Genomic DNA, 72,089 nt, shown 5'->3' with positions numbered 1-72,089 from the left:
CAGACTATGACATGAACCTTGATGATCATATCTATTTGCTTGGTGCTGGTGAATCAGCAATGATTTGGAACGATAGTAAAGCAAATTTGATTAGAAGATCAACTTCCCAAAAACTTTATGGACAGTGACAATGGTGACACTGGAAATCCAGAAAAAGCATTTTCTTCCCAATGGAAAAGGATTGGCCATAGTCAACCCGGTTGACCAAATGGTAAAGAGAAAGGCTAAGTGTGAGATAGTCCCATTACCAAAGGGTTTATATGTTTATTTTGCCAAAGGAAGGGGCGTTGATTGCAAAGCTGCCAAATTTACCTAAGGATGTTAAAGTCAATAAGTTTGGCTCTACATCAGGTAGAGCCTATTATCTAACTCTGTTAAGTTCTATTCTGAGATCCTCATTACATGATGTGACTGGGTCACATGTTGATGTTTTAAGAATCAAAGAATAGAGAGAAATCTTAAAGGAAATATATGTTGATTCTGATCGCGAAGGTGGATTTCGATCGCATCAGAATTTTGAGCAGTTGCTTAAGAAGTTACGATATATTGCTAAGGAATAGATAACAACAATTTTCCATGTGGATTGTAAGGATAAGTTTTTCCGCAAAGTTTTAAAATAAAAGAAAATTGTTTAATTTTATTTATTTGAAGTATCCTTACAATGGCATTTGTGGAAAATTGTTGCTTATATGATTCCACTGACAGCAATATTGGAAAATGGATTTGATTCTTTCATTTGTGGTAGTGTCTAAATTTACCAAATCAGGAAAGTTCCTCATCACCCAAGTTTCAATTGGACCGAAACTTGGAATCATGCAATTTGAATAGTATGATGCATGAGAACTTTCAAGCATTTGAAAATCAAGACTAATTACTTGTTCACATGGATGTGTGAGTCAAGTGAAGGACTAAAGGGATCGAGTACACATTCTTGTGCACTGGTCATGTCCACCACAAAGCTCGTTATGACTATTTGATTTACTAAATTTTAGTAAATATGGTTATACTTACAAGTTTAAGTATAATTCTGAAACATTGGAAAAGTCTCAATGTATGGCAGAACGAATGGGAAGAATCAAATTAGGTAGAAAGATAAAAGTTTCTCAAATCTGAAAAGATGGGAGAGTACTCTAGTATCATGTTTGTGATCATCTTAATGATTTAGAAATCATATCACAATTAGTCCTCTAAAGGTCATCTTAGTGCATTCTTATGACTAAGAAGAGGAGTCATGAATTGTTGAAATGGTTAGATCAGGAAGATGAGTCATACTTCGTTCCAAAACAATTCTTAGAGTCATACTCCAAGATTGTAACTTGAGTGACATATCTTAAAGAAAGGTTTAAAACACTTGTCAAATGTAAGAGTAAAAGTGTCCTACTCTTGTACATTTGAAATTGGTAAGTTGTGATGTTTTGGATAAAACAAAGACCAACTAAGGCCAATTGTGTGAAGTGTTTGTCTTGATAAAGAATCCGCACTATCTCTTGAATATTTGGCAAGATAGTCTTATATGTCAAGAGGATAGTGGGAGTCTTAAAGATCCTAAAAAGAATTTCAAGAACTAATCAAGAATAAAACTTGAGGTTCTTCACTAGCACACGACTTGAGGTTTATAACCTATCGTGTTGACATATTCTGTGCCCATTCCAGTTAAAGTTGGCTTTGCATAGGAGTTCTGAAAGTTCTCAATTGGTTGCATAACAACTTGGAAGCAATGGCAGGCCCTGTACTGCCAGGTGGCAAGAAGTTAAGATTGCATAAGTTCAGTCCATATGAGTTTGGATTTGTCATTATCCTTGTCTTGTGACTATGGTTTTGATGATTCACATGGATAAGAACACATACACCATAAAGTATAAGGGTCATAAGGTTTCTCTCCGATTCATGAAAATGATGGTGATGAAACACTTCCACCAAGTAGATTTGAAGCAGATGGCAAAAGGTCTAAACAATTGAGACTATGATTACGGCATCCCTTTTCATAGTTCTGAAATTGTTTAGACACACATGCATGCTATCTAAGAAAAGGTGTATGATTTTGATAAAGTTTTATCAAAGCATCTCGTATCAGAAATCTGAACTTTGGTAAGAAAGTCAATAAAGTATTTATTTCTAGAAGTCCAGCTGATTTCTGAGTACATGTCAAAGCTAGTGGGAGCATAAGTGTTATGCTAATAATCATCATGTTAGTGGGAGCATGATAATTATTGTTAGTGTTGCAAGTTAGCAATGTTAATTATAGAAAACAAAAGTTTCAATTCGTGAGGCTGCAGGGATTGAAAAAGTTGTTTTGCTATAATTAAGGGAGAGGATATACTTCATTTCAGTTCTAAAGGCTTAGATTGAGACCTTAATCATCTTTAGTCAAGAATATATATATGAATTTCATGTTGGATTGGTTCAACTTAAGGAAATTCTATATATTGCGTTCTCAAAATTCGATTATGATTACGGCATCCCTCTTCATAGTCAAATTTTGAAAACATGGCAAATAAAAATATTGTAGCAAAAGACTGGTCTAGAATCATGTCTTTATGTGAGACATCATGAATCGTGTACCATTTGCTTTGGGTACAGGATCGATTGCATGTGCTATAATATTTGTCATTTCTAAATTTTTCCAAATGCCCAGAGGCATTAAGAAGGGAAAAGGTCTAGAATTGGATATGACTAAAATAATTAAGCAATTGTCGAGGACAATCTGAGGTTTACCAAAGATTGGTTGCTCAGGGACAGTTGGAAGTATAGTGCTAATTTTGGAAGGACCATATTGACATATTCTGAAAAGAGGCATCTCTTATTCAGAAGTGATAGTCACAATGAGAATATGGAGTTGTCTCCATAGGTGGAAGTTATCTGTGTAAGATTAGAAAACTTAATGCAAGAAGCATGTCCAAAGCAATGTACTTTGAATATGAGACTTAGTTTCCATGGAGTTGATCTCCATTGGAATACCTTATAATGACTGTTGACAAGTCATTGTGACTTTGTACATATTCATTACAGGAGGGTCAGTGCATATAAGTTTAAAATCTAAACAGATTTCGATAAATGATAGGAATTTGAAATTCTCATATTTTTCGATAAGGATTTGGGAGTGTGAAATTAGAATCATTGAAATTATGTTCAATTGGTTTATTTCATAAAGTAAGGATCATAGACAAACATAGAGTGCCTACTTGGTGTATGGCAAAGCTATTGTTTAAGAAAAACATAATGTACATGCTTGGAGCATGGGACAACTAGTGTTTTTAATTCAAGTATAAAGTTGATAAAACCGAAACAATGAATAATGAGTAATCCGTATGGTGATAAATAAAAGTGTTTATTTATATTCATAGGGTTTGATACCATATTTGATTCATTTATTCTTGTGTTTCACTTTGCATGTTTTGACTTCCAGAATAACTAAGTCGCTCTTCCTGAATGATTAAGTTATTCAAACCATCCACAGTCGGTCATATGTTGGAAGTAGATATGAATCAAGACTGTCATGGGTTGGTTTGTAGAGGTCCAAGTTGGTGGACAAAGTGGTGCTACAACACTCATGAGTGCTCATAAGTTCTGAGTATTGGATTCAACCCGCGCTCATTTGAATCACTTCATGGATTTTATCATGAGTGATCATGAGACGGTAATATCTTATATTCTTCAAACCTAGAGATATGAGTTGTTACTATGAGTTGGTTATACATTGATTGCACGAAAACGCATTTGGTAACTCGATGTTATAAAACGTGCCATTGTGTATGATTCAACAAGTAGTAGAACAAGCCATATGAGTCAAAGTTTATCCATTCCTTTTACCTTCAGGATAAAAGCGATATCTGTGGGCCCCTTGATGATTTAGTGATGACACATGTGAGTGCTTGGCCAAGCCAGGACTGATTTGATTTGTTCAATCAGTCAGTCATCATAAATCGAAAATCGGGAAACAACAAATGGACAGAGAGAATGATTATAATCCATGTCTCAGTCCATATGATATCTAGAATGGAGGAATATATGATCCCTTATCTAATGGACAAGTCATTGACAAGGTCAGAGTTCGACAACGACTTTAAGAGTTACGATTGCCAGTTAGGTTTTGAAGTCATACTCAATAATAGTTTTAGACTTATCCAAGTGGGAGACTGTTGGATTAATGTCTAAGTCCATAACTATATTTGGTAGGTACTTGACCCGACCCGGCATGGTCCATTTGGGTTGCACTTCACCGGCACAATTTATATGGATAGTCTTTTGAGAATAGTATATTTATGATTTATATTAATATATTATAAGTTCTAATATATTAATATGGAATCATATTATTTAATTAGTATTGATCAAGAATTAATTTAGAATTAATTAAGTGATCAAAAAGAACTAATTAAATATGGACTCTTATATATATATGGAATGCGCCAAGTTCATTTAGGTTGAGCTAAGCTTTCATGGATGGTCCATGGAGCTTTTAACCCATGGATCCTATGTAAATGAAAGGTCATGGGTATTAGGGTTTACATGGATGTAACCCTAATCCTCCATAATATATAAAGGGGTCCTTGGCTCACAAAATTGGCACAAGTGTGTGAAAATAAGAGTGGGCCGATTTTAGTGTGCATACATATTCTCTCAAGTTCTTCCAAGGTGTTTTGGTGATTTGTGATTCCATTTGAGGCTTCCACACTATTGGGGCTAAGCTCTTAAAGCTTGAAGACATCAAGCTACATCAAAAGGTATGTCATCTAACTAGAACTTTGTAGTATAGGTGCTTCATAATATGCTAGTTAGGATGAAACCTTGGAATAGTTAATATTTGCATGTATAATAGAGAAAACATAGATCCAAGGTTTATAGGGTTGCATGTACACCATAGGAGTGTTAGAATGCTCAAAACCCTACAGTTAGAGCACTGCATTTCCCGGCAAGGTCCGTTGTGATGGAAGGTGCATTTGTTGCACCTCGGAAGATTACCGGCATAAGGCTTCGCTGGTAAGGGATTAGTAGGGACAACAGGAGTTACTGTGGCAGCATTGATTGTAACTAGTTGTTGTCTCTTTGAGGATTCTTGCGAAGTCCCGCTTTTCCTCTTGTTCCACCCCTTTTTCTTGTTGTTGTTGTTGTTTCCCTTTTGTTGCTCTGGTGTAGAAATCGTTGGGTTCTGGTGGTTTCCGTGATCTATAAGAGATTGTGCCAGCTCTTTGGCGCTGTCAAAAGTAACAGGCCTGGATGCTAACACACTTGACTGGATCTGGGGCGTCAGTCCCCAAATATATCTCTCTATTTTCTTGCTCTCAAGAGCAACCATATCAGGGCAAATAATTGCCAGATCACAGAATCTATTAGTATAAGTTGATATGTCAGAACCAACCATTTCAAGACCCCAGAGTTCCTGTTCGAGTTTTTGAATTTCCCCTCGTGGACAGTACTCTCTCATCAGCATGGCTTTCAAGTTTTCCCAACTTATCGAATTTGCCACTATTAGAGTCAGTGACTTAACGTGGCTATTCCACCAAGTTAAAGCCCTGTCAGAAAAGGTACAAGCAGCAAACTTGACCTTATTGTTTTCTGGGCAGGTGCAGATTTCAAAGACTGCTTCTGTCTTTTCTATCCACTGCCTTAAGATCATAACCCCTCCAGTTCCATTGAAATTTATGGGTTTGGTATTCGTAAAATCCTTGTAGGTGCATTCCCGGGGGTGCCCATGGCTCTCGCCATGGTTGGAAGGAGGTGCACTTGTTCCCGATCCACTAGGGACAGGAGTATTGATGTGTGACATGGCAGCCGCTACGGCCGCCGTGACAGCTGCTTGGAACATAGCAGCGTCGAACTGAGGAGGTGGTGGTGGTATCGGCGTTTCGTTATTATTGTTACGCCTCGGATTTCTGCGAGGAGGCATCTTTTAACTATATGTTTAGAAAGATGAAGATATTGATAAGCATTCAATAGGAAAGTTGATGAAAATGACTCATGGACCAACTCATCATAGTCCAACAGCACGATTAAATGTAAATCTATAACTAACAGATGATAGCATTTGGATAATAATTTCCATGAGATTAGGTACCTGTCAATATTACTGGAATTACAGATGTAAAAAGTTCGGGAAAAATGGCCTAGTAGGAGGCCTTACATCAACCAAGATAGGAAAATTTTGACAGGACTACGACCAAATCAAGACCTAACAGGTCTAAGATTTACAAAGATAGGAAATTAGACCTGAGTTTTACATAACTAGGTTATATCCAAAAGAGAAGTCGATGAGATTCTATCGGTGACGAGAACTACTAGAGTGAGTTCTTGATTCTGACAGAAGGCGTTCTATGTGCCTCACACGCCTGTCAGATCTTACTTGCTGAGCTCGAAGTTCCCTGACTTCAGCTTGGGTTCTAGCAAGTTCTCTCTGCAGAGCTGCATTGTGGACCAGAGTCCTTTCATGAGCAGACTCTAGTTGGCGAATGCGGACTATGTTAACGCCAGAGTTGGCGTCAACCTCCATGACTCGGTCGATAGCGGCTCGACCCTGTTCAGTGTTCCGAGAAATCATACGAACCATGATGGGTAGGACCCTGTCAGCTGAACCTCCCTCAGTGAGGTTGTAGAAGCTTATGTCCCCATTGTAGGGGATGGGTTGACTCTGTTCCTGACTCCATATATTCAAGTTTGTGGCCCACAGAGGTGTGGGTCCTTGAAATGCTGGACGAGGGTTCAGGTTTGGGTTTTGAGCAGCTGGGGGTAGATTGTTGACTTCTAGTTCTGAGTCAGAACTATCATAAAAGCCTTCAGCTTCGTGATCATCCAAAGGAATTGGGTGATGATTCTCTAGGTCTTCTCCGAGCCATCCAGCATTGTCGTGGTTAGGGTAGTACGGGTCGCCGTGGGGATGGAATCCAGCCATGATATCTACGCGAGAAAAGGGATATAGGAAGGAATTAATAGACGTACTAACTAAGATAATTATAAGATGATCTTTATCAGTTACTTCAATACTTGTTTAGTGCATACCAGTTATATGTACTCAGGACAGGACAAACCTTCGAATAAGTGACCCTAACTCTAAGCCTACAACCAAACAAGGACAAGAACTAAAGCAAAGATTCACAGATTCTAAGTCTATAACGTCCTAGATACATATAATCTTAGTGTATCCACTCAGCAACTATTGACCTACTGATAAAGACCTTTTAGTTCTCAAATAAGTAATTATAGTAACACCAAATACCCCTATGGTATTTCATTGTAGTTTTGTTGGTAAGTTTTTAGACTTGTTGGCATATCACAACCATTCTTGGGCATATGCTAATCATTCCTCGGACCAGCATAGTTGATCAGGCTATGCCACTCCCAGGACTGACCATACATCCCCGAGCTTACCTGTGATATCCAACAATCGTAATACTTTTGTTTTTGTCGTTGTGACACTGATTTTAGTATGAATGCAGGCATGTATACTTAATTAAATATTTTATTATTTAAAAGTATAAACTCTTGGTCAGAGTATTTTAATCCCATTGTATTTATAGTTAGTATATCTTTTATGGGTTGATATACACAATTCACTATAAACAAAGCTCTAATACCAATCTGTCACTCCCCAAAACCAAGAACGGCGGAAACGTTCAGGGGTGGAGGACGTCATGTAAAGTATCATAACAGTGCAAAGTAGTAAACAAGCAACAACATCATCCATTGCACTAAAAGTAAAGTTTTAATACATGAGTGTTCTTTCATAGTAATAAGACACCAAAATATGTAATCAAAATAAAAGACGAGTCTTGTCTGTGCTCCGTCTTCTCAAAACCTGGTCATCGTACCTGTCTACTGGTGACCTGAGAATACAAGTTATTTTGAAAGTGTAGATCAGTATAAAGCTGGTGAATTCATAAGTATTATGGTGTCATTGATTTGAAAAGCTGTTATGAAAGACTTGTAAATATTTGATGAAACATTTAGTATAAGTGTGAAAACCCTAGAAAATCCCATATTTCCTACTAGTATAAAAAGTAGTCTTCTACCAAGACCCGAATGCTTGAAGGTTGCCTTTCTGTATAAATGAAAGTTTTTCCCATGTGCGACTATTATTATAAATATATAGTCTACCTCATCGTTTATGTGAATGTGTCACAAAATAAAAGTAAAAGGGAAATTATATAATCATTTAAGTATTATCCTTTGGTACTAGGATAAACACGGCAGAGTAATTGCCGAATAGTATTAACCGTAGACATCCGTCGATGTGCATTTTCCCTCTGTAGCTAACAGCTGGGTGTAGAATGGTTAGTCCCGTACATATATAATAGTATCTACACATATAATATGTAATAGTATCTCATCATATAGTATCTATGTAACTGAATCCATGTAAAAGTATCCATGTAATGATATCCATGCAATAGTATCTCTTCATATTGCATGTAATGTATTAGTATAGACTCATGAATGAACTGACTCTTGTGTAATTCCTTGTAATATGAATGGTAGTTTGTATCCCCTAAACTGTACCTATAATAGTTTACTGGAATGTAAATTGAATGTCCAAGTAGGTTTATACACCCTTGCTACACAAGAGTGTTGGAACTGAAGAAAGAATGAAAGCTCTCATATCAATACATATGTATATGAAACATAAGTGTATAGATATGGTTTTTAACAATATGTTGAAAGAGGTTTTGTAGAACATTTAAGAGTTTTGAACAATAAATAATGATGACTTGATGTCAGTTTATAAAAAGATTCAAAAGTAAGTCATTTGATAACAAAGTATAAAACAGCCGAAAACTATTGTATTTATCACATTTTGAAGTATGTGAAATCAGTTGGTTGAAAACATAGTTATAAATCACATGTGATTGATTCTATAACTTCCTATTTTCTACTTGTATTCCCCCCCCCCCATGAAAGCATTTAAAATTATTTAAAAGATTGATTAAGGGGTATGAACTCACCTGTAGTGAGTGGTTTAGATGAACGGAATGTATAGGATGCTAAGTGTCAAGTGAAGACTTGAGCACACACACGGATCCTATTTAACATAAAATAACACATATATGTATCCAATTAGTCATTTAACAACTAATTTACCAAGTTAAGACACCCTAGGACATGGAAAACACTTTGATTCAAGTGATAGAAGTACCAAGGGTTGCATCTAAGGGTTGTATAGCCACTTAAAGGAGTTTTCAGTCCAAAGAGGTTTTCGGTCCATATGGTTTTCGGTCCAAAGAGGTTTTCGGTCCATATGGTTTTCGGTCGAAAGAGGTTTTCGGTCCAAATGGTTGGCCGAAAACTCATGATGTTTGATGCATAAGGTGATTTCCAAGGGCTTTCAACAATCAATGAAGTGTTCTAGACTCAATACTAAGTATTTAAAGTCATTTTGCACCCTTCATAAGGGTTTTCGGTCTAAGGAGATGCACTAGACCGAAAACACTTTTTGTTCTTGGATAATGACGATTTCTAGGCCCTAAATCAAGTATCCTTACTAGATAACAAGTATAGGAGATAGATACTTACAATATCGAAGCAAAGAAGGGTGTTTTCGGCCCAAAACACTAGTGTGTGTTCTTGGTGTTCTTGAAGAACACTTGAAGATCTAAGAAAATGGAATGATTTCATGGATGAAATCATGTTAGATCACTAGGTTAAGCAAGATATCAACTTTTTAGGGTAAGAAACACTTACATAGTTGATGATCAAGAAGAAAGGTTGGATGATACTTGAGAGAGAATTGAGATTTGGATCTTGAAAATGTGAAAAGTGATAAATAATGACTAAGTGTCATATTTATACCCTCTTTTAGGGTTTACGGCCGTAAACACTTTTGTTTAGGTCGTAAACTCCAAACTCTTGGAGTTTTGGGACATTATTGTTGCACAATAAACCCTAGGGCATCCTCTCTCCTGTTATCTCCTGAAGTACTAATCTTAAAATACTCAAACTTATTCCAAAAAGCTTGAAAATTAGCAGAAACAGTTTTGACTCCTATTGAAGTGAATGGTTGTACATAATAGAAATTTCGGGTTGTCACAGTTTTGGGCCCAATTAGGAAGTTGGGCCATATTGGTCTTTTGGTGCTATTGGATTGGGCCTCAGATTTTGGGCCAAGTGAGGAAAGGGTAAAATGGACTTTTACCCTGAGGATTGGGCAATCAGACTAGGATTCCAACTATGGGATGTGGACTAATTATTAATTGGATATTATTTGATGATGCTAGCACGGAGGTTTTTCCGGATCGACGATCCGAGCTTTATCTAAGATATCCAGCAGCTTGAGGTGAGTTTCCTCACTGTGCTTGGCGGGTCGCAGGCACCAATGTCGACCCATGGTTTATTATGATTAGGATACTAGTTGGCTGTGTGACTCTTGCATTTATGATATTTGATATGTATACCGGGCGGGACCCGATGCTAGGCGGGGCCTGATGCATATATTGTATGTTATTTATCTTTGTGATTCTTGCATGTCTTTATGTGTTTATATGTATACCGGGCGGGGCCCGATTCCAGGCGGGGCTTAATGAATGTGATGAGGCGGCCCATCTCATATTTTGACAGATCTGTTCCGACCGGGGCTCGATGTCGGGCGAGGCCCGATGCCGGGCGAGGCCCGATGCCGGGCGAGGCCCGATGCCGGGCGGGGACCGTTATATGTTTGATATGTATAGTATTTGGTGTTTTGGAGAACTCACTAACCTTCATGCTTATGTTTTCCAGTTTATGTTTCAGGTGCTTCTGGATCCAAGGAGTGATCGCATCGCACACACCACATTGTTCCACATTTTATTTGACTCTGATGTATTTGAATGTTTTGGTTATACTGTGATTTTATTATGGTTTTATGAACACGTTTGGAAGATCGTTTTACTGTTCTAAAAATTGAAAATTTTGGTCTTAATTTTTGAGACGTTACAAATAGTGTGTGAGCCTGTAATGGTTAACACCCAAAATGCAAGGAACCCTAGGATTGAAGGAGATATAGGGGGGAAAAGGGAAGATAATTTCATTCTCCCCCTTAAGGTATACGAGAGTCACAAAAAATTAGGTTCCTAAGGGTCCTATTTACAATCCAATGTAACTTAGGGACAAAGCAAGATTTCAAGGAGTAAATAATAGATTTAATCTCAATCCACATCTTTCTTTATTTACCATTAGGAGGCTTCTGCAAACCCTAAGAAAGGATCTAAAACCGTCCATACCATGGACCATTCTTGAATTGCACCTTTTGTTCAACTATTAAACAATTACAATTCACCAATTGCACCTTTAATTAATTCCAATTAATCGCGGATTAATCTCTAAATATTATTAAAAGAGAACCCTTAATTCACCAATGAAGCAATCAGGGCCATTGATTGTATTTCATTCCTATGTTTTTCACCCTTAGATCAAATTGCTGACATCATATTCAATTATAGAATCTTTAATAATTATAGAATCTTTAAATTCAGCAACTATGTTATCAACATATCATTCTATTTATATACGAGATATCAGTTTCTCTAATTAATAGTGTTCCTAATTTAACTCCCTTATTTATAGCTTTTGGCTTTAAAATTCAAATCCGTTTAACTCTTTTTTTTTTGATAAAACTCATTAAATAAGCATATCAATAATTTCGTTATTAACCTATAAAATCTAATCAGATCCCATTAAATCAACAAAATATTTTAGTGTCAAAATTAAGGTCAATATTATTCATAATTTATCCCCCAATATATCCCACATAAAATGAATCAATTTGAGATATTGGTTTGAATTTTAAAACTCATTAAATAAGCAAGTCAATTAATTTAAAATTTTGAATCGGTATAACTGATATCTTCCTTTTTTTTCCAAATGAATAGCCGAAAATCTCCAAGATGATATCTTAGGATCCCAATTTTTTTGGAAGATAATGATTTTTTAATTCAAAAACACCATATATATACGATTACATTGAAGTTGTTATTCTTAGGATTTTGGATTGTGTCGTACGATTTACAGTGTTTTCTTCAACAGTCTTCTTCTCCAATTCCTTTTACCAGGTTCTTTCTTTACTTTGTTCTCCTTCTTCTTCTCTAACTTCTTGCATTTACTTTGTTCTTATTACCTATTATTACTGTATTCCTGTTGAGAGGTCATAAAAAAATTAATCAATCTACTTTAATCATATTAGTTTCATTCATTTAGTTACAAAAAAATTATATCCTTTTTATCGATTTTTTAATGTGTTCACCTATGTTTGTTTACGAGTCTGTGTATAATCAACGTTATATCCTCTGTTTGCAACATTCCTGAAACTTGTGTAATCGATGTTCTTAATATGTGAGGGTTATCAAATGTAATCATGAATCAAATACAATGGTATATATCAAAATGGAACTGATATATTTTTATACACCATATAAAAAAAATACTCCTCTACATTGAATTTTATTTGCATGATGAATGAGGGCAGACCAACATCTATGTATACATTCTCTTTACGTGAAATACCCCTACCCCTACCACTGATGCCCCCCCCCCCTTCTACTGCTTGATATGTTTTCTGATGAGCATCAACAAAAACTATTTGTACTTACTTTATTGTGAAGTTTGCATTACGAGGTTTTTTAAAAGTATATATAACATCATTCATATTTTGATGATAAGAATTTTATTTTATTTTTATAATTTTGATTTTGATTACATACAAAAGACTTTCTACATTATGTGTTTTAGACTAAATTACATTTGGCGTCCTTGACTTATGTCAAAAGTTATAAATTTCGTCCTTAAAACTATATTTTCACTTCGATCCTATGATTTTGAATTGTTCTTGTTTTGCCTATTTTACCCGGTCCATATTAATTACTTGGTTGGGTCACATGTGTTTAACAATCATTAGTTTTTTCACAAACAGAAACATGACTCAAAGTAACATTACCTTCATAGACCAACTTCATGTTTCAAAAAGTCAATTTACCATGAGAGTAAGAATCATTTGTCTCGTGAAACATCTTGCTTATGGATCTTCAACAAAGACTTACAAAACTAATATGATTCTCATTGATGAACATGTAATAACATTTTTTATGAATTTTCTTACAATTTCATTCGAACCACATATAACAATATATAAACTGATATTTTTTTTGTGCATTTAGGGAAGGAAGATCAAGACAGAGGTTACTAATAGATAGGTTGAAAGATTTTAAAGTTTGTTTCATGAGGATGGTTGTTACTAGATCCAAAATCCACAACTTGGTATTAATCAAAACGAAAATAGTTTTGTTGATAATGAAAACAAAATCAATATTTATATCACAACCAAAGTTACACCATGCAGTCAGTGGACTTGATTACTTTATGGATTCTCTTTTGCAAACTTCAACGCCATTTTGGATGGTGTTTTTATTGAGAACACACCTGTTGGTTAGTTTATATGTTACAATCTAACGATCTATATAACGATATTTTGTTATTTATCATCACTCACCATAACGAAACTTTTATACTAATCTTCTATTTTTTATCTTATATAATAGATGTTATTGGAGATGTTGTGACATGCTTCCCAATGGAAACCCTTATGAACAAGAAAAATAAATTATCAAAGAGAGTCAGTTTGAGCTTGGAAGATCTAGAGTATGTTTACTTTTGAAATTTTGTGTCAAATTTTACTTTATAATGTCATTTTATATTGTATATTTATTATGTTTTTGGCTTTTGTAGAAGCAAACAAATAAATGTAACACTCTGGGATGGGTATGCACAAAAGTTTGCTGACTATTTGGAAAATAAGAAACAAACTCGTATGATAGTTGTTATTCAATGCGGAAAAAATATCTTATTATAGAGGTTTGTTCATACTATGATTAACAACTTACACCTTAAAAAAAATTTCAAAAATTATTATTCCTTTTACTATAAATGAATATACATTTATACCAACTTCATTATGCATCGTTTCATAACGTTTCTCCGTCACAAATTGCTTCACTACGACTAGGATCTTCATCAATGATCCTATTTTAAAGCAAAAAAAATAACATCTTCTTTATTATTAAGATTTCTTGTCAAATCCAGTCCAGAAAGCACATCTGCTAATTGTAGAAACGCTTCGTCCTCCATCCTCTACTCTGCAAATGACGATTTTCCTTCATAAGTTTGATCTCCAACAAATACATGGGGTTTATATACTTAACTTTCATTTATGAAATATACATTATGTCAAATAGTTTTTGGATTATTTTTACCCTCCCATTTCATTTTACTTTTTTTTATTATATAATTTAAACTTACATCAGTATTTCTCAGAAAAAAAAACATTGATTGTTGTCGGTACGATTAACCATGTGTGTACTCTATAGTTATTTGGTGTCACTACAATAGGACAGAAAGAGGTGTTAATGACCATTCCCTCATATCTCAGTAGGTCTTAGCATTTCCCCAAATTCAGCTACAAGAAATCATGGATGCACTTCTTGAATCAATCCTCTAAATTGAATTTCATTTGTTAGTTGGATGTAGTGACCAAAATGCAAGATTTGTGAAAGTTCATTATCATTTATTAGTGTTAACCTTTGGCAAATTATGAAACTAATGATATATTTTTGTTCATATCATGTTTTTTTTTGTAATAATTTCTTTGATCGAAAGATATGTATATGTGATAGGGTGTAGCCTGAAAAATCATATTTTAATTCTTATAAGAAAAATATACTTTAGAAATTGATCAAATTACAATGTCTGAATTTGATATTTATGGTTATAGCAATGCACTTTAATTATAATGTTTATCGAATTTCTTTATAGAATTTAACGTTGTTGGTACATATAACAACTTATTGTTGTTTTTGGTTTTACATGACCAATATGAAAAGAGCCATATGAGCCTCCATAGAGGTTGGTACACCGAACAAAATCAATTCATAAAGCTACTATACAACATGTTTTAATCAATGAGTCGCACCATGTTGTGATAAAACAAAGATCATGTGGATCATTTATATTAAAAATTATTGTATTAAAAAATCAAATTGCTCTAATATAAATATTAAATATTTTTATTTAACAATTTTGGTTCAAAAACTCTAAAATGAATCTAACATTTTTATTAAAATTTCACCTAAGACAATGCCACCTATTAGTATGATATGTATTTAATTTATGTTCCCCGCGTTTAACGCGGGTCATAATCTAGTTCTATATTAATTCTGATTAATAATTAATCAATTATTACCTATTTCTAATTAATTTATTATTCATATAATAAATTAACAAATCATTAATTAACAAATTCTAATTAACGAATGCACAACAGATTTGCAAAATATAACTTAAATATATCTCTTTTTGAAGAATAGAAGATGTTATCATTTTAGAATTACTCGTGATTGAATCCATGAAGTAATCTCTAACCGCAGATTTAACCAATACTTAAAATCCCTATTTTCAAAGTACTCATGAATATTGTAGCAATCCCTATGCAATTTCCATTCCCTATGGACAATCTACAATCAATTCATGACAGTCTTAAATCAACATTTACTCCCACAAGTATTATTGATTGTGGCATTTTGAATAAATTAATATTCAGGAAGTAAAGCGCAAAATGAAACACAAGAATAAACTAATTGTTCTATGGCTTCACACTCTTTGAATATAAATAATTCCTTATTATCTAATCACCGTAACAATTATAGATTTATCTATTTGATAAATATTTCGAGGTAATCTACTTAATGACTAAAGTTGTCACCATTTCCAAGCCAATGCTTTTAACATGTATATCATGTTTTCCTTTGGTTATCATTATTGTGAATGAATCATCAGAAAGATATTCACTTCACAACTAGGAATCCATCCTCATCTTTATCTTGAATGTAGTGGAATCTCCTCCTTCTATGCATTGACCTTCTGCGATCTCAAGAATCCTTAATCAATATGACTGCACTTTGAGAGAATGGCAATTTATTAATCAAAACAAATACAAGGTCAATAATGAAGTTTTCTAGTCTAGGTACACTCCTTGGATACTTCACTTGCATTAATGTGGTCTTAACCATATTGTAAAATCTAGCACTATCTCCTACATGAAATCTTTCATGCTACAAATTAAAATGAATATTAATTTATACTATGACTCAAAGTCATTTTTAAAATCTATGTCATACCTAACTCTTCTCAATCATGTTCTCTACTGTCTATAGGAAATCATTCCTTGGTGTCTTTCAATACTTAAGAATGTTCTTCATAGTTATCTAAGGAATACGTCAAATATCCTGATGCTCAAAACATCCAAGACATCAGAAGAAGCACAAGTGATAGCATTCATGATCGATCCTATATCTGAGGCATGTGGACTCGATTTATTTTATCAAATTCATGACTAGAACATAAGACTTTGAGATTCCCATGAGTTCTTGCTATGAAGCATATGAACAATCTCTTTCTTATAATTTTCTATGTTGAAACCTTTCAGCACATTGTGCTTAGTCTAGAATCCTATTAAACATATATATCTATACTTTTAGATCCAAATACCAAATATCAATGTCGCTTTTCGTTGTCCATCATATCGAAACAATTCAAAAGCTTTTGCACTTTGCAACTTCGGACAATGTTGCCTATGAGGGGTATTGTCATCTACATTCAATATCATGAAGACAACTACACTCCCACTAGCTTTAACATCTACTCAAGACTCATCTAGACTTCTAGAAAGACAACACTCTTGACTTGCTCGTGGAAGAACAGATTCCTACTACGCGATGCTTCTCTAAATCCACGAATACATTTGTCAAGCCTACACACCTTATTTGGATACTTTGTATGTTTATATCCTTTCAGAATATGTCATATATTCTTTGAAGGTTTTCTTTTGAGGAAATTCGTTCAAACATCCACTTTACCATATATTTAATCAAAGAATGCAACAATGGTAACAAATAACCAAATTGACCTTTCTCAACTACTAATGAGAATGTTTCCTCATAATCAATTTCTCGAGTTTTGAGCGAATCCCATTTCTACCATACTAGCTTTGAATATGTGTACATTATCATCCATGTTAGTCTTAACACCGAAGATCTAATCATAAGCCTTTGTCACAAGCCGAGGTTTAGAATCAACTAATTTCAAAATTAGTTATTCGTTATGGTTGGAGTTTCGCTATCCCTAGACTTTTCTAATGGGAACCATAGGGCTCACCATTGCTTTCTAGTAGATATTAAGCTAATCTAAATTGATCAATGTTTTATCAGTAAGCAACATATCTCCTTCTACAGTTAGATGAAACTCATAAAACTTGGAAGGTTATCTAACTCTACTATATCTTGTGAAGAACTAAGGCAATGTTATTTAACTCAACTACTTTATCAACCTCAACTTGGGAGCTAGTGTCAACTATATGTTCATTGTCGGTCATATCTCAAATTTCATCAAGTTTAATATGACTCCCACTAATTTCTTCACAACTATATGTTCATTCTCTCAAGGAACATTCCTTTTGATTTATAAGCACAAATATCAAAAGTATTTAGTGAATACCTGATAATGAGCTATGTCACCTCCGAGCTGATGTGGCTCGACGGAACGAAATCCATACCACTAAAGACCGAACCGAACGAGCATATATCGGGATACCGAATGACGCAAGACGAAGCCGAACCATTTTACTTGTGGTAGACTTTATGAACTAGCATTCACAAGTGTCAAGTCAAGTAGTCATTGGGAATAAAATATGAAAAGCTTGTCATGGACTAACGATCCTATGTAGGTTAGATAACGAGAATGACAAGACTACTGACAGTTCAAAAGTAACGCTTTTGTACCTTCGGCATGGGGCGCATTAATGACGAGGAGACGCAGACCTGGGAAGATCAATCCTCTTCTTTGCCTTCCCGATACAATATAATTATAAAAGCTGGTTGGTTTCCCTCGCTAACAGGTTCGCTCTCAGCAATCACATTTGATTTTCTATTCGATCACGATTACCCAAATATCGTAACTAACTTAGGTATATGACCATTCTCCCGGGCTCATCACCCGGTGATCATTTGACATTGCTTCCTCTTTTCCAGGTTCATTTGGGCCTAGAAATTAGACAAGTTCCCCTTGTTGAGAATTACATCCTACTCCCTGAGGGACCAGATTCTTCACCCGGCAATGTAAAAGTTCATAAATCTCGATTCAGGTTGGTCATTGGTTTTTCGTCTAACGAAAGACCTTACAACACCAGATCTAAATGTGAGGGAACTTTCTAACTCCACGTTTCATGATATGTCATCAAAACCTAGTTAGTTAGCTACAAGGTTCAAAAATATGCTTTTCTATTTCAAGTGTACACTCCCAAAAAAATTTGAACGATAGCGAAGCACGACTCATCTTAGATCGAACTACATAGCGTTCGATTCTCCTTTAAGTAACAACATTACATTATGATGTCCTTGGAGAAGTCAATTATGGAAACCCTTTCACAATCTCTAAGATGATTGTAGAACTCCATACTAAGGCATTCTCCTTCCCTTTTAGATTAAATAACCTTTATCTTCATGCGCAATCTTGATTCCCTACTTTGTTATGATATTATTTGAAACTTTTCAATGTGTCAGAATTATGCTTAGTAATATAAACATAACCACATCTATTGAACCTATAAATAAATATAGTAGTATATGCCATCCCTTGTGGTGGATCGGATGGGTCAACACACACTAGTGTGTACAAGATCCAACAATCCTTTTTCTCCATTAGATGTTCATGTGAATGGTGACTAATTCATCTTGCCAACATACAAGGATCGCATTCATCATCCAACTCAAGGTCGAGTGATTCCATGTCCGGTCCAATTGGAGCTTGGTGATACGATTCTTACTTATATGGTAATGGCGATCATGCCACAAGAATGGATATATCTAAACTATTAGAAGAATCAATGTTCAAGCCGTCACTACTATTATTACAAACTACAATTTCATAAATGTCAAATGCAAGAAGATGTTTTAAACATAAAACCAACATATTTATAAACTAGAATGCTCATATTTCCGTTATTAATGAAAATTGAAGTTTATGTTTATACAACGCATATGATGAAATTTAGTTTCTAGACATCTCTGAAGAGTAACAACAATCGACTAGATTTATCCGAACTCCATTAGTAAACATAAGCACGAAATCCTCAATTGTTGAGACATGGGACATTCATCTATTCCAATGATCAAGTTTAACACTTTATGCTTAACTTCCTTCTTTCCTATAGACTCTATAATTCCATCCAAATATGATTACCACATCATGTATCAAGTTTCCAAGAATTGGATGTATTGGAGTTCGATTATTTAATTACTTGATGTAGAGTCAAAAATTTGACATTACCATCACAAAGTACTTAGGGGAACTTCGTTTCCTTTGATTCTTGTCATTGCATTAATTGCAACTTGCCTATTTTGAATCATGGTTGTATGGAATAGAGGACACACCCAGTGCATTCCTTCATAATGGGATCTTTCGGCCGAAACCATTCCTTTACATTTGGTACTCGAATGTTTTCCATTCATTCCACCAACATTCACAAACGATAATTGGAAATGGATAAGAAATCTAATTCCTTTCCAGTTTTCTTAGTCTTAAGAATCTCATCAATTTTTTCTCCATACTATTCATATGATAAATCAAGTTGAAATTATCCAAAGAACTAATGAAAGATCCAAGTAAAAGATCTATTGCAATACTCTTGTCAAGAGAAACTTTGAGACTCTTGAGTTAGTCTATGTATCTCTCATAGACTAAATACAAAACTCTTTTCTTCAATTTGAATGCAATTAGGAAACGTTTTATGATTTTCAAATTGCTATTGTCTTGCCTTTTGGTGAAGCATTTGACTCAAATGTAAATTCATTTCACATATTCACATGTTCACAAAAGGGCATTTTGGAGCATTGAGGACATAAATATAATGATGCAAGATAACCTTTTTGACAAATCTATATTTTATAGGAACAACAGCTTATCTAAAGTTGACGCATTATTAACTTAAAGATATGCTAATTATGGACATCTTTCCCAATATCAGAATCGAGGAAGATCCCATAATAAATGAGCGATTCTCGAGGGAGAACAAAGAGAAGTTTAAATTTAAAAAGTGATTGAGGAGGTGGGAGGGATTCCACTTAACCTAAAGGAGAAAGTTTAATTAAGTCGATTTTATCCTTAATTAGTAACCTAATTTTAAATGAAGGCTAGGATCCATAAATATGATTCGTATTATGAAGAGCGATGTCGTAATCACATCACAAAACTATTTTAGGCAAGTAAATCTTTTTACCGATTTCAATCAAAATGAAACTCCTAGATCTTTTGATATCATTGAACAATCAATGGCGTGCTAATGTCGGATTATGCTCTTCGACTTATTACTAGGATATGGAAGATCACAAATAAAATGTGAATAACCATGCAAACTCGCTTGACAAAATCGAAGTCTTTTATCATCTTAGATTTGATGTGTCGGTAAACTACACACGCTCCATCAACTAATGATAATTTTTGAGTTGTGCCATCATAACAGATTATTAGCCCCAAATTAGTGTGCTGGTTAACCACACATGCTCCACTAATGATTCATAAAGATTGTTGTGTGTTTTTATCGATTATCATACAATTTCACACTTTCCTAAAGTAACTAGAGTGGGATTTTTGAAGAAGGTTCTAATAGTTTATATCATTATACTTTTAATGAGGGTATGTTCTATCATAATCGTTCGACTAACGACCCTCCACTAGGCAAGGGAGCGGAGGGTGAGAGTGGAAACCCAATAACAGTCATTTTATAGGCCGTTTCCTTATACCCCTTTAGAGTATGGCTTCGTGAATGAGACCTACTAGTGATTCGAATGACTCGTGTTACACATATAGTATTAAACATTTAATATATGTCACACCCCCAAACCGGAACGGCGGAAACATTCGGGGGCGAATGACGTCATGTACAGTAACACAACAGTTACATAATAGTAATCAAAGTATAACAAACATGTATTGATAAAGTATACGTTTTTACATATGTGTTCAAATAGTTGTATGTTTGACACCAAAAATGTATATCAAAAGTTAAAAGACATGAGTCTATAATGCTCCGTCTTCTCAAAAATCCGTGGATGTACCTGTTTACTGATTTCCTAGAGAATACAAGTAGTTTTGAAAAGAGTGTCAACAATTAAGTTGGTTAGTTCATAAGCATGTTTGTAGTTGAAATCTGTAGTTTGTTTCTTTAAATATGTAAGTATGTTTTTTCCCATAAAATCCTATATTTTCTGTTGTAATATATTGTACTCAAAACGTGTACATGTTATTGTACTATGAAATAGTATAATGTAGTTTCACATAAAATCATGAATGGTATGTTTTCTCTGTACTAGAATAGTATTTTGTATTTGTACTTGTATGAAAACTATGAAGTTGTATATGTATGGATTCACCAGTTGTACTTGTAAAATACTGTATTATAGTTTTATTATTTAATAAAACTATGTAAAAATGTTTACTTATTCTTACACTAATCGTATTATTCAATACCAAATTGTGAGTTATTATAACCATGCTTGATGACCTAAGATGGCCTGAACACGACGTTATTCAGGCGTTGAAATCGGTGCGACATTTCTCACCACAGGCCTGCCGGCCTAGCTGTTGCAAGCAGCTCAGGTGCGGGATTGTCAGTCTCGTATAGATCTATACACAAGTGTCACGCTCTCCCTCCAGGAGACTCTGGTTATAATTTCAGGACTTGGTTGGTAGTCAAATAAGTACTTGAAGTGTGTCTCACAAATGCTATATTGATGATTATGTATAGAATAATGAAAAGTTACTTTATAATGAATAAACTGTAAGTATATCTCATAAACTATATATAATATAGTTTATATGTTTGTTATCCATCATATTTTCTGAGTATGTAAAATAGTGCATATAAATCATATTGTATTCTGAACTTTGAAAAGTAATATGTAAGTACAATAAACTATACCTATTATAGTTTATATGTTTGTGTTTTACTGAAATGAAACCCTTTGTTTAATTTGTAAAATTTGTAATACGATTGTTCCGTGAAATTCAATATTTAAGTCCAGATGGTACTAAAACAGTTTGCAAAATTTATACTTTTTGTTTAACAAGTTTGAAATCATTTTATACTTATATAAATATAATATTTATATAATTATGATTAAATAGACAGTCGAATAAATAATTCAACCCCAAGCCCACAACCAAACAAGGAACATGAAATGTAGTCAAATTATCAATTCTAAGCCTGTTGAACCCTAATTATATAATTTATACATATATAAATATATATTTTTAATAATGGCAACAGGTAATAAGATATTGAAAACATTTAGATATTAACACAAATTTTATTGTGTTACACTTGTATTCACCCAAAAATAGTGAAAAATTATGAAAATATAGGGGTATGAACTCACCTTTTGTGTGATAACGGTTTTGCTAACAGATAGAAAATAGTGACTTTGGACTAGAACACGGGAAAGATATTGTATCCTAATAATTTTAAACACATAATAATATGTGATTATAATGATACAAGTAATATAAAAGTTTTTATAACATAAGTTTTATGATTAAAACTTACCAAAAACTTGGAGAGATATGAAGGTGTTCCTTGAGTTGAAAGGAAAAATATGTTTGATACTTGAGAGAATAGGAAGATCTTCGTGTACTGGATGTGTGAAAATGATCCATCTCGTTGCTTAAATGTGAAGTAAAAGATAGTCGGCTTAAGAATTTTCGGCCGATAACTCAGCCCAAGGAATGTAGTCTTCAGCCGAAAAGAGAAAAACCACCGAGGAGGGTTTGCTGTTTGTAGGGTTTTCGGGGAGAACTCATTTTCGGTCCGAAGGGGATAAGACTTCGCACGTTTGCAGCCGAAAATAGGGTTTGCGTTCCGAGGTGTTTATTGTCGGAAGGCGTTTTCAGTGGGGCTAGATGCGAGGGTTCTCGGTTTAAGTGGGAAAATCCCAATTTTGCATCACTTGAATAATAAAAGGTTTATACATATTAAAATGGGAAATCTTCGGAAAAGTCTTAATATTTCACCCTAATTTATGAAAAAATCTCAAACTAAAATTGGCTTATGAAAAAGTCTTGATTACCGGAAAAATGACAATTTGACCTTTTTTTCCCGTTTATCGGTTTCGATACTTACCCGGTTTCATTAAAGTCCCGTTATTTTACCATAATTTTCATTAAAGTCCCATTATTTTACCATGATTTGGGGCTTATTCGTAAATTATGGTAAAATAATAGGACTTTATTAAAACCGGGTAAGTATGGTAAAATAATGGGACTTTATTAAAATCGGGTAAATAATGAAACCGGTAAACCGGGAAAAATGGGTCAAATTGTCATTTTTACCGGTAATTGAGACTTTTTCGTAAACAAATTTTAGTTTGAGACTTTTTCGTAAATTATGGTAAAATAATGGGACTTTTCCGGAGATTTCCCTATTAAAATTATTAATTTAACTTTAATAAATTAACAATTCAACAAATTTGACTTTTATTTGACATGTTTGACTTTTGTTGACTTTTACAGATTTGAAAATAACGGGTTGCTACAATAGATATGTATAAGGGTGTATTTTAAACATTTTAAAATAATGTTCAAAAACTAATTATTACATATTTTAATTAATTAAATCAATTACTGATCTCAAAATTAACCTTTAATTGATCAAGTAACTAAATATAATTAAATCATGAAGATAATTCAAAATTCAAGATATTTAGGAGATTAGATTACCAAGTTAAATATTCAGATTTAATCTATTTAAAACAATATTTACTAATCTAATAATCCTAATCAAGAATTTTTTTTTAATTATCCAAAGTTAGTTTCGCTGAACAGGAGGTTCTCATGACGTTGCAGATAATCCCCACGCTGTAATGAAAGAAAAAGAAACGCAGATCAGGAATTTGCCACGACGTGGCAAATGAAACCCATGTCGTGACGTTGTGACAGAATGACGATTCTGTTTTCTCCAATTTTTTCAAGTTTAACTAATGCACATTCAATTGTTAGACGACCCAATGCTTTGATACCACTGATGGGTTTTACATATAATAATGCAGAAAAAATCCTTATACTCTTAAGGGTACATGCAACATAATATATCTATGTTATAACACTATTAAATCAACATACTATTGAACAAAAAAACTAATAAACCCTAGATGAAATCGAAATTCACATTAAATGGAGGGTTACATACCTTTTGTAGATCCTAATAAAGTTAATCAAAGTCTCATTGTCTCTTTGGAAAAACCTAGCTCTAATAGTGCGTGAACCTCTAATGGTTCACACCTAAAGCGCAAGAAACCCTAGGATTGAAGGAGAGAGGGGGGAGAGGAGGAGAATTTCGTTCTCCCCCTTAAGATATATGAGAGTGACAAAAATTAGGTGCCCAAGGGTCCTATTTATAGTCCGAGGTAACTTAGGATAAATCATGATTTGAAGGATTAAATAATAGATTTAATCACAATCCAAATACTTTCCTTATTTACCAATAGGAGGCTTCTAGAAACCCTAAGAAAGGCTCCAAAACCGTCCATTCCATTGACCATTCTAGAATTGCATATTTTGTTCAACTATTGAACAATTATAATTCACCCATTTCACATTTAATTAATTCCAATTAATTCCAGATTAATTCTGATTAATAATTAGTCAATTATTACATAATTATAATTAATTTATTATTCATATAATAAATTAACAAATCATTAGTTAAAAAATTCTAATTAACATATTAATCACATAATATATTAACAATACATTTTATCTCTCTCTCCTTGTATCAATCCAAGCTCATTCCTGGTTATGAGGGCAATCCAAAAAGGACTTTATTTTTATTCATCAAAATTATACCAATTTAGTTAGGAACTTAAACACTTAATCCAACAAAGCATTCACTCTAGAAACCCTAAGAGGCTTCCCAAAACCGTCCCCCCATGGGAAGGTTCTAGAACCTCTGTTGTTCAACTATTGAACAATTAGAGCTTAGCCCTTGCACTTTCAATTAATTCTAATTATCCAAAAATTAATTCCAGCTAATTTCCGATTAATTCTCAGTTATAGATTATTATTTCAACCTAATATATTAATCATATAATATATTAATAAATAATTTATTTCAATTTATAATTTAATTTATTAATCGTATATTAAATTAACTAATCAGTCTCTCTCTCCAAAAGTCATTCATTCAATTATTGGTTATGAGGGAAACCCAAAAAGGACTTTGTATCTAATTAAAGAATATAACAATTTACTTATTGGCTTAGACACCTTAAACCAACTGGCTCCCACTTGGATAACTCTGTAACTACAATTGCAAGTATATATCTTGAAGTAAACAATAAAGAGCACTTTCTAAAGCCACTGTTAAACTCTGATTTAAATCAAATATTGGCCCTAACGTAAGTGATAAACTATCCCTTAGTTCTTCATGATATCGTATGTGCCTAACACTATATAATCAACATCAAATCATCGAGGGGCCCAATGATATTGCTTGCTTTTCCTGTTAGGGAAAAAGGAACGAATAAACTTTGACTACATAATTGTAACCTTTATTCACCAAATCATATATGATGCTACGGTTTATACCATCAAGTTACTGATGCGTTTACGCAACACCAATATACAATTGATTTGTAAATTACAACTTATGTATCTCTATTTGAAGAATAATATATATTATCGTCTTAGAATTACTCGTGACTAGATCCATGAAGTGATATACGCATGGGTTTATCCAATGCTTAAAATCTCGATTTTAAAAGTACTCATGAATATCATAGGAATTCTAATTGCAATGTCTTATCCTCAATCGAAAATCTACAGTCAATTCATGACAGTCTTAATTCATTACTTACTTCCAAAGGTATGAACGAATGTGGAAGTTTGAATAATCCAAATTACCCAGGAAGTAAAAAATGAAAAATGAAACACAAGAATAAAGAATTGAATAAGGCAACACAATACTCATAAATAAATCTCTATTATTCATTCAACAAAGTCAACTACATTTATTTTGTTACATGTTTAAAATATAGCATCTATGCACTAAAACTAATATCTTCTCTTAAACCTATGCTCCTAGCATGCTGGTAATGTTTAAATCTACTTAGAGCTTTTGTGAAAGGATCTGCAACATTATCTTCTAAGGATACTCACTCTTACCAAAATGTGTCCTTCTTCAACCCGATGTCGAATGTAATGGTACTTTCTATCGATGTGCTTGGATCTACCATGATCCTTTGGTTCTTTAGTCAAAGAAACCACACCTTCATTATCACAAAATTGTTCCATTGACTCTTGAATAGTTGGAACGACTCCAGGATCTAAGATAAAGTTCTTCAACTAAGCCGCTTCCTTTGATGCTTTACTCACTTCAATGTACTCTGACTCACATGTGGAATTAGCTACCGTTTCTTGCTTGGAACTCTTCCAAGTAACTTCCCCCCCCCCCCATTCAATAAGAATACGTAGCCGCACTGAAAACAAAAGTTGTCTTGGTCTTAACATATCACTGCTGCCACGAACTAGAAACTTGTCTTTTTTTTCCAGATATTTAAGAATATTCATCACTGCAATCTAATGGGCTCTGCCAGGATTTCCCTAAAATCGACTAACCATGCTAAAAGCATAAGACACATTAGGGTGAGTACATGTCATTGCATACATGATCGATCATATTGCGGAAGCATATAGGACTTGAATCCTGTCGAAAATCTCTACATCAGTACTGGGACTTCGAATCTTACTAAACTTAATAGTACTATGGATAGGTAATTCTCCTTTATTGGAATTCTCCATACCAAACCGTTTCAGTATTTTATCAAAATACGTACTCTGGCTAAGACCAATAAGACGATTCTTTCTATTCTGATGAATTCTTATTCCAAGAATATAGACCGCCTCCCCTAGATCCTTCATAGCAAAACACTTTCCAAGCCAAGAATTAACTTCTTGCAAAGTTCGAATCTCATTTTCTATAAGAAGTATGTCATCAACATAAATGACTAGGAGGGTCACTATACTCCCACTAGCTTTGACATATACACATGACTCACCTTCACTTCTAGAGAATCCAAATCCTTTGAAATTCTAACGGAAGCAAGGATTCTGGTTGCGAGATGCTTGTTTCAATCCATAAATGGATTTCTCACACTTACACACTCTATTAGGAAACTTGGCATGTACAAAACTCTTTCGTTGACTCATGTAGACGTCCTCAGATAACTTCCCATTAAGGAAGGCAATTTTAACATCCATCTGCCATATTTCATAATCTTGAAATGCAGCTATAGCAAGCATTATCCTGACGGAATTTATTTTAGCTACTGGTGAAAATGTCTCATCATAGTCAATCCATTGGGTTTAAGTAAACCCATTTGCAACCAGCCTAGCTTTGAAAGTGTGTACTTTCACATCCATGTTGGTCTTCTTCTTAAAGATACACTTCCTATTATCTTTCGACCAAGTACATGATCAAACAAGATCCACACTATTATTATACAAGGACCGAATATCACTCTCTATTGCTTCCTTCCATTTAGCAACCTTTGGTTCTGCGATTGATTCCTTGTAGTTAGCAGGTTCATCCAAATTTACTAGTGTGCGATCATTGACAAAAGTTTCACCATCTATAGTAATATGGAATGATAGAAGTCAGGTGGCATGCTAATGTCACTGGATCAACGAAGAGGTAATGAGTTGTCAACTGGCTCAACTAGAATTTCTTCCTTATGTTCAGTACTAGTGTTGTCATAGGTTCCTTCATTGGATTATTCTTGAATTTATTCAAGATCAATAGCATTCCCACTATCTTCTTCGAATATGAGTTCTCTCTCGCAAACGACTCCTCTTCAAGCTACAAAGAACATGTTTTCTATAGGCCTGTATAACAATTATCCAAAGGACTTATGTGGGTAGCCAATGAAATAACACTTCTCAGATCTGGGTTCATGTTTGTCGTGAGTTTCTCGTCTTATGAGCACTTCACAACCCCGATCCTTGATATGCATGATCAAGGGAGCTTTCCCTATCCATATCTCATGAGGTATTTTGGCAACCTTCTTAGTTGGAACAAGATTCAAGATACGAGCAGCCATTTCTAAAGCATATCCCCATAAATGAATTGGAAGAGAAGCTGGACTCATCATGGAAAGAACCATATCCAGTAAGGTTCGATTACATCTCTCAGCCACACCATTAAGTTGTGGTGTTCTAGAAGGAGTCAATTTTGAATCAATTCCACATTCCGTAAGATAGTCATTGAACTCGATACTAAGAGACTCACCACCTCTGTTAGATTTGAGCATCTTTATCATCCTGTCCAATTGATTCTCGACTTCGTGCTTAAACTCTTTGAACTTTTCAAAGGTTTCCGGTTTATGTTTAATTAGGTCGATATAACTATATCTACTATAATCATCCATAAATGTCAAATAATATCGATTAGCATCCCTTGTGACAGATTTGAGCAGTCCACATACATCCATATGGATGAGGTCCAACAATCCTTCACCTCTTTCAAAATGACCCATTGAAAGTTTCCTTAGTCATCTTGCCCGGTAAACAAGATTCACATTCATAATTTGTCCTAAGATCAAATGATTCCAACACTCAATCCTTTTGGAGTTGGGTGATGCATTTCTTGTTTATATGCCCAAGGCAACAATGCCACAAACATTCCTTATCTACACCATTACACAAATCAATATGAAATATATTTTTTCCTAGGTTATCAGCATAAATCACAGTTTCATACACACCATTACAAGGTAAAGCTTCAAATATAAAAGTGTCATTTTTATAAGCAAAATAGATCCAATATCATTATTAAACGAATATGTAAAACCTTTTATGAACAATGTATAATATAAAATAATATTTTGTTTCATGTCCGACGAATAACAAAAAATTTAACAAATCTATCCTAACACCACTACTAAGCATAAGACCATAAGTCCTGATCTTGGTAACAGGTGAAGTCTGCCTATTACTCATGATTAGGTTGAAGCTTCCATGCTCCACTTCCTCACTTCTCTTAGCCCCTGAAAATTAGAACAAATGTGGAAACTGCATCTGTGTGAAGGAGCCAAGCATGAGAAAGTTGTGTGTTATTGATTTGAATAGTGTAAATACCTAAACTGGATGCCTTGATCTTTCCATATTTCAAGTCCTGAAAGTATTTGGGGAAACTTATTCTCCAATGACCCTCTTCGCCACAATGAAAGCAAGTGGCCTCCTTTGGGTAACTAACAGTAGGAACATCAAAGTTGGGTTTTGACTAGGAGCCACTACAAGACCCTCCAACACGGACCTTCCTCTTTTTCGATTGGCTAGATCTAATGTCCATGACAGGAGCACTTGTAGCAGAAGGGAATTGATTCTTTTTCATCCCTGATTCAGCAGTCTGCAACAAGTTATGGAGACCGGTCAATGTCGTCTCTATATTGTTCAAATGATAAGTCAATATGATCTGATTATAACTAGGAGTCAAAGAGTTAAGGACCATATCAATGGCCAACACTTGGTCGAATGACATACTGAGTTTTTCCAAACGCCCTACGTATCTCTGCATTATTTGTATGTGAGCGCGAACATATTCTCTTTCCTTCAACTTGAACACGATGAGAGACTTAACCGCATCATATCATTCTTTCCTAGCCTTCTTGTGGATCTTTTTCAGCAAGGTCGACGCACTTCTCATATTGCCAGTATTCGTCATAGAACCTTTAGAAATCTGGAATCTTGGTAGCAACCATGATGCAAGCAAATTTTGTGGCGACATCAGAATGCTTGTTGAATGCAGCTATTTCTTAAGGATTAGCAGTGGATTCATCGATTTCCACAAGAGGCTTTTCGAGAATGTATTTCGTGTTCTCGTATCGAATAGTCATGTTCAAATTTCTAATCCAGTCCATGTATTTTGGACTAGTGAGCTTCTTTTTTGACAAAATTGAGAGAATAGTAAAGTTAGAGCTTTTTGGAGTGGCAGATTGAGTAGTAGCGATATCTCTGCTCTAGACATATATACAAAGAGTCATAGTTTTAGTTAGTGATATAAATCCTTAATATTTTAATATTTTAACCCAAATGAATATTCAAGGCTAGGATCCAAAATAGAATTCACAATAAAGAAAAGGGATGTTGTAATATAATTGCAAATTTGTCAAGGTAGATAATACAAATTTACCAATTTCAATCTAATATGAAATTCCTAGATAAAATGAGATTCATTGAATCTTATTACTAGCATGTTTAACCTCGAATTATTCTCTTCAATTTGTGATTGGGATGTCGAGGATCACATATAAGATGTGAATAACCATGCAAACCCGCTTGACAACCTCGAGGTCATTTATCATCTCAAATTGATATGATGGTAAACCACACTCGCCCCATAAATAATGATAATTTTCGATTTGTCCATCACTCAACTTTATAGCCCCAAATTAGTGTGCTGGTAAACAACGCACGCTCAACTAACGACTTATAAAGAGTGATGTGTGTTTTCATAGATTAACATACACTTCACATTTTTTCCTAAAGGAACTAGAGTTGGGATTTATAAAAAGGTTACGTAACTTTGTAGCGTCATACTTTTAGTGGTTATGTCCTATCAAACTTGTTCGGCTAACGACCCTCCACCATTGAAGGAAGCGGTGGGTGAAAGTGGACACCTATTCAACGGTCATTTTATATGTCGTTACCTTATCCCCCCCCCCCCTTAGAGTATGGCTTCGTAAATGAGACATGCTATTGATTTGACTGACTTTCCTTATACATATAGTAAATTAGATATTTAATCATATATATTAAAGGTGTATTTTAAAACTTTTCAAAAATAGTACGTTTAAAATTAATTTTCGAAATTAACAATTAATTAATTAATTTAAACCAACTAATGATTTACCAAGTATCCGTAAATTAACCAATTAAATTAATATAAATCATTAATGTTCTAAATAATTATCTTTAATTAAACAATTAATAAAATAATTCAAATTTAATTTATTAGGGATTAAATAATTACAATTAATAGAACAATTCAAATTTAATCATAATCTAAAATACCCTTTTAATTTTCAGAAAAATGTGTAGGGTTACAAGGTTTTTAACTCTTCAAATTTCAAGGCATTTAAAATTGTAATTAAGGTTTTTAACTCTTCAAGTTTCAAGAACCCTAGCATTTTGCGAAAATTTCAAGTCGTATGGTTTAATTTCAATAAACCCTAATTTTTTATCTATTCACTATTATGCACAATCAACTAGAGAACTAAGGCTTTGATACCACTGATGGGTTTTCTAGGTTATAAAAATTACATATGAGTGAAAAACCCTTAAACCCTTAAGTTCACATGCAACCTAGGAAGCATTTATGTTTTCTCTATTGATAACAATGAACTATGAATATTAAGAAACTCTAAGGAAACTCTTGTATTATTGAAATTCGTATATGAGTACAGATACATACCTTTTATTTATTATAGAAAATAACCAAATCAAAATCCTCTTGAGTTCCTTGGAAAGTAAGTACCAAAAACTTGATTGCCTCTAATGGCTTGTATCCATAACCCTAGCAACTGGAAGACTTGAGGAGAGATGAGAGGAAGAGTGAAATTGTTGGCTCTTGAGAGTTAGAAAGAATGGACGAAAATTCCTTATGCCAAGAGGTCTATTTATAGTTGAGATAGGAAGCCTTGGATAACCCTTATTGATTGTAATAATAATATCTCAAATATGGTAATTATCCAACTCCTTAATTATCTATAAGGAATCATTCTAGAAACTGTAAGAGGTTTCTCAAAATCCACCCCCCCCCCCCCGCCCACCCATATGGGAATATTTTGGAACATCTCTTATTCAACTATTGAACAATTACAGCTTAGCCCCTACACTTTCAATTAATTATAATTAACCCAAAATTAATTCTGATTAATTCTCAATTAATAATTATTATTTCAATTTAATATATTAATCATATAATATATTAATAAATCATTTATTTTAATTTCTATTTTAATTTATAAATCATATAATAAATTAACTAATCAGCCTCTCTATCCAAAAGTCATTCTTTTCAGTTATTGTAAGTGAGAGTTAGACATCTAAGGCCTTACTAAAAGTAGAACACAAAATGAAAGTGATCATGATTTGTATATCATGTTGAATATGATGTCTGAGACAAAGGAATAACTGAAACCACGCATTTTGCAACAATTATAGCTTTGAGCTCCTTGAATTGGTTGTTGATGAGATGGCACCCCTTTGCATGTTGTTAAGGGTAGTAGCCTGTTTCTAGACGCAGACTACTATCTAGGTTAATCTTTAATGATTCTTTTGTAAGTGGGAGATAGTTGGATATGCTCAAGAATCATTATTAAATTATATTTCTAATAAAATATAATCCTATTGGGTCACAACTTTATCAAGTTGGCACATTTTTAATGTTTATTATTAAGATGATTAATAATAAATATAATCAACTCTTGTATTTAATTAGGGAATAATTATTGTTTTGTGAAAATAATAATTAAATAGATTATAACTAGTTATCATATCACCTCATATGATTTAATAAGTTATGTACAAAGTTTTAGACAATTTGGATTCCATTTATCTAAACTAACTGGTTAACATTATCTAGTTGGAGAAACTAGATAATCATTTTGTATCTTTCATCCAATATGGTTGAAAAATGATGAAGCATGGGAGGTTGCTTGTCAAGCTCCTTCCTTTGCTCCCTATGCTTCTAAAAGGGTAGTTATTACTTTATATTATTATAAGGTTTATTCTTTGACTTGCATGGGACTACATAAAGAAGTGTTGGGGCTTGCATTTGAGACTACTCTTTACATATTTTTTCCTCTAAAATTGTAACATGTATCTCTCTCTCTCTCTCTCTCTCTCTCTCTTTCACTCTCTCTCTCTCTCTCTCTCTCTCTCTCTCTCTCTCTTTCTCTCTCTCTCTCACACACTTGGCTTTCTTTTTAAAGACTACTAGCAAGTGATGGTGATGTAGAAGTTCTTCTCCTTAGTGCTTAAATTTGTAAGCATTTATGGCTTAATATGTACTTCAAATACAATATGGGAACTAGCATTACAGGTACCTTACTCTTGATGGTGTATACATTGCAGAGAAACTATTTCTTGAGGTTTTGTTATCTTCATCGACTCCCCATTTCCAAGTGGAATCAAAGGCGTCAAAGGTTATCTCCTTAACATCCTATGGTTGTTATTATCTTTCTAGTTCATGTATTTAGATCCTATTGGGTTTTGTTAAAATGATATAAAAAGAAACTAGTTATTTTAAAAGTCTTCCGTTTGTTGTTAAAATTATTCTTATAAAAAAGGTCATTTTTAGCTCATCAAAACCCATTAGATGTATCGTGAAGCAATGAGTATGTGACTTATATGGGTTGGACCTGATTGTTAGTCATTTGAGATTCTTAGGTCTCGGTTCATTAGTCTTGCTGGCAATGGTTGGGTATTATAGCGTTATATGAAGATTGGAGGCTTAGTGGCCAGCAGGTTTTAGATCATGCGTTTCAAAGGATGTTGTTTTGCTAAAAATCTTAGTGTGCATTGGATGTCACTTGGTGAGTGTTTGTGTTTGTGGATACTTGCTTGCCTTTGTGGGCTATTTATTAGGGTTTTAATTACTAGTGTTTGGTATTCGTTCTGGAACTTTGCACAAGGAAGTTCGTTGTAGGTCTCTTGGATGATTCATCAGGTGATTGTGCAATTCAGTTGATGTGGGAGTTTTGGACGCTACGCAAGATTTTGGATTAACCATTTTTATGCTTGTATGAGCATTGGGATAGTGATGACTTGTCATGAGTCAAGTGTGTATTTGAGGCCTTCAAGGTATGAATTTCCAGATCTCGGATGGGTTGAAAATTATGATTATAATGTTTGATTATTCAATCCATCATGGTTTAGTAGTTTTCCTAGTTAGGGACTAGGGGTAGGTATGTCGAGTGGATGATCGTCAGTCTTTATGTTTGATTTTTTAAGATTTATGGTTCCTGGTCTTATGAAGTATATCATTGGAGTTGGTATGTAGTTACAATTATAGGAGTTCTCGGTTTGGGTGATTTTAACAAGGAGATGGGTCATACTGTCGGTGGGAGAAATGTAATTATTATAGTTGAGGTTTTCAAGTGAATGGGTCATTTTGTTAGCATTGTCTAGATTTCGAGAGGGTTCGTGAATCTTTGTATAGTTGAATTGATTTTATGAAGTGATTGGAGGAAGCATATGGATAGTGTGTAGAGTTGTTTTCTGAAATTCTAACCGAAAAAATTTTGAGGACGAAATCCATCTTAAGTGGGGGAGATATGTCACACCCCCAAACCAGAACGGCAGAAACGTTCGGGGGCGGAGGACGTCATGTCAACTATCACAACGCATGCATTATAGTAATCAAAGTACAACAACCACTGCATTAATAATGTATAAGTTTTCACATAAGTGTTGAAGCACTAGATGTTCAACATCAAAAGTAGATATAATAAAAGACAAAAGACGCAACACGGTACTAGGCTGTCTTCTCAAAAGCTTCGGGAGCGTACCTGTCTACTGGATTCCTGAGAATACAAGTTATTTTGAAAGAGAGGATCAACATTAAAGCTGGTGAGTTCATAAGTATTAGTTTATAACTCAAATCCGTTTTCTCGTTATTTGATAACGTAAACACGTACTTCCCCAGAAAATCCTATATTTTCTGATGTATTATACGGTAAGTGTAACGCCCATGTTTCGGGGCTAAGCATTAATAGATGATGTAATAGTCTAGGTCAACTATTGTAACTCTTTTTGAAGTAATAAAGATGAATTATTTGAGTATTATGTGAATTTTGTGAATTTATGTGTTTTATACTTAATTATAAAGATATAATTAATAAAGAATAAAAATAAGCGTCAAAATTAAAGTGTGAGATAAGCCCGATATCTTTACCTAAAGTTGTATTGGTCGAAACAAGGATTCCGGATATATAAAGAACGTCGAAATCCGAGTTGTAACGAAGAAGTTATGACTCGTCGAAGTTTCGCGGCAATAAGGCATGGCACCGGGAAACGTAAAATAGTGAATTTACGATAGAAGACTTTTTGGCCTTAGTAATCTAAAAAAAAGTCATAGAATATGTTAAACCGAGAACATCCATAAAAATAACGCCCAGATCTGACTTCGTATGAGGAAGTTATGATTTTTCTAAGATTCGGCTTAGCAGTGCACGACCCGAAACTCGAATTTTAGTTCGAGCGATTTTTGGCTTACGCGACCTAAATGAGAGTTAAAGATATCATTAATAGAAACTCAACGTTAAAAAGACAGACGAAAACGGAGTCCGTATGAAGGAGTTACGAATTCTTCGCGGTCATTTAACAGTCTAATCTCCTCCTACTGTTAAATTTAAGATCGGTCGAGAATTAGCTGACGGAGTCTAAACGAAAGTTGTAGATCTTGTTTATACCTACGCGTGGAAAAAATAACGTCGAAAACGGAGCTCGTATGTGAGAGTTATGATCTTTCTAAGTCAGGAGGGTGATGTGCAAGTTTGGGTGACGTGGCGCGATCACAGCCGTTGCTTTCTCTCCAAGGAAAGCCATCAGATGATGACACATGGCACTGCCTCGGCGAGTCAGTGGACTGACTCGGCGATTCCATCAGGAATTCAGCCTATAAATAGAGGTGTCGGGTTCCCTCATTCTTCACACCTTCCCATCTTCTCCTTCTCTCTCTAGAACTTCTCTCTGGCCCCCCTCAAGCCCCCTAAAGCCTAGGTAAACCCCCTAGCACCCGAAGGAAGCCCCGACGCTCCCGGAGTCCCGAGAAAAAGGGTCTTTCAGTTCGAAAATGCTGCTCCAAGCAAAGCCCGGTTTTCTATAAAACCCGCTGTAAGTGAGCTACGCCTACACTATTTTTAATATAACTTTTATTTAATTATAGTAACATTATTAGGACCTTAAAATAATTATTTGGGCTATTATTATGAGTTATATAGAGTGTTGTTTAACGCTTATATAATAATAATAATAGCTAGACTATTAATTAGTCGCGGTTAACGTTAGATTAAACCCTAGTGGTATTGATACTAGGGTTTGTCAAGGGAAAAGTGTTTTGAGATAACGAGGTGCTGTCCGAGTACCGAATCACCACCTAATCAGGTGAGTGCATAGTTACTTTCATCTTACACATATATATGAAGTATTTTATACAAATTACGTGCTACGTGTGCATATTATCTGTATACTTGCTATCTATGCAAGATGAACGATTTTATACATGTTTTAAATGATTTAAACTGTATATGTATTTTATATCTACAAAATGTGTTAGGTAAAACATGGGTAGATGTAATAGTTGCTGTGTGACAAAATAAAAATAATGAGAGGCCTCATTATATATGTTATTGATGATCCAGTCATCTAGCGGAGTATAGATGACGATCACGGACTATTCTAGACAGTCCAGTGGAACGCTAGCAGGCTCGCAACTTATAGGTGTTTATTTGAACTGCGTGCTCACCAGCAGTACTCCATCCCCCACATGGTTGCCTTATTTGACATGAATTGCTGAGGAACCCCTGAAGCATGTGTTGTCACCCCGATGAAATTCCTTAGACTAGGTCCCTTGTGTTAGATGTTTTAGGGACGTAAAGTGAGGATAATGGGAAAGGGTAATCGGGTTTGATTGGTTTGATAAAGTTAATAAACTTATTTATTGTGGGTTGAAAACCGTATGTGCTCACCAGGCTCCCAAGCCTGACCCACTCAGTTTCTTGTATTACAGGTAGTGGCGCATGAGCATAGATGTTTGGATGAGATATAAGGGATTATAGGCCTGTAAATACGAAATAATGTAGTAAGGCTTATGTGGTACTGTTTATGCTTTTGATCTGTATCGAACATGACATCCCGAGTCTTTTAATGAAATACATTTCTATGGAAATGCTTCGATAAATCTTTATCAAATTTTGTTTTGGGAACAAATTCCGCAACTCTTTTATTTAAATTATTACTCTGATTTTTAAACAAAGCATAAACAAATTGGTCTTTTCTGGCCGTGAAAATGGGGATGTCACAGTAAGCAAACAGGGTGAAAGTTTCTAGTTTCTAAGTGGTATACTGTATTATAGTTTACATAAAATCATAAAGAAAAGGCGTTTTCCAATATGAAAATAGTATTTCCGTATTCAAACTGGTAAAATATTGTATTATAATTTTATAAAAATTAAAATATGTGAAGTTTTACTTATTCATACACTAATCATTAAATTCAATACCAAATTGTGAGTTATTATAACCATAATATGAGTAGATGGCCTGAACACGACGTTCTTCAGGCGTCGCAAAAGCTACAACATTTGTCACCACAGGTCTGCCGACCTAGCTGTTGCAAGCCGCTCTGGTGCGGGATTGTTAGTCCCGTATCGATCTATACACAATTGTCACGCTCCCACTCAAGGAGATTCTGGTTATAATTTCAGGTATTTTGTTGGTACTTGGAAAAGTACATGAAGGCGGTCTCAAAAGTGCTAATTATACCAAACAGTTAGGAAACCATTTTATATTTATATAAACGTAATATTTATATAATTGTGATTAATTAGAGCTTCGATTATGTAACTTTACCCCAAGCCTACAACCAAACAAGGAACATGAAATGAGGTCAAATTATATATTCTAAATCTTTATGAATCCAAATTATATAATTTACACATATATATAAGTATGCAATTTTTTATAATTAAAACAATTTAAAAATTTTAAAAATATTTAAAAGCATTTTAGATATTAACACAATTTTCATTGTGTTCAACTGGTATCCCCCCCCCCCCTTAAAACTGTTAAAAATCATGAAAATGTAGGGGTATGAACTCACTTGGTAAGTGGTGATTTGGGTAGCGTTTCGTTTCTATAAATGATCTTTCTCGAAGAAACCGCGAGTTTCTGATGAAAAATCGGGCTCTATGCGGGCAGAGTTTCGACAGGAAAATATTATTTTCTTGAGGACTTCGGGGCTCCAGGCTTTCTTCGGGTGTTAGAGGGGTTTTTGAGGGGCTTAAAGCGGTGAAAGAAGGAGTAGGAGTGAAACAAATTTCGTAACCCAAGTGAAGAGGGCGAGCCCTCTATTTATAGTCTGAAATCTCGGCTCTCACGTCATGAGCATGCATGGCTCACGTCGGGAGTTTGGTCCTGGTTATCCCGTAGCTTTACCACGTGCGTTTCTAGCTCCAAAAGGTGTCCAGGTGACTTCTCACGTCGTGATAATTTAGGCTCACGTCATGAGCCTTTAACATAGACTTGTTGTATGTCTTCTATGCTTGAAAAGTGGTGTTTAGACTTCTCACGTCGTGAGTAATGATGCTCACGCCGTGAGTTCATTTAAATTAGGGTTTCTGACACGCGTCACGCTCTGAGACAGATGTATCTTCGGAAGGTCATAACTTTTGCATACGAGCTCCGTTTTTTATGTTCATTATATCCATGTGTAGGTGGAGACGTACTCTACAACTTTCTTTTAGATCATTAAGGCTAAAAATTAATCTGTCATAAACTCACATTTTACGATTCCAGGTGTCGTGCTCATTTTGTCGCGAAACTTCGACATGTCATAACTTCTTCGTTATAACTCGGATTTCGGCGTTCTTTATATGTACGAAAACCTTGTGACATATACTACATATTAGTTAACATTATTTATTTTAAATAATCTTCTATTAAAAAGTCATTTTTGACGCTTATTGTCTCTACATTGACTAGCTCGAATATGCGGCCGTTACAATTATCCCCCCCCCCCCTTTAGGATGATTACGTTATGAATTCACAGGTACATGATTGAAGTTTAGACCTAGTTTGGTCTAGAATTTCCCAGTTATCACATTATCCCCCCGTTAGAGGGAATTTCGTCCCTAAATTAAAACTATAGATATAATCTAGGACTAGGGAAAAAGATGTGGATACTTTTGCTTCATGTGATCCTCCCGCTCCCAAGTGAATTCAGGTCCCTGCTTTGCAATCCAGCGAACCTTCACTATCGGGATACGACTTTTCTTGGTTCTTTTGATTTCCCTATCCATTGGTTCTTCTACAAAGTGTAGACTTTTATTTAACTTGATTTCATCGAGTGGAATAACAAGTGTTTCATTGGATAGACACTTCTTTAGTTTAGATATGTGGAAGATAGGGTGTATGTTACTATGTTCTTGTGGTAGTTTGAGTTTGTAAATAACTAGACCGATTCTTGCAAGCATCTCGAATGGTCCGATGTATCTCGGATTTAGTTTCCCACGTTTGCCGAAACGTATCAAGCCTTTCCATGGTGAGACCTTTAATAAGACACGGTCACCAACGTAGAATTTCAAGGGTTTTCCTCGTTTGTCTGAATAACTCTTTTGTCTATTTCTAGATGTTTTTAGTTGTTCTCGGATTTGTACTATCTTTTCTGTGGTCTCTCGAATGATATCAGGTTCGGTTAGAGTACTGTTGGGTACTTAGTTCTCGGCTAGTTGCGTATAGCCCACTTCAGCCTAGCACAGAGGAGATCTGCACTTACGGCCATAGAGAGCTTTAAATGGAGCAACTTTGATGCTGGTGTGGTAGCTATTGTTTTATGAAAATTCAATAAGTGGTAAATGGGTATCCCAAGCGTTACCAAAATCGATCATATATGCTCTTAGAATATCTTCTAGTGCTTGAATCGTTCTCTCATTCCGTCTATCGGTTTAATGATGGTAGGCTATGTTCATGACTAGCCTGGTTCCCAGATATTTCTGAAGTGACTGACTGAATTGGGAGATGATTCTACTATCTCAAACGGAGATAACAGATATTGGAACACTGTGCAGTCAACTAATCTCTCGGACACACGTTCTAGTAGCTTCTCTATTTTTCCTATTTCATTCAATTTGTAGGAAGTGAGCGGACTTGGTTAATCTGTCGACGATCACCCAAAATGGTATCAAGTCCACCCGTTGTCTTGGGTAACTTGATTATAAAGCCCTATTGCAAGCCGCTACCACTTCCACTCAAGTATCTACGGTTGTTGTAGTAAGCTTGCGGACTCTTGCTCTGAAGTTCATGATAAGACTCATACCTGGTTCATCCACCATTACCTCGTGTATACAAGTCGTATATAATTTAGATTGACAAAACGTTCGTATGGGTGGCTCTGCCCTAGGTCCACAACCAGAAAAGGAACAGGAGATAGGGCGGAATCACACATCCTAAATCTTGTTGAGTCTAAATTATATACTACTCTTGCGTATACACTTAGCAGCGATAGATTAACCTCATGATTTCTTAGTCTCTATTCTCGAACTTGACTTACGGAACAAGTGATCTTCCTATGAGGTCTATTGGGTATTCTACGGGTGGTCACTGACTTCTGAGACTTCTTTGGTGTTTTTCACTTCGAGTTTCCTATCTACTGTGCAGGCTAGAAGGTGTGGTACCCCTCGCATGGGTACTTTTGAAGTTTTCAAGTGAGAGGTGATATAAGGGTTTATGTTATGGATTGGAAGAATTTCATCTGACGGCTGATTAAGGAAAAAGTTCTTTTACACAAAATAAGAATTGTGCATGGTAAGGACGAAGCCAAACCATGTCGGATGAGGATTTCGGAACTTCTTGACGAAATAGATATTAAGTCGTTCTAGAAGAAATGATTACTAGGATGATGAACTATCCTATGTACATAAGTTTTCAGCGCTTTCGGTTTTATTCTGTTATTATTGCTGCGAACCCCTTTTTGATTCGAAATTGGCGAGTACTTAACAATACGAGGGTTATGATAATTTGAAATAATGAAATTTCATGAAATGATCCCTACTAGGTCTCTCTATCATTGCTTGGTGTACACAAGTCATGTATAATTAAGATTGGTAAGACAGTTGACTGAGCAACCCTGTCCTAAATCCACAACCAAACAAGGAACATGAAATGAGGCGGGATTACTCACTCTAAATCTACAAATCTTAATTATAAATGACTCTAATGTATACACTAAAACATCATAGCTTACATGCTAGGCTTTTCAGTTTTTATATGAATGTTGCAATCTGGTTCAAATGAGAGAGTAATTATAATTATAATTAATTATTGGGGTTTGGAAGGGTACCAAAAATATAGCAAGGTTCTTTGATGCTTCCCCATTCTCTGGGGTCAAACTCCTCCCGCTCCCCCGTCGTTCTTCTCTATTGGACAGTCCCTCTTGTAATGTCCTAAGTATGCTTGAGTTAATAACTGTTGGACAGTCATTCTTCTCTGTCACCAGTTTTAATCTCTATGAAAATCCTAGATTTGTCGAAAATTCTATACTTATGTCAATAACATGTTTAATTTCTTCCAGACTCATCTAACATTCATGATTGGAGTACACGAGGATCATTAATTTAGTTGCTAAATCAACCATGCAAAGGCAATGTGGTCCCTGACCCAAGTATGCTTGAATTATTGCAAGTACCACATCATCTCAACAATAGTGGATTATTGTGTTGGTCCAGGAACTACCCTACGCCAATCAATTATAAATAGGTGAGTGTTTTTCATGGTTATATGTATTTACGTTTCTATAAAATAGGGTTTTGTTTTATTTTAATTAAAACATTTTAACTTTTGAAATCAATAATTTTAAGCATATTTTATAACTTTTATAAAAACTCAAGTTTTGAATTTCAAACAATCGAAATAAGAAACAAGTTGTACTAAGGACAAAGGGTCACATCAACGCTCCTAATAGAACAACCACCAATTCTAGATGTTAGCAAGAGCACCATGGGAGTCCAAACTCCAAGGTCATTCTCCTGGTCTTTGGTCTTCACAACATTAAAATTTTCTATTCTAATAAATTTTTTCCTAACTAAACTATTACATACAATTTTAAACAAAAATTACACATTACAAAATAGCAATGTTGTAAAAAAATGATTAACGGTCAACTAGGGTTAAGTGATTAATCGATCTCGACGAGGATTAATTGGCGACCATAAATTATTAATAAAAAGTATATATATACTAAGTTCAATAACCATGAAAAGTCATAACTAGTATTTAAAAATTTAAGTCATGATACATGCTATTACAAGTCCAAAATAAGTTTAATAATAATAAAAACACACATTTTCATATATTTAAATTTTCATCTTTTTCTAATCTCCGTGTTCTTCCAATATTTGAACTTCATCCTACTCATATTCATCTTCTTTAAACATGTGCTCCTCATTCTCGGACTCGAAATCTTCATCAAAAAGTCCGCTCAGTATTGAAGTTTTATAGGGTACTTGATTATCATTAGTCCCGAGAGCTTCATCAATCGCTTCCATAATTGATTCGTGGTCAACTTCATCTACATCACTGTCGTCTCAATCAATAATCCATTCTTGAAGAGAGTGAGAACCATTTGCTAAAAGCACTTCCAAAGTCCTATCTTTTCTTTTTTTGTTTTTTTTTAATTCCATAAAATTAGCATTGAATTGAGCATAAACAAAATTTGTTCAATCTACTTGTCTCCAATCTATTTCCTTTCTTTGTATGTACCTATAAAATACACATAACAAAAGGTTAAAAACGTTTTTGATATTTAAATATTATAAATTTATAACTAACCGCTTCAAACATGCTCCAATTCCTTTCACATCCTGATAAACTACTAGTTAAAAAAAATTCTTATTGCAATCTTTTTTCAAAAGAGGAGTTAAGCCACAAAAAAGTCCACACCATCTTGCTACAATATTGAGACAAAAACACACAACAAAAAATTAGCAGGAATCAGAAAAATACACCAAACACGCACTATAATTCAAAAATAAAATTAGCAAATCAAAACATAAATCACACCAAATATAAGATAATCATAGTAGAAATCAGGGAGCCACATAAGATATTAGAAAAATCACATCAGAGATCATAAATTTTCACCAGAAATTAGAAATCACACAACATATCAGAAACAACACACTAGGAATCATAAATTCACACCAGATATAAAAAGCATAAGCAATGTAATGTGATGTATGCAAAAAAAAAATCAGAAACAAGCTTGGTTATCACTGAAATCAGAATTGAAACAACTATGTGAATGTATGAATAGAAATCACATATCAGCTTGTTTTTCATAGAAAATACAAGTTAAAAAACCACCTTATAAGTCATAATTTACACAAGAATGTACCAAAGAGGTGGATATAATGCTCAAAAGATCAAAACCAATACACATACCAATGTCTCACGTGTGCGTCACTAGAGTGAACTATGGGTAATGGTAGGCATTGGTTTCTGTTGTGTGCATCTCCGGTGTTCGGAGGATGTGTCGCAAGAATATGTTGAGCGTAAGCTTCTGCTGGGAATGTCACCAAAGTCTGGTGTATATGTTGTCGTCGTATGCATTTTGCGTTGCCGGTAGCCACGCTTCTAAGCTTGAGACAGAAACCAAAAAAAGGAGGATGAGTATGATGGGAATTAGGGTTAGACGTTTTTTGGAGCATTTTTTTTTATTTTTACCAACTTTGACAATTAAATTATTTTGACTTTGTATTGACCGTCGTTGACCGCCAAGCCTTTCGTTGACCAAAATTTACCAATTTCCACCAGGCACCTATAATCATCATCGGTTGCAGAACACCAAGAGATTAAACAATTAAAACAATAAATAAGGTGATAAATAATTTTGTAAAACCATCATATTTGCATGAATTGAGTCAGATGCATAAAAATGACCAAGCATACTTGGATCAAAAAATCAAAAAAACACCTGCTATGAGCAGTGACTACGCATCATGCATGTTAAACCTACACGTTGCATCCCATGCACAGATTCCTGTTGCGTTAGAGAAACCGATGTGTCATGTTTTTACAGTTAGTGTTTAGACCAAACCTCATTAACTTGTTGTTTAGTATAAGAGGATGTGTGGCATCCATGATGCAGAAAAGATGCTAACTAAACCCTAAATTATTTTTGAATTACAAAAGGTTTTAAGACATTTAAAATTTTAGTGATCTGATCTAATCAGGTCACTAACATGCATGCAAATATGGTCAACAGAAACATATTGGAAACCAAGGGATATAGACATGAACAAATAGTTCTGATACCATTATTGGTTTATGAACAAACTAAAAGACAACAAAGGTACAAAAAGAAAGAAAACAAAATATATCATGAACCTAATTGTAGATCCATGTTCAACCAGTCTTATGCAACAAAACTAAATCAACCATTGAAAGGTAAAATACACTTACATTCCTAGCATCCAAAAGAGAATCCATCACGATCATCTCTTAACATTTTAAGTTTATGTCTAGAAATAAATCCTTATTCCTATTCCGCTTAAACTAATGTTCTGATACCAAATGTGACCTCTCCAAATTCACGGTCATTTTGAAAATTTTATTTTTGCTTATTTGAAAATCAGAGTATTCATTTTAAAGAATAATATCGTGGAATTTGTTCTTAGAAAAACATGATAAATATATTATCAAAGCATTTCCGAAGAAATGTATTTTGTTTATATAAAAACTTTGGGATGTCATCATCAATACAGAAACATAAACATAAACAAACCTTACTACTGATTTACATCTCCTTTAGTCTCTCAGTGTATTGTAGCTTCATATCAACACCTGTGATACAAATAACTGAGTGAGTCAGGTTGGGAAACCTGGTGAGTACATAAGGTTTTCAACCCATAATAATAAAGTTATTATGTTTCATCATCAAACAATTAACCCAACTTACCATCCCCATTATCTTCTTTATTCTTAAGGATCTACCCTAAGAATCGTCTATTCATTATTCATTCATTCCTAAGCATTGTCCTAAGCAATAGGCACGAAGTACATCGCTGTCAGGGTTCATCCAACAGGAACTAAGTCCATAGCAGCCGATGTTATCTGTTAGGCACTAAGTCCATAGATGCCAATATCGATTTATAGGGCAATAAATCCATAGCTGACAACGTTCATTTGTAAGGCACTAAGTCCATAGCTGTCGGGTTTATCTATTTGGCAGTAAGTCCATAGCTGCCAGGGTTTATCTATCAGGTACTAGTCCATAGCTGTCAGGGTTTATCTATCAGGCACTAAGTCCATAGTTGCCAGGGTTTATCTATCAGGCACTAAGTTCATAGCTGCCAATGTTCATCTATATCATATTTCATATCTCATCATTCATCTCATATTTCATCTCTCGTCTCATCTCATCTTTAATTTACCCATCATAATTATAGGTATAAAATACGTATATAGTTTAAATCAAGTAAAACATGTATATTTTTTTCATCCAACATAGAAATCAAGAATACAGATAATATATACACATAGCACATAATTTATATTAAATACTTCATATCTATGTGTAAGATGAAAGTAAGTGTGCACTCACTTACCGGGGGTTTGGCTAGGAACCAGGCTCTGCGGGGGCAGAACTTTCGAGCTGAAACGCTCCTCTTTTCGGAGCCTTCTGGCGTTGCGGGGCTTTCCTCTAGCAATTAGAAGTTACTAGGGCTTCAGGATAGGTTTAGAGAGAAGTTAGAGAGAGAGAATGGTTATGGTGTGAGGAAAAAGGGTGAGCTTCACATAGTATTTATAGGCTGAAAATGGCACAAATCGGCGAGTTTAAGCCTCCAAATCGTCGCGTTGAGTTCCAAGTGTCACCATCTGGTGGCAAGGCGTGGGGAGGAAGCAATGGTCTAAATTAAGCCACGTCACCCCCTTCGCAACAACACCCTTCCGTCTTCTAAATTCCGTAACTTTTGCATACAAGCTCCATTTTCGACGTTTTTTATATCCACGCGTAGGTATTGACAAGATCTACAACTCTCCTTTTTACTCCATCAGTTAGTTCTCGACCGATTTTATATTTAATAGTATGAGAAGATTACACTGTTTACCGACAGTGTAAAATTCATAACTTCTATATACGGACTCCGTTTTCAACTGTCTTTTTATCGTTGAGCTTCTATTAATGAGATCTTCAATTCTCATTTTAGGTTGTTTCTGCTAAAAATCGATCGATCTAAAATTCAAATTCCGGGCTGCATACTGCTATGTCAAATCTTAGAAAAATTATAACTTCCTCATACGAAGTAAGATTTGGACGTTCTTTTTACGCTCTTGGTTTAACATATACTACGACTTTCATTTATATCCCTAAGGCAAAAAAGTAATTTATCAAAAATTCATTTTTTACATTACGCGGTACCGTGCCGGTTTAGCCGTAAAACTTCGACGAGCCATAACTTCTTCATTATAACTCTGATTTCGGTGTTTTTTATATGTACTGAACCCTTATGACATATACAATAACTTGGTTAAGATTATTCATTCTAAATAATCTTCCACAAAAAAGTCATTTTTGATGTTTATTGTCTCTAAATTGACTAGCCCGAATCTGCGTGCGTTACAGATTAACAACACTTGACAACCTTGGATCAGCCAACTACTGAAACAGTAAATGATTAAGGTTTCTGCTAGTCCGACGCGAGACAAAAAGAGAAGGGACGCGATGTGTAAACGGGGTTGTTCGGGATTTTAGAGAAGGAATACAGGCTATTGATTTTTCTAATGTTCTTCACATTGGATCATCATCAGAATCTGCTTTTAAGGCCCTCTATTTATTGGGAAATGTTTTAAACCCTTAACAAATAATTACTTAGTCATCAAGTATTTATCCTTATGTTTGGTAATTCTCTTATTTTCATATTCTTAAGCTTAAACCCCTTTATGTCTACAAGTTTCATTTAATTAATTAAACACTCAATTAATTAACAAACTAGATTTGTATCATCCTTCTCTAGTCAATATTTCTTATATCACTCTGACAGTAATAGTAATATTACAAACTGTTGTGACTTTGGCCATTATTTCCAACAATGTTATATACATATTTACAGCCAAATTATCTATGATAGTTATAAAAGGTTGTAAATATATCAATATTTTTCTAATGAACATGAACATAAATCCATTGGCAATTATGACGACTAATTAATTGAATGCAATGCGAGAATATCTTGTAAGTTTTATTCATTCACAAACGAGATTTAATGTCTTGAAAAATGAAGATTAGTCAAAGGTGAAATTATAATGATTGATACAATAGAGCGGTTAAAACAGTTTTTCCTGCTTGATGCTTCATCATATCATATTGATAGCCTTACGACATGCTACCGTAGTTACTTCGATATGATTTTTGATGACTCTGATTCACATTGTCTCAACCATACCATCCATGACACTATAGAACAGAATTTGACACCCCCACCATATCTAGTTTTGCCCTTTAGGTACACTTGATAGGAGAAGTTGTACATGGACATAAACCAATGTTCTCAACCATCAGAATCTGTCTCACGAAATGGTAAAGGAACATTTTTCACTGCTCTAAACTTGCCAACATTATTCAAGTGCTCATTTTCCAACCTGTATCAAATCAGAAAGGATAAATACAGGATACTTTTTAACCATTATTCCTTAATTAAAAAATAGTACTAACTATATACAAAATGCATATGTTATTACCTATAGTAATTCCAATGCCCACGACGAATCACTTCTAAAGAAGCAAGAGAAAACTCAAGCAAGCGTGATTCAAACAATCCAACTTTAAATTGTAGCACTGTTTCCAACCAAGCAACCCTTAGAACAAAATTCAAAGCCTGCACATAAATGGAGATTTTTGTATTTCACGTTATGCAATTGTCAAAATGTAAAGTTTTAAAAAATCTTGAAACTTAATGATATAAAACTCACAATGGCTATGTAGTAGAACCCTTTATTCTTAAGAACAAGTTCATCTCTAAGCCATATGTTTTTTGACTTGGAATTAAGAAGTCCCCAGTCCTTCACAAAGTCCCAATATAGTTGGTATACGGTGGCAAACAAGGAAGTCACCAAAACGATTATCAACCAAAATTGTGTTTCCTGTCTTGCATAAGTTAACCGTGCTCCAGCTGCTATCATGGCTGACACATACTTACCCAAGTTAGCCAAGTGGTTAACATCACACTCATCAAACCATCTCCTCGCACACTGTATATATATAATTTCATACATAAAACGTTATCCTTGTTAGAGGTATTATAAAGTGACAATCAAAAGATTTAGGCATTTGTTGAAGATGTAATGCATATGTATGTACCTGCATAGCACGCCAGTAGTATGGAGCAAAAGAGATTACATAAGCAAGCTCTCGATATAACTTCCCTGATTTACAAGTATGATAATGATGTGTTTTAAAACTTCCGGCAAGGAAGTAACACGCTGTTGATTCCATGTGCCTCAATAATGGGATCTGCAACACAAAGAAGAAAAATACGTATACCGACTTTATCACCAGACAAGGTAAGTTAATGATGCTAGAACATATATGCGAACTTTTGTAGAAAAATTACCTGACTAGTAAGTTGATCTGCCATGAAGAAATCCATCATCAGAACCTATGTTTTCCATAAAAATCAAAATCATTACCTAGTGTCATAAACATTTATTTTATATTTTCCATATTTTAGGTGATGATTTGGGTAACCTAGGAGTACCTTGTACAAAGGAGAGCATATTATGTTGCGAATGACTCTAAGGAAACAATAGCGAGTTGGAAGGTAGAAGATGTTCAATGGACATACAAGCAACCCAATGAAAATCTAAATATCAAATCAAAGTTAAGAATAAACATTAAAAACTTTAAAAAATTTTAACTGATGTAACTAGTCAAGGTAATAATATTACCAAGAAAAGAATGCCCGGAATGGCGTCAATTTCAGTAGGAGAAAATCCATTTGAAATCAAAATGAGATGTAGTACCATGGCAGAAACCACAGTTGTCATCATACATGTGCAAATAAGAAATGCATCTTTATACTTGAGTGTTGTACCAGCTTGGAATTCGAATATGAAGTTGTAATTAATCCTTGTAGCTTTCCATGTGAAAAGGTTGCACCCATACATAAACAAATGCAAGCTCAACAATGCAAACATGCTGCATTTATATGTAACCAATGCAAACAAGATTATTTAGGTTTTTATTGGCATGGAAAAATTGATTTCTTTTATATATATATATATATATATATATATATATATATATATATATATATATATAACTGAAAGTTTATACATTAAGTACCTGAAAACAGGATATATAGTTTCAACATAGTCGGTTTCTGTACCACGGGAGAACATGCCACTAATATGTGCCAATATTGCATATACACAGAATAAGGTTACAAAACTACCCGTAAAGAGTCCTGTTGCAACAAAAAAACTATTATATGGTTTTCTTGCTTGATGTTGTCATATTAATTTTTTCTTATTTTCTAATTATTATGATGAAGATACTCGATAAGGGGTATAATATATACCAACAAAGAAAGTGACCATGTGAGAGCTTTTTTGTTGGCGAGGCTTCAAAAATTTCATGGCCTTTTTTCTGTCATCCTTGGCAAAGTGCTTAGTGAAAGAAGATTCCACCTCATCCGTTAATTTTACCACCTAAAATTTATAATTCTTCATTATAAACGGTATATCCATAAGATTTTGAAATCAATATTGATCAACGGATTGTCACATTATCATTTTATTTTTCATACAACTTTTATCATTTTTTTCTTAGAATGCATTGAAATATATAAATGATTAATTATCAACACATTTATTTTAAACTTAAAAATATTTCATTTTTTTCAATTGAATAGTTCGATGGCTACTAAAATCCACATTAATATTTAAGGTCGACATAAAATCTTATTATGACTAAGTTTAATCCATTAAATGTCAAGTAATTAAGCATTCCATCTAATTAATTCAATTATTTTATTAAACTGTTTGTGGTTCTTTAACAATACAAACTAGTTTAAAAAAACAACACCAATGATTGAAAACATGTAGATTGCTTATTATGAAATTATTTGTCCACAAGTATTAAAAGTTTTTCTTAAACAGTAAACATGACAAGAACATTTTGAATTAAGAAGAAAAACAAGCAACGCGCATGCGTGGTACATTAATCGGAAAAGCAAAATGGTGAATAAAGAATTTGAACTCATTTATACATGTAAGGATTAATTAACTTTATACATGATCAGATACTTAGATGGATCAGTGTTTATCTTTTTACTTTTAGCTACCATATTGTAATGTAAATTCGACCACGTCTTTTCTTTCGCAAATAAATTAAGATAGAAAAATTAGTTTTGTCCAATTCTCTAATAGCATCTAAAATATTGGAGTTTTTTCAAATAGTTTTTAAGGCTATTTTATCACCTCATCAACAACTTAAAAGATTGCTAAAGAGTTGTTTTTTTGTAATTAAACTAAAAAACGAGTTAATGTAACAAGCAATGTAATATTAAATTAAAACTAACAGAGAAAAGAATATATATATTGGTTTTACTTAATTTACCTTATCCGAACTAACGAAATAAGATCTTTTGACAGCTTTTAAATAAGTTGCTGAAGACTGTTGATTAGAAACCTGTTAAATAAAAAAAAAAATAGTTGGAGTCAAAATTGAATCAAAATTATTACGTCACAAAGTTTATTTCTTCCCATGAAGTTTATTGTTTATATACTTGAGAACATATATATACGAGTTACCAACATGAAGCTTTGCCGCTTACCTTGTCAAATTTCTTCAGTATTTTTACAAATGCCACCATATTTAGAGAGCTGCCAAAAATATTCATTTGATCAGAAAATCAACAGGCCTCTAATAAATAAAAATGTAAAACATTTAAAGTTATATTTTAAACGTAAAAAACCAGAGTTTATTAATTTAACAATGATGAATATATGTAAGTAGTTAATTTTGTAAATTAGAGAAAAAAAAAAAGATGCCCAATATTAATGGCACTCGCTAGAGGTGAAATTATAAGTTTGCTATTAATCTGGCAAAAAATATAACTTTGTAGTGGGACATGTCCACTATCAATCTTTTTTTATTACCTCACTATATATTAATTAATCTTTTCCTATGTGTAGTATCATGACGGGCATACTCAAGGTACGCATTAATATTATAGATGCATTTATTTGATACATACCTATACGTTTTTAATAGACCAAGGCCTCTATAAAGTTCCACAAAAGCTCCTCTAATCATTTTTTCCGCGCATTGGATCTTCTTGCGATTGATGTAATCACTTGGTCCACCTTCTTTCTTAGGATTGTTTACTAGATCTTCCCAAAGCATAGATGTAACTGCTGTTATGGTTCTTGTAGGCGTAGTTGCTGGAATATCAATTCGCATGGCCATTTTAGGCTTTCCCTTTTTAGTTTTTCCTCTAGTTGCTGCACCAAGTAGGTTGATACCATTTTTTTCTAGAGCGGAAATCACATCATTTGTCTGTGTCCCCTCTCCACGGCTTTCAGCAAACTCAGTGGGTGTTTCTGCATGCCAAATTTCAATTCATTTTGATCCGATAGTAAAAGATAGAACAACATATCTAGATTCATATTTAAGAAACATTGTAATTAAGTATTATAATCGTGAATTTACATTTTGAGAATGATTCTTTCTTAAGTAAACAGTACTATAAAGTGCGCAGACCACTAACTATGCACTTTAGTTAAGGAGATTAATTTATACAAGTTGTGATCATGTGTAGGATGGAGGATTCTTTTAACTTCATGGACATTAAAAAAGCCACTAATTAAGGAGGTTGAAGAATATGAAAAATTGTGGTATGAGTTTGGTTACCGGAGTCAGAGGTGGGGCCAGACGAGTAAGAGCTGAGGAGTCCGGTGGAGCTTGGGGATCGTGCGAATTTAAACCGGCCTGAAGATTTTCTCCGGGAACCAAGAACTTGCTGGAGGTCCAACAAGATTTGGAGCTGTTTATTCAACATTTCTCCTCTCTCAAGGAATTCGCTTTCTTTGTTGGTATAAAACTGGTTCACCTTTTCCAATTCCTCATCCAATTTCTCAAAGAACACTTTCACCTACATGAATCGAATGATAATAACCAAATAAATTTTTTATTTGTGCGAAAACATAGAACTAAAAATGTTATGAATTAATTATGTTTACTTAATCTATTTGGTTAATTACCTCGTCTTCCTCAGAGTTCAAATGTTCAACGAGTTCAGTTTCATCATCTTCATCTTCATCTTTTTCTGACATTTCGTCACCTTGTTCGGAAAGCGTGTTTTTCACCTATACCATGCATGACACGTGGAACATGTAGTTATAGGCTTATAGCAATGATGATAACTATCATTTCCTTGTTATTTCAGGAAACAAGTCATATAATGCGTGACAGTCGTTTCTATTGGCTTTTAGTCCCCAAAAATACTCAATTTCATGAAAATCAAGTCTTTGATGACGCCATCTCACCGCTACCTTTTGTTAATTACTACAAGCACCACAACTTTAACAGGTGTGTGTGTTTGTGTGTGTTTCATCTCACACCCTCAGACGCAATAACTGATGTTATTGTTGAAAATGAACAAAAACTTTAAGTGAAAAAAGTGGATGAAAATAATGGGTAAACCAAAAAAGTGATTATGTTTTGCATAAGATATCCTTGAAAAAAGTTAGTTAATGCTATCTATATGTATAACTTAATGGAAAATGATTAAACTGAATAGACAATGAGATTTAATGCGTAACGTAACGAAATCAACAGCAGATTAATGCAAAAACATTTCATTCGATGGTAATCGTGAATGATGACACGAAAGCCATGATGAAGACATGCACCAAAAGTATTTTCTTTTGGAACTTCAACAGTACTATATGTCAAGCACTAAAGTAGATTCACACATGTTTTTTTCAATTTTAACATTAATTTCAAATCATAATTAATTAGCGAATGCTTTACCATCTTCCGATGGCTATTACATTTCCTTGTAATTAGTAATTAAAATACCTGAAGAATCTGATCAGGTTGTTGATTGGTTGCATTAGATGTAAGACGACGAAACAAAGAGCGAACAGGGTCGAATATTGATATGCCATAATCTTGACTGCAAGTCGTTTGTGAAAGCTTTGATATCCTTGATAGTTTAACCTTCTTAACATGTTTCTTGAGCTGCCAATAATTCACAAAGGCATCTTTCCATTCAGGAATGAGTTGGGCTTCAAGCTCTTTAGAGAACTTCACCATTAATTCTTTCCGTATCACAATCTCCCTCTGGTGACGATCAGGAGAGAGAGAGAGAGAGAGAGAGAGAGAGAGAGAGAGAGAGAGTTACTCAATGGGGGATGAGTGGCCGGATGGGTGCTTATATAGATATATAGAACAGACAAAGATGTAGGTAGAAGACAGATGGTTTAACAAGCAAAGATTTGAAAAGCTTCTATATATCTTCTCTCTCTTCTTTGATTTACTTCCTGATTCATGTTAATTAAAGGAGAAGGCAGATTCCACTTTCAACTTCATTTCCACCACCTTATTTTTCTTGTGTTCCATTATCATCCTTTTGGGTACGTATTATTATATGAGTTTCTTTCGTTGATTCTAGAATGGAGGTCAGGCGACTTCAAGGATTGCTTGTTAAAAACTTTCACATCAAAACTTTTTAACCTTCTATTGATAGACAAACACTCCTGAAGTTATTAACTTAATTTGCACCTTCTATTAATTATAATAAAAAATTCAAAATCATATTTAATCATTACCGCATATGATATAAATGCATGGTGTTAGTGCACTTGAATTATAAATTAATACCGCATTTCTTTTACCGCATTAATCTACCTTAAATAGTCATTTTTTGAACTAAAGGTTAATTTGGTTATTTTTTTTAATAATTTTTCTATATAATTACGTGTATGCTTATTCTCATATATAAAATTATTTAAATCATGTACATGAACTAACACCACTAAAAGCACAAGAAATTAATAAAAAGGAAACTAAAATAGAAGGCTTAAAGGAAATTATGTTCCTTATACGCATTAAATAATTATACAGTAAAAAAAAATAAATAAATAAATAAATAAAAAAAAAAAAAAGCGAAAAGCTCGATGATTTAAGGTGCTATGCAAGGATAAAGCCCGGGAGTCTAACAGATCATATTGATTAATCATACATGTTTCACCCCTTCCTACACGCCATGTCATGCCACTCTTCATATTGAGGAAGCATTCTTTAGAACTGTGCTTCACCTTGAGACCAGCAATTAAACTTTCTCAAACAGAATTAACAATGGAAAATCTGCCGCTGTTAGACATGGATTTCCCAAAAACAAATTCGATGTATAAACACGCTTCTATGGATTAGGTGATAAAATAGCAACAATTTCTAGTACACAATGTCGCAAAATTTTATCATATCTCCAATATTATAACTTAGTATTATTTAAGGTGGTAAAAGTCGCTAGACGGTAGTATATCGGTCGGTTAGCAACTACAGATTAGTCGGTGACTAATTGCAGACCGTAAAATGTAAATTCGTTATGACAAGTATCATAACAAAATAGGTTAATTTGATTAATACAACATTAATCAGTTTCCAAGTAGTTTCTATTGAGATAAAACTTTTTCAAAGTGATAAAAATTCATCGACTTCTATAGCTTCACTCATTGTCTAGGCAGAGATTAATCGTTAGGCGCATTATAGTCGATTGGGTATCAGCTATGGACTAATTGAAGATTAATCCGGACCTAGTTGAACTTTTACAACACTATTATTATTTAAAACTGTAGCTAATATGTGTGGGTGATTTTAGTGTCACCTGATATTTTGTATAATTAGAACTGACATGTAAACTAAGGGGCTTATCGTTTGTATTCTATATTATATGTTTGTGAATGCGGAGTGAATGCATATATTAGATTAAATTATAAGCCGTTACGACAGAAAGACAGGGGCTTTGGGTAGTGCCCTAAAAGGTATTCGGAAATTTTAATTAGTTTATTTATGGAAAATCCGAATTATAATGAGTAATTATGGTAAAATTGACAAATATCGTCAGTTTTGGTAACCATTGATTATGCCATTAATTTCAAGATTTGTATAACTAATTTAGAAGATTTACACTAATATGTCAAGTATAAATACGACTCTTCTATTGAGTCACATATCATACCCTTCTCAGCTCTTCTTCTTCTATACGAACTCAGAACTCTCTGACGATTTGGTTTGTGTTTCTATGCCTAGATATACAAGTGTCCTTATGGATTATCCTAGACTGGATTTTGTGTAACACAGACATTGGGTGGAAATATCATTTCGGAAAGTGAACTTACATGATCCAAGAGAAATCCGGTTCTCCACCATCACCCTACTCAAATATCTTTCAACAATCGAATTGATATTCTCATCTGGTGGAGATGGCTGAATCAATCTGTGAGTTGAAAACTAAGTTCATGAAACTGGAAAAGTTTGAAGGCAATGATTTTAGGCTTTGGAAGAAGAAGATGTTATGCATGATGACCACGCTGAAGTCTGCGTATGTGCTGAGTACTCTAAGGCCAGAAGTGGTGGAGAACGAGACACTGGAAGAAACCAGAAGGAGGATCAAGTGGGACAATGATGATTACATCTGCAGAGGACATATTCTGAATGGTATGGCTGATTCCTTTTTTGATATCTATTTTGAGGCTAATAGTGAAAAGGAGTTGTGGGACACTCTTTAATCAAATACATGGTCGAGGATGCTTCTAACAAGTTTCTGGTCAGTGATTTTAATAAATATAATGGTTGACTAAAGATCTATAATGGAACAATACAATGAACTCCTTCTCATTTTGGGTCAATTCAAACTGCACAACATGAATATGGATGAAACCATTGATGTGTCGAGTGTGATTAACAAACTTCCACCATCATGGAAAGACTTCAAACATAATCTAAAACATCAAAAGAAAGAAATATCCATGGTTCGACTTGAAAGTCATTTTCGCATTGAAGAATCCATTCGTGCACAAAAGAGTGACAAAAACAAGATTAAAGTTGAATCTGGACAGCCGCCAGTTCATATAGCTGAAAACAAACCAAGAAATCTGAACAACAAATGACATGGAAAACGCAAGCAGGAACATGTCCCAAATAACTCCAACAAAAAGAAAAAAGGAGCTGGTTTGTTGGAGGTGTTTAGGGATGGGACATTGCAAGTGTGATTGTCGTGTGAATCTGGGCAATAATGGTACTAGAAACAATGGACCCAATGAAGGTGGTAATGGCTCTAAGGACTAAGTGATTGGAGGTCAGTTTTTGAATAACTTTGATAATTCTAATAAGAATTATGTTTATCATGTTTCCTTTATTCCTAAATCATTCTATGTAAAGGATGATGATGTTGCTTGGTGGATCGACCCGGGTGCAACAAACCATGTATGCAAGGATAAACGTATGTTTGAAGCATTAACATCGCTTAAAGATGGATCTATGTCGCACATGGGAGATGATTCTTTTAAACCTATTTGTGGTGTCGTTATTGTTTGTTTAGAATTTACTTTTGGAAACACAATTAAGCTTTTTGATGTTTTGTTTGTTCCCAAGATTCGAAAGAATATTGTTATTGGTAGTTGTTTGAGTTATGATGGTTTTAAACAAGTTTATGAATCAGATATATATATATATATATATATATATATATATATATATATATATCCTTTATCGAGGTCGAATGTTTATTGGCTTTCGATATTTAAATAATAGAATGTTTTATTTGAATGTTAATGATAAATTGTCATCTATTCAAAATTTTGATTTTGTGTCATCGTCTTCTTCTAAAATTGATGACTCCATGCTTCGGCATGCTATATTAGGTCATGTCAATTTTAGAAGGATGCATCAAATGTCAAAAGATGGTCTTATACCACCACCCTTTGACATAAATCCAGAAAGATTTAAAACATGCATGCTTAGAAAAGTTACAAAATAACCATTTCCAAGTGTTTCTAGAAAGTCAGCTGTTTTGGAACTTGTACACAATGATTTGTGTGATTTCCACTATACTCCATCTTTGGGAAGTAAAAAGTATTTGGTCACATTCATTGATGACTGTACTCGATTTTGCTATGTGTATTTTGTTAATGCTAAAAATGAAGCATTGGAAAAGTTCAAAATATACAAAAACTGAGGTGGAATTGCAATTGGGCAATCCGGCTAAGTATATTAGAACCGATCTGGGAGGTGAATATATGGATTCCATATACTTCCAATCAGTCGGTATCATTCAAGAAACCACAGCACCATACTCGCCCCAAAAAAATGGAATCGTCGAACGCAAAAATCAATTCTTAAAGGAAATGGTAAAATCGATGCTTTCTTACTCAGGATTGAGTGAGGGATACTGGGGAGAGGCTATGTTAACGACCTGGTATTTACGGAATAAGGTTCCAAAAAAAGGAACAAAACAGTCCCATATGAACTTTGGTTCAAGAAAAAGCCAAATTTGAGTTATTTTCCGGTTTGGGGATGTTGGGCAGTTGTAAAACTCACCGAACCCTAAAGGAAAACTTTGGGACAACGTGGAATAGATTGCATATTCATTGGACATGCCGAACATTCCAAGGCGTATAGGTTCTATGTAATAGAACCCAATGATTCAGTACCGATTAACACCGTTATCGAGTTACTGGATGGAATTTTTGATGAGAAGCAATTTTAATGAATTAAAAGGCCTAATGATTTGACTTTTGGCACTAAATAAGTGCAAAATATAGAAAGTCAAGATGGTGGTAATGGTCAAGAACCACAAGAGCTTCGTAGAAGCAAAAGAGGCCGAATTGCGAAAATTTTTGGATCTGACTTCCAACTCTATTTGGTGGAAGGTTCAAGGGATGAAATTAGTCTTGAATACTCATATTGCTATAGTATTAAGGATGATCCTAAGAAATATCAACAATCCATTGAGTCTCGACATGCCGTCTTTTGGAAGGAAGTGATTGATGACGAAATGTCATCAATTTTTGGGAACAATACATAGGTGTTGTCTAAATTTCCTCCAGGTTCTAAACCACTTGGTTACAAATCGATTTTCAAAAAGAAAATGAATATTAATGGGTGTATTGGAAAGTACAAAGCCCGGTTGGTCATTCAAGGTTTTAAACAAAAACCTAGTGTTGACTATTTTGATACGTATGCTCCAGTTGCACGTATTTCTACTATTAGCTTGTTAATTGCTTTGGAAAGCATTCACAATCTGATTATCCCTCAAATGGAAGCCAAAACAGGCTTTTTAAATGGTGAAATTGATGAAGAAGTTTACATGAAACAATCATAAAGTTTTCTTATGCCTGGTAAAGAGCATATGATATGTAAACTGGTAAAATCTTTGTATGGGTTGAAACAAGCACCGAAACAATGGCATCAAAAGTTTGATGAGGTTATTTTTTCTTCTGGTTTTATGTTAACCAATGTGACAAATGTGTTTACAACAGATTCAATGATGCTATTGGTTCAGGAGTGATCATTTGCTTATATATAGATGATACTAACCAATAACAAGTAGATGAAACAAAGAAATTGTTTTCATCTAAGTTTTCCATGAAAAATTTAGGAGAGGCTTATGTAATTCTTGGTATAAGAATTAAAAGGGTGAACAAAGGTTTAGTGATGACTCAAAGTTACTATGTTGAGAAAATTCTCAAACAGCTTAATTTCAGTGCTTGTTCTCCTGTAAGTACTCCTATGGATTCTAGTGTAAAACTAATGCCTAACAATGACATTCCTACTTCACAATTGGAATATGCTACGGCTATTGGTAGCTTGATGTATGCAATGACAAGTACTAGGCCTGATATTGTTTATGCAGTAGGAAAGTTGAGCAGCTGCACTAGTAATCCTAGTGCTCAACATTGGCAAACGGTCAATAAAGTATTTAAGTATCACAAGGGAACCATGGATTATGGATTGAGTTACTTGGGAAGTCCTTCAGTCTTAGAAGGTTATTCAGATTCAAGTTGGATAACCAACAAGGAGGACCATTCCTCAATTCTTAAAACACTCTGATTATCGAGTATATGAATTTTTTAATACTAAAGTGGGAATTCAGTCGTTATGATATTTTCATTTATGTACTGGTTTGGTTTGTTTATATAATTTGATGTTAGTTCATGGGTTACACTAAAAGGGAGGGGGGGGGGGGATTTTTGGTGATTTTAGTGTCACCTGACATTTTATGTAATTGGAACTGACATGTGAGATAAGGGGCTTCTCGTTTGTACTATATATTATATGTTTGGTGAATGTGGAGTGCATGCATATATAAGATCAAATTATAACCTGGTACGACAGAAAGGTGGGGGTTTGGAGTAGCGACCCAAAAGGAATTCAGAAATTTTAATTAGTTTATTTATGGAAAATCGGAATTCTAGTGGGTAATTAGAGTAACATTGACAAATCTCGACAATTGTGGTAACCATTGATTATGCCATTAGTTTCGAGATTTGTATAATTATAGCAAAATTAACAAATCTGGTCAATTTTGGTAACCATTGATTATGCCATTAATTTCGAGATTTGTATAACTAATTTAGATGATTTACCTTAATTTGTCAAGTATAAATACGACTATTCTATTAAGCTACAAATCATACCCTTCTCAACTCTTCTTCTTATATACGAACCGTCTGGCGATTTGGCTTGTGTTTCTGTGCCTAGATACACAAGTGTCCTTGTGGATTATCTTAGATTGGATATCATGTAACTTAGGCATAGGGTGGAAAGATCAGTTCGGAAAGTGAACTTACACGATCCAAAAGAAATCTGGTTCTCCACAATCACCTTACTCAAATATCCTCCAACAATACGTCTTTACCGGTAAAATAATTTTGAAAACTAGAACATTCGTCCTAAACTTGTCGCTAAAGTTACCAATCTAATTTTACTTTTATAATTTGTTACCCGCTTAGCAACAAATTCATCAAACTCTTCAAAGTAATTAAAATACTCGTGTCCATCGCTAGTAAATTTATATAATCAGTGACTATTTAGCCATATGTGTGAATGAAAATTTAAGTTTTTGTTTGTTCTGATTGTCTATTCATGTTGGTATTGGAGTTTATACTTTTTTTGAACAATAAGTATAATATTAAAGGTCCCGAACTATTACAAAGAAAACTAGTGAGACGCTAGAACAGGATAAATAGCTTAATCAAGGCTAATACACCCATTCTACTGGTTAAGCCTACTACCCTTTTAGCCCAATTCCTAAACTAAAGAAAGGAAGAAAATGGACTTCAATTTATCAGAGCTTGCTACTTTTCACCTTGCCCTCAAAGAACTTTTCATTTACGTGGCACCAAACTATCCATGCAAACCAAATTGATAATCTCTTTAGTCTTTTTATCGACATATACTGTTAATCACCTAAAATAACTCCTCAATATTATTTTTCAAGTGAGGAATAACAGTCCACCATTTATGCAATAAAGCATGAACTTCATTTTTAAAGAACAGTAGCTTAAGAAAATGGTGACTGTTCGAGTATATTAAGATAGAATAAACTGGGAAGAGAAAGGATTGAAGGTTGATTCCATGTGTGTCCAATTTAACCCATGTGGGAAGAAGGCTTAAAAAATCTCTGCAAAAAAGATATTCACCTTCTTAGGTACACTTTTATTCTAGTACATCAGTAATAGGTTCTAGCATAAGACATTATTCTCACACTAGTACAAAAGTATCTTTTGGTGACGGGTTTTGAAAAGAATGAGGTCTCGGTTTTCATATATCTTCTCACTAAATGTCATAACTAATTTCCAAGATGATTTCCTTGACAGTTTACTCAAAACGTGTCAACATTGGAAATCATACTTCGATACATTAACATCATTTTACATAAGAATAATGACAAGACTTCATGCATTAACATCATTTTACATAAGAATAATGACAAGTTAACTGTCAAAAACAGTGGTCAAATGTCATCTTCAATAACAAGTTTTTTTTATTTGATATGTATATTTACCTTATGACGATTATTAAGTAAAATGTGAAAACATATAAGCTGATAAAGTTTAATTTTATAGTCACCGTCTAATTTCTTGTGGGTGACTACGTGTAAACATTTGTCACCGTATAGGAAAAAAACACGTCATCATAAGCATTTTATGATGACCTTCAAATTTCTTGTGGGTGACTAAATATAAACACTTGTCACTGTATAAAAAAAAATTCGTCAATATAAGTATTTGACGATGACGATTATTTCTAAACGTATTAATAGTCACGATATAATATTAAAAATTTCACTACAAGTTATCAACAGTCATAATAAAAGAAAAAACACGTAACTATAGTTATTTTATGGTTACGGTATAATTGTTTTTGAGTGGGTAAATGTACACAATAGTTATAATAAAATAAATTAAAAGTGACTTTATAACGATCAATGACCAATGGAAGGGTTGTAAATTTTACATAGGATGCGCAAGTACCAGATTATATACCAAAAAACACTCTTTGTTTTTTTCGTTTAATTTTTTCTAGAATATATACCAAAATTCATAATTTTTTTTATCTTCCTTGCATAGATATCCATATTGACAAACAAAAAACAAACTATTTTTTATTGGAAAAAAAACCAAATTTTTTTGTTGTTTTTTTTCAATATTTAGGTTTATGTTTTATCCAAAAAAAGTAAATATACCAAAATTTTCAACTTTTTTCTCTAGAAATAGAAATCAACATCGATATAAAAAATTCACATTAATCTGGTGGGATTTATGTGATGAAGAATAGTGCTCATAGTCATAACAAGCCTGATAATATTACTATAAATACCCTTGTCCTTTTGGGTTACACGTTGATGCGTATTTGAAGCTCAAACACGACTCTTGTAGCGGAACAACGAACAATTGAAAACAAAGACAAGAAAGTGTAATGAAAAAGGATAGATTTGACTTCCAAACTAGGCCTGCAGTTTGAATCTTCGGTGAAAACAAACCAAGACCTATTGGTTTGAGTTCGAGATCAAAATCAGGAGGGGAGTCCTAACGAAGATCAAAGTTTGAATCGTACGCGACAATTCAAATGAACACAACTTCAAAGTTTTTTAATAAATCAATCAACTACCCCTTACACATGATAGAACTTGGCTTTTATAGCCTTACAAAAGATAACAGAAAAATAAATCAAAAGACACCTAATTATTATGCCAATTAATGGCTTATTTAAGACACTAAGGATCTATTAATACTAACTAAAGAAAATCAACTTCAGCATTGAAATTGACTTTTCACCTCCTGACGAGTAACGCTTTCTGAGGCGACTCTTAGACTTCCGAGACCTCGCATTCACATCCTAACTCCCCAGATTGCATATCGCAACGAAACCCCTCGCAACCAAGCTTCTATTCACAACCAATCTCCCATTCACAACCAGGCTTCCACTTGCATCCAATCTCCCATTCGTAACCAGCCTCTCCTTTGCAACGATCCACAAATGAATGCGAACAACTTCACAATGGAATTGAATATCAAACGAGTACAACCTGGTGTGATCGATCCCAAGCAATAGTAATGGATTGCATCCATCAACAGTGAGATCTTGTTCGCACCCATCAATAGTCCAAATTGGGTAGTAATAACCAAATCGCCTTCCGTATACAGACCGGACCAGAAGTGACTTTCGCATCCACCTCCCAATTTTGCATCAGACCCTCCATCTTCAAAACGATTTGACATCAATTTCGGAAGGCTCTTATAATTTCTTGGAAATTCAATCTTGAAAACAAATTCAGTTTGAATTAATTTCACAATCTAATCTTTCTGTAAAGTGTTCACCAACCCTCTTAAAAAAAACCCAAACAACATTTTATTCATCCCCTTCCTCCATAAATCATTCCTAAATTTAACGTCACGATCTGAAAGATTTGTCTTTGGAACTCCATGTCATTGCATCATCACTTCCAAAATATTAGTCATACTTAATCGAATTGTCATTCCTCCCCCTTGGACCTTTCGTATTCACCAGGTCTCCCATCGGTTGCTTGGGCACATAGAGATGATTTTCCTTTAACAGAACCGCACCTTGTAAAACACTTTTTCTACTTGAATCACATGCAAATCACCCAAACACCTCAACAAAATTATAATTCTTCACACTCTCAACTCTGAATAAGTGAAAAACCAAAGTTATTATCAAAACATGACGCTTAGACAACATGTCCACCACCACATACCCAACAAGAATACCATAAACTTTAAGCACTTCACCTTATCAACTAGAAATGATTTCCTAAAGATTTATGGATCTCTAAGGGTGTCAAAAGTCTGTTCTAGATGCAACGGATGATCCTCCCCATTCTCACAATAAACCCATATATCATCATTCATAGTTCTGTTATCGACACTAGATCCATCTTTCTTCAACGCCATGTCCAGGTTCTCCTTGAGTGTCGTTGCGATTGGACTTTCCAGATGCGAAACCTGTTCAACTTTCTCCTCTTCTTTCATAACAAGCATGTTATTTCCATCTCCCTAGTCCAACACATGTTCCTCCTTTTTGGCTTGTTAAAAATTTTCTTCCACAATCTCTTCTTCAGTTTCTTCCTTCTTATTTGCTTCAATCCTCTCACCTCCAACCACAAAATGAGTTTCTTCCATAAGTTCCTCTTTCAGATTAGAATTGGGAAATGGCATCATGTCAATATCATTCTCGGGTTCGTAGTAGAGTTGGCATCATAGGCGTAAGTTTTGACTTCTTTGTCTTATTCAACCACAAGAATATCACCTAACCTGTTTTCTTCTTCCAACGATTCATCATTTTCTTCGGTCACATCCAATTTCCTAGCCTTGATTCAACAATTTTAGGATAAGTTGTGACTCGGTGTATTGATGGAACATACCTTCTTCTGAGTTTGCTTTTTAAAGATTCTCAAGAAGAGATGTTCTTTTATCCTTAATGATTTCTCTTAGCTTTCAGTCTTTCATACCAATCTGCCGCTTCACCACGCAATCTTACAATCGCATACTTGCAACACTTTTCGTCATCCAATTTGTTCAACTCAAATATTCTTTCAATTTTCCTCTCCCAATCCAAATAACGTTATGGATCAGCTCCACCAACAAATTTGGGTAATTGTTTTTTCTTCAACTCCCCAACCTGTGGCAAGTCACGACGTGGCTGTGTTCGAGGCAGATCTTCAATGGTTTTTCTTAGCACTTCACGGAGTTTAAGAAGAAAAGTAGGATCTTACCAATCCAATGTAACTTGATTCTTGCTGAAACTTGGCTGAATTTTTTTTCTTTCTTGAAAAGTGGCTTGCTCAACAACAACAAATCAGCAGCACACGACAAGAACTCTTTTTTAAAAAAAAATAGTAACATCAACAACAAAGATAAAAATTGACAGGAAACTTTTTTTTGACAAGAACAACAAAAACAAATTAACAAAACCCCGTAGGAACTTGGGGCTCTTATACCACAACTGATGCGTATTTGGAGCTCAAATACGACTCTTGCAGGGGAACAATGAACAATTAAAAACAAAGACAAGAGTGAGTAATGAAAAAGGATAGATTTGAAGTCCAAACTAGACCTATAGTTTGAATCTTCGGTGAAAACAAACCAAGACCTAATGGTTTGAGTTCGAGATCAAAATCAGGAAGCGTGTCCCAACGAAGATCAAAGTTTGAATCGTACACAACAGTTCGAATGAAAACATGTTCAATTTTTTTATATTTCAATCAACTAACCCTTACACATGATAGAACTTGGCTTTTATAGTCTTACAAAAGATAACGGAATAATAAATCTAAAGACGCCTAATTATTATGCCATTTAATGGCTTATTTAACATACTAAAGATTAATTAATAGAACTAAAGAAAAACAGATTCAGCATTGATATTGGCATTTCAGCTCCCAAGGTGTAACCCTTTCCGAGGCGACTCTTAGACTTCGAAGAGCTCGCATTCGCATCCTAACTCCCCGGACTGTCTATCCAAACAAAACCCTTCGCAACCAAGCTTCTATTCGCAACCAATCTCTCGTTCACAACCATGCTTCCGCTCGCACCCAATCTCTCGTTCGCAACCATGATCTCCTTCGCAACAATCCACAAATGAATGCGAACAGCTTTGTAGAAGCATTGAACATCAAATGAGTACAACTGGGTGTGATCAATCGCAACTAATCGCAAGGGATTGCAACCATCAAGAGTGGGACCTGGTTCGCACCCATCAGTGGTCCAAATTGTGTCGTAATCACCAGAAAAAACTGGATAGCCTTCCATACACAGACCAGACCTGAAGTGACTTTCACGTCTACCTCCTAATTTCGCATCACACACAAGAACAAAATAAAGCAGAACTGGAAAGATATTTATTTTAGGGACTTGTTTTGTTAATTTATTAATAGAATAATTAATTAATTAGAAAACATGGAGAATATGGAATATTCTAGAATGGTTTGTTTCTTGAATAATTACCAAAAGCCTAGATAATTACTAATAAATTTGGTAATTATCTTTAGGGTTTCAAACCACCTCCTTATAAATAAAGGGGTCAAATCCCGGTTTTGGATGAATAAAAACTTAGCCTTCTTAATCCAAAAGTTGGAACCACTAAGAAAACCCTAGAAAACCCGAAGGCTCGATGCCACTTCATGATACCACTTCTGTTACAAGGTGACGATGATCAATATCATTGATTTGATCTTGTTTTGTGTTGGTTCGTGGTGGTTTGTTGATATCTGCTACGGTTTTGCGTCCTGGCTGCGCTTACAAGAGAGAAACTCTACGTTTGGTTCTTTAGTACAATCAACTGGCTTGTCAAAAGAAGCAACCTATAAAGAAATCAAGGTATGTTTTTCGTTTTATTGAGTTCTAATTAGTTTCATAGATTAGTTGAGTTTAGATCCATACGTTTCAAGTGTTAGATCAAATTGTTACTTGCTTCTGCCGCCTTTTGTTTGTTCTAGTGAGGCTCGAAACCCATCATTACATTGTGAATTTGAACAAAAAAAAAAATCAATTTTTAGCATTCACAATATGAATCTGACTTACTATTTCAGCTCTTTGACAATCCACAAACTAGTTTAATGAAAATTACAAATGAATTGAAGTATATTTCTTTATAAGTTTATAATATTTTAACGTTTTGATTATTTATAAATTAGTTTTGTAAAATTCACAAATGAATTTATTCACAAGCGAATTTATTCACATTGTGAATCTAAACTGTATATAATTTAGTTTTCAGAATTCATAATGTGAATCCGACTTACTATTGTTTATACTATGAATCTGAACTGACTATAATTTAGTTTTTATCATTCACAATGTGAATTTGAGCTAAAAATTTAAAAATAAAAAATAAAAAATGTTTTATATATATCAATATGAATTTCTATTTAAAGAGTTCAAAAAAAAATTATGAATTTGATATATTTATATTTTTTTTTGATAAAAGTAAACCTTAATATTAAAAAACCAACAAAACAAAATGGTTTCTTTGAAAACTAGTTTTGCAAAATTCACAAGTGAATTTCTTCACATTGTGGATGTACAATATAATTCAGTTTTCAGGATTAACAGTGTGAATTTGAGTTACTATTATTCATATTGTGGATCTGAAATGTATATAATTCAGTTTTCAGCATTCACAACCGTGACATATTCTGTTTTTTTTCTATAAAAAACTTGGTCTAAAAAAACTAAACAATAAAGTGAACCTTTTTGTATTACCCGGTGCACACACATTCAATATACCAATATACAACCATTCCCTTACCATCAGTCACTTTATATTAGAACGACTAGGCGAATGCCCGCGCGTTGCGCAAAAACACATATATAGTTGAAGTCTTTACAAATATATGTTTTTTTTTAAATATAACAATAACGTTGTTATTAAATTTGATATATAATAACTCGTATACTAAACTGATATAATATATTGATTATTTTGAATTATATGATAATATATACATCTATTATAACTGCGTAATCTCAATCGTTTGAATGACTTCTACCCGCGAGTTACACATCAACAAAATTAAATATAATATATGGTTTAACGTTATTTATAGTTGTTGTTATTGTTAATTAGTTTTTTAAAATTTATTTGCTTAATGTTTTAAATTCTGTCATTATAATTATTTAAAACATTAAACATTGTTTTTTGATTTTAAAGGTAACAATATAATCATTTATATAGAGTTATTTTTAACTATTTTTATTGTAAATTATTTTAAGCTATGTATTTGAAAACTTTTAAATATTATAAAAATATCTTTAGGAAATATTTTAGTTAAATTGATATTACAATTTAGTTTTTGTATTTATCACTACAATTTATCATTTCTAACTATTTACAAAATATTCTTTGGTTTTTTAAGTGGAACTGAAATTTATATTTAAGTTGACATTGTAATGTTATATTTAAATTAACAATTTAAGTATTTTTTCCAAACTGTTCAAAAGTTGTAGCTTTAAACTGATAATGGTTTACATACAACAACATATTAAATCTAATATGTTAAAAGTTAAAGATATAACTTTATAAGTAGAAGTAAAGATATTATTTTAAAATTGAAATTTAGTATACTTATGGTTACACTTTAGGTTTGATATTTATGTAACCTTATTAACCAACTTATAATCATTATTAGAAAGACACTACGATTAATCACTTTTAACTATTTACAAAATATTATTTGGGTTGTTTAAGTTAAACTAAAATTTATATTTAAGTTGATCCTGTAATGTTATATTCATATTAATAATTTAAGTATTTTATACAAATTGTTCCAAAATTGTATCTTTAAAATAATAATGGTTTACATCCAACAATATATTAAAACTAATAAATTATGTATAATATGTTAAAAGTTAAAAAACATAACTTTATAAGTAGAAGTAAAGATATTATTTTAATATATAAATATAGTTTATATATGATTACACTTTAGGTTTGATATATTTAACCTTATTAACCAACTTATAATTATTATTAGAAAGAAATTGAAAATGTATGGGAGTTTCAAATAAATGTGGTGAAAGGAAAAATGCATGTAAGTTTCAAATGAATGTGGTGAAAGGAAAAATGCTCCCTTTATAATATAGTATGATATGGATTAGTTCCATGGTTCCGATCATTGACTAATAATAGCTCTCTATCTATCTATCTATCTATCTATCTATCTATCTATCTATCTATCTATCCCTCCCTCTCTCTCTCTCTTGTTCTTTTTCTCTCTCTCTCTCTCTCTCTCTCTCTCTCTTTATCTCTTTCTTTCTTCTCTCTCTCTCTCTCTATATATATATATATATATATATATATATATATATATATATATGGCTACGTTCATGTATTCCTTACATATATTGTGTCCTAGAATACACCAATAATAATTTAGTAAAAAATAAATTATTATTAAATCAAATAAAGATAGATATGAAATTATTTCCATAATTGTATATATATATATATATTAAAGGATATCCATAATTATAATTCTTTTTTTATGAAAACTAATTAAATTCGCCATTAATGTTAGCAGTAATATTCTTTTAAAATGAATTCATATCTAGTTTTCATGTATGGGTTCTTCTATTGTTTCAGGATCCACTCACTTAAAATACAACAAAGTTGCCTGAAACATAGAGAACGATAGTGTATTCTACTAGAATACACTCTCATTCTAGTAGAATATACTATCATCCGCTAGAATAAACTCTCATTTTCTTAGAATGGACTTTCGTTCACCATGTTTCAAGCAACATTGTTGTATTTTGAGTGACTGGGTCATAAAACAAAACATGAACTCACACATGAAAACCTAGATGTGAATTCATTCTCAAAGAATATTATTGTTGACATTAATGACTAATTTAATTAGCTCCATAAAAAAAGAATTATAATTATGGATATCATCTAATATACATAAAATTACGTAAATTATTTAATATATATCTTTATTTGATTAAATAATAATTTAGTTTTTACTAAATTTTTATTGAGGCATTCTAGCACACAATAGATGCGGGAAACACATGAACCTATATATATATATATATATATATATATATATATATATATATATATATATATATATATATATATATATATATATATATATATATATATATATATATAGGAGTAGGATCAAATGAGAACATTAAAAAGGTTGAGAACGCGAGAACAAAGTATATTCATGTGTGATTCCATGTATTCATTTGTGGAGAAATTATAAATTTTTACGCCTTTAATTTCAATTGAAGAGAAAAAGCATATTCTTGTTGATTGTGCGCAAAAATTTATCATTTCTCTACAAATGAATACATGGAATCACAAATAAATATACTTGTTCTCGCGTTCTCAACCTTTTAGGTGTTCTCATTTTATCCTTTTCATATATATATATATATATATATATATATATATATATATATATATATATATATATATATATATATATATATATATATATGTGTGTGTGTGTGTGTGTGTGTGTATGAAAATCTCCAAAAAAAAGTCCAAATATTTGGGCCAGTTTACGAAATTGTCTCACATTAAATTTTTTTTTAATTCCTAAAAACCGGTAAAATGTTGTATTCTAACAATTTTTTTCCGGTTCAACCAATAACAAATTAATTTGGGACTATTTCGTAAACTGCCCAAAAATATTGAGATTTTTTCATAAACTGGCTTAAAATATTAAGACTTTTATGCAAAAACTTTTATTTTTATTTTTATTTTTATCATTTTGTTGAAAACTCAAATAAATATATTATTTCAAATTTATTGCTTTTAATACTATTAAATAAATGCATATATAAACATATTTTAAATATATATCTTTACACATAAAAACGTATTTATATGTAAAAAACATGTATAAATATATATATATATATATATATATATATATATATATATATATATATATATATAAACATATTTATATATTCTTATAGCTTAAGAACATTTTCAAAGTTCCTTTTTTCATTTAAAAATATTTATACGTTGTTGAAAAAATAATTGGATGATGATAGAGCATATTGGTACAACGAACATACTAGGTCATTCTTAAGTATGGTAGATGAGGTCATCTTTAAGTATGTTGGACTAGAAATGTATGGTGGATAGATGACTATATTCATATAGGTCTTTTCTCAACAACGTCTATATATATATATATATATATATATATATATATATATATATATATATATATATATATATATATATATATAGGTCCATTTTATTTAAACTTTTCTATACAAGTAAATATATGTTTTTGATGATACGAAGATTGTGTGGACTTAGGTGAAGCTATGATGAATATTTATGTGAAGACACTCCTGATCATAAGTGTTTTGAAGATTGATCTCCGATATTCTCTTTATCGAAGAGACACACTTTTAGTTACTTTTATGTGATCAAGTGTTTTGTATGTTGAGTATGGTCGTTTGTCCACCATACTTAAGCATGACCTGGTTTGAGTATGGTCGTATGTCCATCATACTTAGGCATAAGATTGAGTCGCGGAACTGGGTATTCGCTTTCGGAACCGAAACAACCCTTCCGGAATCGGAACCGCCTTAAGCGCTTTCGATTCTAACATTTTAGTAACTGTCAGTTCCGGTTCCTGTTTCGGTCGCATCTGTTCGTTGTACCGGTATGTTCCATCATTATCTTGTTCTTTTTTCAACAACATATAAATACATTTAAATGAAAAAAGAACTTTAAAATGTTTTTAAGGTATAAAAAATATAAACACACTATTCATACGTATTTATTATATTTATATGTATTTTTTACGTATAATATGGTTTTATATGTATAAATATGTATGATATATTTATATATGCATTTTTTAATAATATCAATAATAAAAAATTTAAAAAAATAATATATTTATTTTATTTTTCAATAAACTAACAAAAACAATAATAAAGGTTTTTGCTAAAAAGTCTCAGTATTTTTGGGCCAGTTTACGAAATAATCTGAATATATTTGATGCGTTTATGAAATAGTCTCAAATTAATTTGTTACCGGTCGAACCGGAAAAAAGGGTTAGAGTGCACTCTTTTACCAGTATTTAGGACTTTTTTTGTAAAAAAAATAATAATTGAGACTATTTCGTAAATTGACCCAAAACATTGATGCTTTTTGGAGATTTCAAATATATATATATATATATATATATATATATATATATATATATATATATATATATATATATATATATATATATATATATATATCAAGGTTGCAGAAATCGGGATTAATCATGGATTAATCGCTTGATGTTCTTCAACCGACTAGGATTAGGGGTGCTTGACGGAAATTAGGGATTAATCGGGTTTGACGGGATTAATCAGTCTTGACGTGATTAATCATTCAACAAAAGTAAAAAAAGTCCAAAGAAAGTCAAAAAACGTCAAAAAAAGTTCAAAAATCACGGAAATTAGGGATTATACGAAAATGTTCATATTTTCGTATTTACAAAATCTGAAATTACAAATTTTCTCATTTTCTAATTTTGAAATACTGGTTTTTCTTAAGATATATTAATATTTGATTAATTTGACTATTTATTAATAATCTATGATCCCCGATTAATCCACGATTAATCATTGTTAAGACCGAGTAATCCCTTAACCTTAGTCGATCGTCGAACTTCGTTCGAACGATTTTTACAACCTTGATATATATATTTTTTGATCCACGATTATTTGATCTTGACTCTCTCTCTCTCTCTCTCTCTCTCTCTATATATATATATATATATATATATATATATATATATATATATATATATATATATATATGTGTGTGTGTGTGTGTGTGTGTGTGTGTGTAACACCCTGTTTTCGAATCGTTTAATAATTCGGGCTGTGACTCGAAGATCATTTATCATAAGGCTTTGGGATTTGGAGAAAGAGAGATTTATACCCCTTTTGAAGTGGATAATGTATATTAGGTGATATGAGAGTTTGGTTTGTGCTTTGGAGCCCAAGGGTATAACTGTAAAGTGATGGTTTGGGCATTTTATGAATTTTTGGTTTAAGTTCGGAAAGTTTTAAGGTAAAGGAGAGTTCATATGATTGTAGAGATTCTCATTACCTTTACATGGATATAAGGATCATCGAAATTGGACTTAGAACGAAGAAGTTATGGCCTTCGGAAGTTTGGTGGTTTT

The 72,089-nt window shown here is 33.4% G+C and overlaps 2 protein-coding genes across 2 annotated transcripts; one reads left to right on the top strand and one right to left on the bottom strand.

The window, feature by feature from the left end:
* Positions 1–47,038: 47,038 nt before the first annotated feature.
* LOC145124131 (phosphate transporter PHO1-like) lies at positions 47,039–53,419 on the bottom strand. The gene is made up of 15 exons (XM_079059360.1): positions 52,913–53,419; positions 52,093–52,197; positions 51,743–51,983; positions 51,087–51,432; positions 50,664–50,712; positions 50,447–50,518; positions 49,407–49,536; positions 49,172–49,292; positions 48,775–49,024; positions 48,585–48,689; positions 48,441–48,485; positions 48,188–48,340; positions 47,800–48,078; positions 47,569–47,705; positions 47,039–47,469 (listed from the first exon to the last, which is right to left on the bottom strand). Exons 1-15 carry the CDS (start codon positions 53,147–53,149, stop codon positions 47,379–47,381), a joined length of 2,361 nt encoding a protein of 786 aa, XP_078915486.1. The 5' UTR covers positions 53,150–53,419; the 3' UTR covers positions 47,039–47,378.
* A 5,133-nt stretch (positions 53,420–58,552) lies between these two features.
* Positions 58,553–58,948, top strand: LOC145127412 (secreted RxLR effector protein 161-like). Its single transcript, XM_079062613.1, has one exon. The coding sequence runs from the start codon at positions 58,553–58,555 to the stop codon at positions 58,946–58,948; it is 396 nt and encodes a 131-aa protein (XP_078918739.1).
* Positions 58,949–72,089: the final 13,141 nt, after the last annotated feature.

This window comes from Lactuca virosa, chromosome 7, assembly GCF_052849685.1.
Source record: "Lactuca virosa cultivar CGN04683 chromosome 7, Lactuca_virosa_CGN04683_v6, whole genome shotgun sequence".
Classification (NCBI taxonomy): domain Eukaryota; kingdom Viridiplantae; phylum Streptophyta; class Magnoliopsida; order Asterales; family Asteraceae; genus Lactuca; species Lactuca virosa.
The sequence above is the reverse complement of the archived record's forward strand: the minus strand, read 5'-3'. Positions and strand labels throughout refer to the sequence as shown.

Bases quoted from the DNA above. Each gene is read 5' to 3' on its own strand.
- LOC145124131 (XM_079059360.1), bottom strand. From the start codon at position 53,149: ATGGTGAAGTTCTCTAAAGAGCTTGAAGCCCAACTCATTCCTGAATGG. The intron at 51,984-52,092 runs GTAATTAACCAA...CGATTCATGTAG, and splicing joins TGAACTCTGAGGAAGACGAG to GTGAAAGTGTTCTTTGAGAA. The intron at 48,079-48,187 runs GTACATACATAT...ATATATATACAG, and splicing joins ACTACTGGCGTGCTATGCAG to TGTGCGAGGAGATGGTTTGA.
- LOC145127412 (XM_079062613.1), top strand. From the start codon at position 58,553: ATGACTCAAAGTTACTATGTTGAGAAAATTCTCAAACAGCTTAATTTC.